Genomic DNA, 72,089 nt, shown 5'->3' with positions numbered 1-72,089 from the left:
GTCACACATGAATATAAAAAAATTTAATCGTAGGGAAATACAACTTTTGTAAAGCCGTTGTAACCAACGTAACAAATTCATGTAAGATGTAAAATGACATATTGAATTTGTCCGCTTTGAATGATCTAATGGATGCCGTTTACAGAACCGCGATATCAGTTCTTGATGCATAACTATCAATTTGTAAACTTCGTGCTTCTATTTTTTTCAAACGGTCAAATATTTGAAAATCGTTTTAGGAAAATTCAAGCCCTAAATCGGAATTCCGCTTCCAACAGTCACTAGAATTTAACTTTCTCTTTCAAATGCAACAAATTTCATCAAAATCGGTCCAGGGGTTATCTCATAAAAACGTGTTTGCGTTTTACATGTATTTGAATAGGCCGCGTCGGAGTTGGGCCCGAGCTGAAGCTTCCTCTTAAGGTGGCTTAGTTTGGAGGTCCCATATTGACGAAGCATACTCTAACTTAATACCCACGAAAGATTTATATACTATCTGTGAAGTAGTAACTTAACGCGAATAAAACCGCGGAAACAAGAAAGACAGACAACGACAAGCGCCACTTACAACTGTTTAATGGAAGGAAGGATAGTACAAATATATATCGTCTTGTCACGCATGTGCCTACGAAGCAGAAAAGAAACAGGTACGTGCAAATCAAAGGCGGTCGCGCAAGAACTTAAATTCGGCATCTAGTAATGTGATAGAAGGCTCACTTACACATCTATCTCTATTCTTCATGATAAACAAGGCTTCAAGAGCGAGCCTGAAGGAGGCGCTTGTCCTTGTCCGTGTTTCTTGTTTCCGTGGCTTTATTCGCGATAAGTTACTACTTCAAATATGGACGACCAACTAGCCCAACAGTCAACTCTCCTTTATACTATCTGTTGGGCAGAAGAAGAAGCTATCGAAAAAAGTTCTTTTTAGATATTCCAGCACGCGATTAGCGTTGGCGACAATGTGGCTTACATGATTATTGCAAGGGAGGTTCGAGATTATGAAAAACACCAAGACATGTGTACGATGTAACAGGTAGTAAAGGTGTACTATTAATAAAATAGACTGGAATATTTGTGATTTCATCACGTGAGAAGCACATCACTTTGTATTCCAAGCTTGCCGCACACATAGCATATATCCACATGCTTTCGATACAGGAAACACGGGACCACGGTTGGCTCCTATCTGACAAAATTGGACGCTATTAACTCGGCGAAAACAATGCTAAACGATACTGTATTGTTGATTATTTTGACCGCCATAGCCAGCAGATTGCGATTATTAACGATGTCCTGCTCAAGTATGGCAGGACCATTCATATTGTCAGCATTCTGAATCACCCCCTTACACGTAGTGTGTGGTGTCGTCTCGTAGGCACTGACTTCCAAATCATTGTGCGCCACTCTGATTGACCTGAGTCTCAAATATCGTTCAGCTTGGCTCCTTTCTGGCGTACTAGCCACCAATATATTTTGCATAATGTTAGGGCAGATACCATCTTCCTTAATCTTCTCAGTAATGAGGCTGACCGCTTCTACGATAGCCTTGCCCACCGCTGTGGTGCAAACTTTCTCCAAATTCAGTCCACCCCGTGAGCAAATCACTATTTCAGATGTGTTCTGGCATCGGTGGCATGTGGGATGCCTTCACAATGCGATTCTTGATTACCGAGCCTCCGCGCCGTTCACCTGCGCCCCTTAGTTCAGCCATCTTGCTTTGTGAACTACGATCCCCCAATCTAGGCTTCGCCATAACTCTAGATTTTCGGCCGGACACTGTCCGCTATCCCAGGTCTTCTATAATGTCCTCTGCCAGAAGCACTTTCCTTACGACGTGTAATGCTGGCAAGCCAGGCGCGCGGGTTCCGCCGTGCTAGGTCTACCAGACGCTAGCTGTCGGCCAGCGTGGCGTGAGCAGGAAAGCTCCAATAAAGCTCAGGAAACGGTTTGCCCAACTCAAAAGCACGTATCGGCCGCATCCTCTCCCATTCACGAATCCTATGATCTCAAAATCGCACCACAAAATGATTAAAATATGCCTGGAAACATTCGAAAAAGACGGACGCATAATAGCCCGCAAGCCTCCTTCGAACTTCCTCGTTGGCTTCGTCATGGGTTACTGGTGGCTCGGACCATTTTTATTGCGAAGCAATACTACTTTAGGTCGCACTTCAGCCCGTTCCATGGCGAGGCGGTGGTAGGCACCATTGACCTTTAGCGTGACCTCGCTGCGTTACGTCACACCACGTGACCTAGAGTGACGTCACACCAGCTGTGTAAAAACGGGGCCCCATCTCACGCCGTCGCGAGGCGAGGCGGTAGCCACCAACGGCGGCCTAACTCCCGCTCCTCTCACCAGGGGCGCTACGGTCACTATTGCTTCGCAATCACCAGGCTTAACCAAGCTAAGCCACGGCCGTTTTTCTAACCGTATTTGGAAGTATTTCTGCTGCCTCGTCTGAACCACAGTTTCATTGTCAAAACCGCATGAGTCGTAAAAATTTGCGACTCGGATATCGCAAGCTATCCAGCATTGGAAGGGTCTACTTGTTTTGCCTCCATATATATGCCGTGCCTCTTGGTAAATTTTGCATATAGAATATCTGCAAATTCAACAAGCGAAGTTATGCATGACTTTCCTTTGTAGATTCCCTTAATTTCCCCTTAATAATTAGCTGTGCGAGACATTGCACTTTACGTGATAAAATGGTATTCGGTGTCAACATTATAAAACCACACAAGGACACTGCCCAGCGAAGCTTTGGTCATGAGTCTTATTACTCTGGTGAGCTTTTTTAGTAGAATGGTGTCACTAAATTAATGCGTAAAACGAAGCGTTAGGCGCGCATTTTGTGCGAAAAGGTGTTCTACTACTTTCGGCGTTCTCTGAAACGGCAACCATAAAACGCATTGGCTGCTTACAGGACTGCGCATCATGTGTAATATGTATGTAGTTCAAGAATACCATAACCTCACTCATTTCAAAGAAAACTTTGTGGTCACGGTCGAAAACCAAGCACTTGCAAGCGATGACATGCGTCATAATGGCCCTCACTAGCCTTTATCGACTATATGGCACACGCCTCCAGCAACGGAAGCAACCGACTGTCGTTATGGCTAGGGACGCATTATTCGCTAAACCAAGCAGTTCACTACAACTTGGAATTGAAACCACGAAGTAGTTCTTTACAGCGCCACTTACGACGCCTAAGGTATACTAAAAGCAGTACAGCGCAGGTTAGGCTGCCATGAAAAGGAAAATTCAACACATTCTGTCTCACGATGCCTCGATGGTGCGCTGTTTAATTATAGAAACTGAATTATTCGCTTCGTCAGTACACAAAGGAGAACCTCGCATACCAAACTCATTAAGCAGACACAAGAAGCCTCACATGAATTCACTTGGCTTTTCACCTGCACTGATGAAAAATATTGTTACGTAGGAAGACGCAGATGAAAAGCTATATAGAAGTATATATACAAGGAAATACGCCCCACTTGGCTAAGAGGCAACAGCCCGCGCTAGCCTCTAATCGTCGTCGCGGTCTTCACACTGCTCACCTCTTCGTCATCGCAAATACTGTTCCGTAGCACTACACCCGGCGGCAAAAGCACCATCCCGGAGCGACTAAAGGCCGGACTCGAAAGCAGTGTAGTAGGCCTTGAGCCTACTGACGTGCACGACATCACTAGATGCCCGAGTACAGGACGAGGATGAACGCACAGGAGCAATTTCGTACGTCACAGGCGTCACCTGGCGCAGTACGCCCTAGGGCCCTGTGTATCGCGAAAGGAGCTTCTCTGAAAGTCCGACGTGACGAGAGGGCGACCACAGGAGCACGAGCGTACCAGGCGAAAACTGTTCGTCACGGTGGCGGGCGTTGGACTGACGCTGCTGAGTGGTTTGCGAGGCCATCAGTCCAGTACGGGCAAGCTGGCGTGCAGGGTCGGCGAGCGCGATGGCGCGCGCGCATGCTCGCTTGTTGAGATCGCAGCAGGAGCAAGTGCTGTGTCTAGGGGCAAGGTCGGTTGGCGACCGTACAGTAGATAAAATGGACAAAATTTCGCGGTGTCGTACCGAGAATTATAGGCAAATGTGACGTAAGGAAGGGAAATGTCCCACTCGTGGTGGTCCTTGGAAACCTACTTAGGCAACATATCGGTAAGAGTACGGTTGAACCGCTCTGTCAGGCCATTGGTTTGAGGATGGTGTGAGGCAGTCCGCTTGTGTTTAATGAGCAGGAACGCACAATGTCGGCGATAACTTTCGAGAGTAAGTTACGACCACGGTCAGTAAGCAGCTGTCGCGGGGTGCCATGAAGCAAGATAATGTCACGCAAGAGAAAGTCCTCGACGTCAGTGGCGCAGCTGGTAGGGGAGAGCCCGCGTGATCGCGTATCGGTTGGCGTAATCAGTTGCAACGGCTACCCATTTGTTCCGAGAGGATGACGTGGGAAAGGGACCGAGAAGGTCTAATCCAACACGAAAGAATGGCTCCACAGGGACGATGATCGGCTGGAGATGACCGAGATGACCGAGATGACCGGCAGGTAGCACCTGAGGCGTTTTACGGCGCTGGCAGGGAACACAGGCAGCAACATAGCGTCGGACGGAGCGAGCGAGACCAGGACAATAGAAGCGGCGGCGGACGCGGTCGTATGTGCGGGTTACCCCAAGATATCCTGCAGTGGGTGCGTCATGCATCTCAAAGAGCACAGTCTGCCGTAGATGTTTTGGCACGACAAGAAGATCAGATCCGTCAGGTGGGAAGCTCCTTCGGTACAGAATGCCGCCGTGGAGGACATATCGGCCAACGGATGCGTCGGTAGGTGCAGAGCGCAGACGCTCAATGAGTGCTCGCAGCGATAGGTCTCGGTACTACTTATCGGTGATGTTAGCGAATGCAGACACTGAGAAAATGCCGTTGGCGGTACTACTGTCGGCGTCGTCAGGCTTGTCTACCGGGTAGCGAGACAGGCAGTCAGCGTCCTTGTGTAGTCGGCCAGATTTGTAGGCGACCGAATACGAATATTCTTGGAGGCGTAAGGCCAAGCGACCAAGTCTTCCTGTACGATCTTTCAGTGAGCATAACCAGCAAAGCGCGTCATGGTCTGTGACAACAGAAAAGGGTCGGCCATATAAGTATGGACGGAATTTCGCAACTGCCCAAACTAGGGCGAGACACACGCGCTCAGTTATGGAATAGTTGCGCTCCGCGGATGAGAGGAGCCTGCTGGCGTAAGCGATAACACGGTCGTGGCCGCGCTGGCGTTGTGCCAATACTACGCCAATTCTGTGACCGCTGGCATCAGTACGGACTTCGGTAGGCGTAGAAGGATCGAAATGGGCCAGAACGGGAGGCGTAGTGAGAAGGTCGGTTAGATGCGAGAAGGCAGAGGCCTCGTTATCGCTCCACTGGAAAGGGGCGTCTTTTTCCAAAGCTCGGTTAGTGGTCGTGCTATGGTCGCGAAATTTTTCACGAAACCGCGGAAGTACGAACAAAGGCTGATGAAGCTGCGCACATCTTTGGCACACTTCGGAACAGGAAAGTGCGTAACAGCATGGTTCTTGCCGGGGTCCGGTTGCACTCCGTTCGCGTCAAGGAGATGTCCAAGGACGGTAATCTGGCGACGGCTGAATTGGCACTTCGATGCGTTGAGTTGCAGACCGGCTCAAGGAAAAACGTCCAGGACTGCTGAGAGGCGCTCGAGGTGCATAGCGACCATTGGGGGGAATATTATAACGTTGTCCAAGTAGTACAGGCACGTGGACCATTTGAAACCGTGAAGGAGGGAGTACATCACGCGTTCAAAAGTGGCAGGAGCGTTACATAGACCAAACGGCATACTTTGAATTGATAAGGACCGTCGGGAGTTACAAAGGCAGTCTTATTGCGGTCGAGATCGTCCACGGCAATCTGTCAGTAGCCGGAGCGAAGGTCAATAGAGGAGAAATAGCGAGCACCGTGGAGGCAGTCAAGGGCATCATCAATCCGAGGTAGGGGATACACGTCCTTTTTGGTAACCCTGTTAAGGTGCCGATAATCTATGCAAAAGCGCCATGAGCCATCCTTCTTTTTCACCAGTACAACGGGTGACCCCTTTGGATTACTTGACAGTCCAATAATGTTCTCTGCAAGTATTTCGCGAACTTCGGCGTGAATAACTTGACGCTCAGCCGGTGACACTCGGTACGGGCGGCGATGAATAGGAGGGGCACCGCTGGTATTATTGCGATGTTTAGCAGCTGTAGTTTGGGCCAAAGGACGAGCGTTAAAGTAAAAAATATCGTGGTAGGAAAACAGAACGCGGTAGAGGTTACGAGCCTGCACGGACGGCATGCCGGGCGCAATGATTTTCTATAAGTCGGCGATGGTACAAGTTGCCGACTGCGATGGTAGAAGAGGATCGGCTGAATTGTCGTCAGCTGCAGTAGATGCTACTGAGTTATCCTCGAATCAGCGAAGCTGGGCCAGAGCCATCCCGCGTGGCAGCACTTGTGCCGTCAAGCCAAAATTTACTACTGCCAGGCAGACGCAATTCGCTGTAATAGATTAAACTGTATCAGGTACTGTGATCCTGTGTGTAAGGAGGACGTCTTGAAGAGGAGCCGCGATGTAGTGACCGTCGGGGACTGGTGGGGATGGCACTAAGTCAACGTAGGTCAGTGCTGAAGGTGGCAAGCGAACGAAGTCGACGGAACTGAGGCGACTGGGGTACGGTTGAGCGGGATCCAGAACAGGCAGGTCAAGGCGGAGAGTACTGACGGAACAATCGATGAGAGCAGAATATGTGGACAGGAAGTCTAAGCCTAATATGATGTCGTGGGGGAGACTGGGCGATGACTGTGAATAGCGCGATAGTGGAGCGATCGGTGAATGAGACGCGGGCGGCACACATACCAATTACGGGGGGCTATTCCGCCATCGGCGGGATAGCCCCCCGTAATTGGACAATAGGCGTCGTGGCGGGCGTGATTATTTTCTTCAGCCGGTTAAGAAGGTGAGCGCTCATTACCGACAAGCGCGCCCCGGTGTCTATAAGAGCAGACACAGAAATACCGTCAACTTGCACGTCAAGAAGGTTCAGATGAGTGGGCAACGTCAGTAGAGGATTTGGCGGCGACCCGCCGTTGTTGCTCTGTGGCTATGGTGTTGGGCTGCTGAGCACGAGGTCGCGGGATCGAATCCCGGCCACGGCGGCCGCATTTCGATGGGGGCGAAATGCGAAAACACCCGTGTACTTAGATTTAGGTGCACGTTAAAGAACCCCAGGTGGTCGAAATTTCCGGAGTCCTCCACTACGGCGTGCCTCATAATCAGAAAGTGGTTTTGGCACGTAAAACCCCATCATTTATTCTTTATTTTATTTGGCGGCGTAGGGAGCAATGCAGCTTCACCTCGAGGCGCTCCATGATGTAGTTTTCCGGCTTGGAGCGGTTTCCGAAGGGAGTCGGCGGTGCACCATTCAGATGGGTTGCCGAAACGTGATGGGTAGGAAGATGTGGGACGGGGCTGAATCGAAGAAGCCGGGTGGGTATCACAGCAATGGGCCGAGCTGATGGTGTGAAGACCCATGTTTGCGACCTCCTGGCGGGCAACCGCCTAGATCAGGGGAACCGTGACTGGAGAGGCGTTGGGGGGGCTGGAGTCGAAGGCAGCAGGATCGGCGGCCTCGATCTGACGCCGGACGATCCTGGTAACATCGGCAGTGTTGTTGGGACGAGGAGCGTTGGCAGAGGAAGATGGCGCTGGGGTGTTAGGCAAAACGGGCAAACTGCTGGTCGATACGTCGGCTTTCAGCGAGTTCCAGGCGGCGGCCGTCTTTTATAACTGCATCCACCGTCGTCACGTTGTTGAAAACGAGCAAGCGGAAGGCGCCATCGGCAATGCCTTTGAGGATGTAGGACACCTTGTTTGACTCACTCATGTGCGCGTCAACTTTGCGGCACAGAGCCAAGACGTCCTGAATGTACCTGACGTACGGATCTGTTGACGTCTGCACACGGCTGGAAAGCGCCTTCTGCGCAAGTTGGTGACCGTAGGGGTTACCGAACAGGTCTCGTATCTTTTGTTTAAGCGAATCCCAACTGGTGAGCTCATCTTCGCGCGTCAGAAACCAAACTCGAGGTGTGCCACCGAGGTAAAAGACTACGTTGGCGAGAATGATAGTAGGGTCCCACCGGTTATTGTGGCTGTCGTACAGGCTGATCTAGTCCTCGAGGTCTTCCCCATCTTTGCCCGAGAATACGCCAGGATCACGGGGAGAGGGAAGAGCCATGTAGGTCGTCGTCGAAGTAGCAGCAGGTGTCGGAGCCGGCGGAGTCGAGTTGTCGTCGCCGGGAGCCATGAAGGAAGTCCCGACGTACCGTCCACTGCAATGCTCCGTGACGAGGTACAAGGAACGTCCACCTGCACCAGATATGTTACCTAGGAACACGCAGATGAAAAGCTATATACAAGTATATTTACAAGGAAATACGCCGAACATGGCCAAGAGGCAACAGCCGGCGCTAGCCTCTAATCGTCGTCGTCGTCTTCCCACTGCTCGCCTCTTCTTCATCGCAAATACTGTTCGCAGCAATATATTTATTGTGTTCCATTCTATGCAATAATATGGCTTTGGCTTCTTGGTGTATGCAGAAATACGGTCCATAAGGTATATTTCACTCAAATATTTGGTCCGAGCAGCCTGTGTTAGTTCGCCAAACAAATTCGTCATGTCTGTTCCAAAAGCAAGAAACACCGAAAAATTGCTCAAGTGAGTTGAACTTGTAGCACCGAAAAGTAATAACTATTGGTATAGTAGTTTTCCTCTGCTGAAAACAACAGTGAGCCTCAATCAGCTTTACTTGAAATTACCGCCACTTAAAATTAACCGGCGGAGAACAGCCTAATTTTGTGAAGCAGTGAAATACATAAGGGCTGCCGGCATAATCTAAACTGCCGTATTAAGTCCTCGTGTCACTGCAGAGCGTTTCAGTGAAAAAAAAATACGAAATTTTTATATTATACTATAAGCTGCTCGTCGTGAGCAAACACGTTATATTCGGTTAAAATCAAGGTAAATGTCGAAATTATTTATAGCCAGTGGTTGTGACATGCATGTTGCACCACGGCAGGTACGGTATTCTAACTAGATTTCTGCGCTTGCGCTTATATTATTCACGTGAGCTACCGCTGCAGAGTGTAGGTCCGCTCATGAAATACCAGCATTGGGCTGGTCTGAGCTCTTTCGGTTGGCAATGTAGCGCTGCCTTTGAGAAATATATTGTCATGTTGGAAATAAGCTCTTTGAATAAGTTTTCGCAAAGGAAGGCGTTGTAGAAATGCATTTCAGAGGACCGCCATAAGTATACCAGCATAGAAAACGAGAGCGAACTAACGGAAAGACTGCAGAAGGCATCCGAAAACCGCCTGAACTGCTGCAGACGACAGGTGCGAGTCCGTGCCCCGACGTAACGCGAACGACGCTCGCAGCAACCCTGTGCTTCATTTTCGGGGCTAATTGTCGTCACCTTTATTTGGCTCAGGACTCGTGTCAATGCCGCCCGAATGCAATAATCTTCACACGGAAACATTCATAACCATTCAGCACAAGGACTTGCGGTAATGGGAGGACAACAAGAAAACGATCATCAGAACGCTTTGCAAGTCCATGACTCAGCTGAAGAAGGTGGAAACAGAAATCCTTATTCAGCGACATCGTTGCATCACTCCGACGCCCACTGAAGACAGTTGAAGGGCGCCAGGCATTTATGCGCAGGCAGGGGTGACAGTTGCCGATGTCTGTGCGGCTGGTAATGCCTGGTGAGTCATGAAAATATGCACCTTGATGGCGTCACGCGGGGCATTGGAGAGGTTGCAAATTCCTGCCGGACTGTCGACAACTTTAATGGAAGGACCGGCACGGCTTTTATATTTCGGAGAGGTTGCGCGCGCGCCTGCAACTCTGTAAACTGAAAAAGGTGGAAATAGAGTGCATTGTTCAGCGTCACTGTTGCCCCGCTCCGATACCTACTGACTTAATACTCATCTGATTCGTAGCCGTAAACATCGCAGATTTGGCCTGAAAATTTTGTAATTCATTGCCATAAGTAAATATTAGAAAATAAACGAAGTTGTGTAGTTTTATCGGCAGTATTAATTGCAGTAGACTTTTGTATGGTATTGAAGTTAGCTAATAGTGTGTCATGTGCGTACAGGCAGACATGACATTTCACTCGATGACCAGAAAAACTAGCCGTCAAAGTTTAGCGTGGTGAATAATGCTGGCAACGGGGACGCTACGTGCTCATTCTAACTTCACGGCATCTCGGAAACGTAATAATGCGCGATATGAAACGTAAAGGGGGGGGGGGGACACTCAGGAACACCGGGCGCATAAAGCCATCAGTCATCTCGTCTCGGCCTTTTCCCATTGCACGTGGAGGAGATTACTTTCTAAATAGGGAGTGCTGGCTGACAATTCGCAGAGCCCGGCGGAGAACCATGTGAAGGCACGACCGAACTAAAAAAAAAGCACATGCGCTGTCGTCCAATAGAGTGCGCTTGATCACATGACTTCCATTGACGAGGGCGCGGGAAAAGCCATCAAGCTTCTAGGTTTACGCCTTTTTTTTAAATACATACTGCTAGATTTATATTGTTACACACGAGGTGTTTTGATGCAGAACCAGATCAATCTGGTTGATAGGCGCGGTTGTTGGATAGCGGTCTCGCGGCAGCTTGGCTAACGTCGTTCTCTTCCTTCTTTCATCTGGTTGTCTGCGCGGCAGGCGTGGTTCATGACAGCTTGTGACATTTCCCCGCTGGCAGACGAAACCCGCCGGGCGAGTCAGTCATGTCGTGGGTTGTAACGCCTCAGACGCGCGACGTGTGTCACTTCAGCCTTGGCCGAGCGTGGTCCACTGCTCGTGAGACGCGCAATGCGGTAGTTTACTTCACTGAGGCGCTCCAGAATAACGTAAGGGCCGACGTAGTGGGCGAGAAACTTCTGGCACAAGCCACGCTTCCGCAACGGCGTCCAGAGCCACGCAAGGTCACCAGGATCGAAGTAAACGTGGCGGTGACGCCCGTCATAGCGTATCTTGGACGGGTCCTGCGATGCTATGGTGCGTAGCCTAGTGAGGCGTCGCGCTTCTTCTGCTCGACATAGGATCTCATCAATTGATTCGTTGTCATGAGCGAAGTAGGGAAATATGGTGTCGAGGGTGTAGCGCGGCGGACGAGCATACTGAAGGAAAAATGGTGAGTAACCAGTGGTCTCGTGTCTCGCGGTATTGAAGGCATAGGTAATGAAAGGCAAGATACTGTCCCAATTGTTGTGTGCTGAATCGACGTACATGGACAGCATGTTGGCAAGCGTTCTGTTTGTGCGCTCGACCAGACCGTTAGTTTGTGGATGGTAGGACGTAGAATGGCGGAAGCTACATGAACACAGACGAAGGGTTTCTTCAACCACGTCCGCGGTAAACTGTCGCCCACGATCGCTGATTACTATGCGAGGAGGTCCATGCCGGAGTATAACGTTAGCCAGCAAGAAGATAGAAACTTCTGTAGCTGTGGCCGATGGCAATGCAGCGGTCTCATAATAGCGGGTAAGGTAATCTACGCAAACGATAACCCAGCGATTACCCTTGGAGGATCGCGGGAAAGGGCCCAGAAGATCTATACCAACTTGCTCAAAGGGGATGCTAGAAGGGGGAACTGGTTGAAGCAGGCCATGTGGCTCTTGTGGCGGACGCTTGTAGCGCTCGCTTTGAGAGCAGCTGGCGACGTACCGTTCGATATCTTTCCGCATCTTAGGCCAGTAAAAACGTTCTTGAGCCCGGTAGAGTGTACGTGTGGAACCAAGATGACCGGAAGTTGGGTCATTGTTCATGGCGTGTAATACTTGGTGGCGAATGTTCTTGGGGACAACTAAAAGGTAGCGTGCACCGGTGGGCGAGTAGCTCTTCTTATATAGCGCGCCGCCATACCGTAGGCGAAAGCGACTGCCTGCAGGTGACTCCTGTGCTGCTGCGAAGAGTGGTAGTAAGCTCTTGTCCTTGTGCTCCTCGGATATGACGGTACCCATATCCGGAAATTCCGGGGACACAAAAGCCATGTATTCATCAAAATTGTCCGCATCACATTCAGTTGTTTGAAGTGGCATCCGAGAGAGACAATGAGCGTCAGCATGCCGCCGACCACTTTTGTAGCAAATAACGAAATCTTATTCCTGTAGACGGAGAGCCCAGCGCGCTAGTCGTCCTGAGGGATCTCGCAGATTCACAAGCCAGCATAGCGAATGATGATCTGTTATCACAGTGAAGGGGTGCCCATAGAGATACGAACGAAACCGTTGCACGGCGAAGATGACCGCCAGACACTCTTGTTCGGTAACTGTGTAGTAGCGCTCGGAGCGGCTCAAGGACCGGCTAGCGTAAGAGATCACGTGCTCACTGTCGCCAACCCGCTGAACTAGCACAGCACCGATGCCTACGCCGCTGGCATCGGTGCGAATCTCAGTTGGTGATGAAGGATCAAAGTGGCGAAGAATTGGTTGGGATGTCAACAGGAACTTGAGCTGGCGAAACGATGAGTCGCAATCTGCAGTCCACTCAAAGGGAACGCCTTTTTGGAGAACGCGTGTAAGGGGATGAGCCGTGTCAGCAAACCGGGGAATGAATCGGCGAAAGTAGGAGCACAAGCCCAAGAAACTTCTTAACTGCTTGACAGAGTTGGGTACTCTAAATGCTTCTACGGCCGCAGTCTTTTGTGGATCTGGTCGGATGCCTTCATTAGCGACCAGATGGCCTGGCACAAGAGTTTTTCGTTCCCCAAAACGGCATTTTTTTTAAATTGAGCACAAGACCCGCTTTCTCCAAGCAGTTCAAGACCAAATCCAAACGTTTGTTGCGCTCACTAAACGTTCGCCCGAAGACCACAACGTCGTCTAAGTAGCACATGGAAACTTCCCATTTTAAGCCGCGTAATATCGTGTCCATGAACCTTTCGAACGTTGCGGGCGCGTTACACAACCCGAAAGGCATCACGTTAAACTCGAATAGTCCGTCGGGTGTTACAAATGCTGTGTTTTCTCTGTCGTCCTTGTGTATAGGAATTTGCCAGTAACCTGACCGTAAATCGATTGAGGAAAAGTAAGATGCCGCAAAGAGACAGTCGATGGCGTCGTCAATTCGTGGGAGCGGATATACATCTTTCTTAGTAACGGCGTTTAGGCGACGGTAATCAACACAGAACCGCCACGTACCGTCTTTCTTCTTCACTAATATCACGGGGGCTGCGCAAGGACTAGATGATTCACGAATGACGCCTTTGCATAGCATTTCTTGGACCTGATCGCTGATTATCTTGCGTTCTGATGGGGATACACGATAGGGTTTTTGTCGGATTGGCTGGGCGGCTCCTGTGTTGGTGCGGTGACGAGTTCTGGACGCAGGAATTGATGGCGGTCCATCGTGCTGCGCAAAGTCGAATACCGAGGTATCTTTCGTAAGCAGGGCTATAAAAACTTGACGCTCGTTATCGCTGAGTGACTTATCAATCATGGAAAGTATCTTCGAGCTCCCGGGGCGCGAGACACGCTGTAGGATCGCTGTAGACACGCTGTAAGGCTGTAGCAGGATCGGGACACAAGTACAACTATGACAGTGGTTTCAAACATGGTTCAGTTTTTGTTGATTACAGTGCGAAATATTTCGAACAAGGAATATGAGCGACACAGACACTTTCCTGCAAGTGATATCAACGCAAAAAAGTTGCCCTACACACAGGTATAACTTGGAGCAAAGATTGAAAGAATTTATTATAACCAGAAGAAAGAAAGATTAGCGGAAACATTCACTGGCATGATAAACACCGATATGTTAATTATATTTTTCTATAAAAGGCTGAAGGGAAATATAATAAGTTTTGACGAAAGCACATCATTTGACCAACTACCAAGGACGTGTTCAGGTAGTGCGTTCCACTCTCATATTGTCTGTGGGAAAAAAAGATAGAAATGTATCATTATGTAACCTATATTCATTTAGACGCCTGTTATGGTTTGTTCTAGTGACCTTGGCGTCAAAGAACGACATAAATCCACGGCTACTTTCGCTTACTTCATTATGTAACAGCTGGATTAGGAACTTGGAACATAGAAGCTTTGGACGTGTGTGTATTGTGAAAAAAACTTGATTTCGCATGATGCTCAGAAAGCGAATCACAGCGTCGATACTTGTTGCACGTAAATCTAATTGATTTCCTTTACACTGCTTCTAATTTACCAGTACTTTCTTTCTTGTGTGGAAACCAACTCATAATACTCTATTCAAGAAGGGAGCGGCCTAACGATGTATATGCAAATACTTTTGCGCTTGGGCTAGCAGTCCAAATTGAGCATTTCAGTGAGCAAAGAGCGGGAAAGGCCATAGATGAAATATGTGCTATATGCATATCCCATTTTAAGTCTGTGGAAATATTTACCTTTAGCTATGTGTAGTGTTTAATGAGCCTTAATGGTACTTACGCGATATCACTGCTGAACGTGAGTGGTTTCTTCTTCCTTGGTGTTGCAATATAGACAGATTGATTAGATTATTGTTCATCTGCCACCATCCGTATAATTTAGTAACGTATGTAAGTGCATTATTCAAAATAACTTCTTTCTATATTATATAATCGCCTGCGAACATTTGAACTGTCACATCTCTATTCACAGCTAATTCATTAATGAAAATTAGTAAAAGAACGACGCCAATACTGTGCCTAAATTACGGCACTCCAGATAGAACCGGAGACTGTTCGGATGAGAAGTCTTCGTAATCTGCAAACTGTGCCCTGCCAGGAAGGTAATGTTTAATGTATTATGTGGCCTTGCACGCTTTTCCTCGCTCCCGTAGCATACGTCATGCGCTTGAATGATATTGCCCTTGTAATACGTACCGAACATCACGGCGGTGGAGCAAAATTTCCTGGAAAGTCTAAATAATCGATTTCACAATAATATAGAGTGTGACCTAATGCTTATAGCATCGACCTGCTGTGATGGGTGGACGACGTTCAATATTCCGCCAATAGAAAATAATTTTTTTTCATCGAAGAGACGAGAATTCACTGATGATTACGACAACCTTTAAAGCGAAATTTCAGCGCCGCTCTATACGTATTTTCATTTATGCGTGGCTGGCGCAGACAATGTCTTGTCTGGCACGTTGAAAACGGAGCGAAGTGTGACGCTCTTGCCTCGCTAATCGTGACGCGTGGAAGCGAATTACAGCAGGCGCCGCAGACAGATCTCCACACGTGCAGTGCTTTGTTTCCGTACAGACGACGCGCTCTACTCTGGCGCCATCTGGTAACCATCTTTGCTGCAAAGCCCATGGTGCATGCCACCGCTTTTCATCTCACGCTTCCGCTGTACCCTCTTCCCCCGCTTTCCGCCTCCTGGCTTTTGCCTCCGCCTTATCTTTCCTATCACGCTCTCTTCGACATCCCAGTCTTTTATCTTCAGCTGCGCTCTGCGCTGCCTCGTTGTGCTGGTTTTGCTAGGTTACGGGGTACGAAGCCGACGCTCGCCGCAGGAGCGTGCGCTAAAAGCCGCGCTCTAAACCGATGACGCAGTCCATCAAAACGCTGCTTTCTGCAGTCAGCCTAATTCAACTTCTATCTCGGGGCCAGTTGCACTTTCCTCATTAAAAACGCATGTACAACAAAAATACTTTGTGAAACAAACGTGACGTGGACAGACGTGAATGACATTTTCAACACTTTGACCTAGGACTGACCTAGGAGACAGGATAATAATTCTGAACCTTGAATTGCTTACGTACAGATAACCCGCCGTGGTTGCTCAGTGGCTATGGTGTTAGGCTGCTGAACACGAGGTCGCGGGATCGAATCCCGGCCATGGCGGCCACATTCCGATGGAGGCGAAATGCGAAAACACCCGTGTACTCAGATCTAGGCGTGCGTTAAAGATCCCCAGGTGGTCGAAATTTACGGAGTCCTCCACTACGGCGTGCCTCATAATCAGAAAGCGGTTTTGGCACGTTAAACCCCATAATTTAATTTTTACGTACAGATTAGAGAATTGAGGTACAATACCCTCTTGATTCGTGTAATTGTAGATTACCTTAGACAAAATCGCGGCAGTAACTACAGCATTTGCCTTTGTAGTAACGAACAGCATTCCAGAGAGGAGTTAGAATGGTATTAGGAGAAAGTATGGATAGGCACAGAATTGGTAGAATCAACTGCCATACATGGGATAAGGGCGTAAGAAGTCCCAGAAGCATGAGTACTAGACACTTGAGGAGTTGACGACTGACGGTATAAATTTAAGTTTCTGAAACATAATCACCGTGCAATGTGTTGAAAGGAAAACTGACTGCGGAAGTGGCCAGACGTCACATCAGCGATTTTGTGCCCACCGCTGTAGCTTTGCGGCTATGGCGTTGCTCTAGGTAGCGTGTTCTAGGTAGCGTGTGCCCATTCACATATTCTTGATTAGTTAACGCTTGAATGTGCATACGTTTGCGCGCATGTTCGCTAAACGTTCGCTAAACTTAGTAGGCCAGGAAGCTACGCTAGTGCTACTGTCATTGTTCCACTTGCGGTAGTCACACTTAGCGAAGTTCCGGGGTTGAAGATCTTTCTTTGGATGTTAGCGACACAACGTTAGTCGACTAGTAAATTTTTGTCCACAAGGAAAGCCGTGCATTGTGAAGGGCCGGCAACACAGGCTGTGCGCATGTAACAACCGTGTCGTGGACTTGGTCACGCATTCATTCGTTTCATCAATATTCCAGTCATTATTTTGCAGTCATATACAGCGCACGCCTTCAATACACCGCTCGCCATTTTGCCGCATGAATGGAGCACAGTGCGGAAGTGAAAACCCAGTTGCATTTCCGACAGCTGATCGCACAAACACGGCCGAAACGGCAATAGCTTCGTATTCGTGCAGTTTCGCTGAGTCAACGTGCTACGCGCCGCTGTTTGTTCCGGTATCTCGAGAACAATCTGCTCAGCGAAAAGGCCCAATAATCTCCATGTTGCAGTGTATACAGGAGCAATATCGGTGTGGAGAGCAACACAGGCGGCGTTCCTTCTCCATGCAAAGCGTTGCAAAACGCTTCTGCTAATTGATTAATTTGCCCACACGTGTTTCTGCATGTTACCGGATATCCTGCTATATTCAGTGTACGAGTATGCTTATACCCTAAGGGTGCGCTCTTCAACATAGCATCCTGACGCGTCAGTGCTATCTCGGAGGCTACGGTGGAATGTCGAAATCTGGAACGCTAGTGGACAGATGGGGCGTCGGGCACGTTGGCTTTAAAGTCCGTCAATACATTTAAAGTACAGAAAGGCTTTGATCCAGACGACGACGCCAGCGATAGGCTGATCGGTGACATGTGACGTTGCTCCGCCCCTCTTCCGCCATGAAAGTTCCTGCGCGCCGAGCGAAGAGCGCGCGTTTCGCGCCTGTTGTGCTATGCATATTGCTGCGATAATTTCGTTAGGGGGGAGCCGAAATGCCTTGTTGATGTCCGGTTGGGACGGAGGGTGGCAAAAAGTTATTTTTCACCCTGCACGGCAACCAGAACCTTATCAGAAGAAAAGTATGGTTGCACAGAATTGGGGGGACGGAAGGTCTGAACCGTTGGTAACTTACGACTATAGGAGGAAAGTAACGTAGAGCGATACAAAGGTGCGAGTGAAAGTATACAAGTGTGTGCGCAGAGCAGCGATAGTATTTCATTCGCGCGCATGCATGTTGGCGGCCGAAATTTCTGGAGATTATTGATTTAAGGGCATTATGAGCCCGTTGACTTAGCAAGTGCAGCATGACCTAGCATGAAAGTAAATAGCGGGGCAGAAGTGCATTAACTCACTGACAAATATCCGCATTGTGTTACGGGCGATAAAAGATAAATTTCAGCGCCGAATTCTACTTTTACACTCTCCTGTGTTTGTGAGCGCGTCGTTAATTGCGCTTTGAATATGTCCAAAAAGTCATTTCCAACTCTGCAAATCCTAATCGTATTTTGTGCATTGCATATGGGAATAAATATATCCCTGTGTCTGCATTACTCTGCTTTTAAAAACAAATACTGCATAGCCACTTCTACTGGCCATCAAATAATAAAGTTCATACAATATATTGCTATGGAACAGCCGCCACAGTATGGCTGCACTGAGGATGAAGAAGACGACGTGTGTGCCGGCTTGATATAGCGTCGCCATTTTGGCCTCTGTTAGCTTCCCTGTAAATAAATTGTAAATAGCATTCCGCTTCAGCTACACGTAACATTAATATGGTGGAGGTGGAGGTTCCCCGTACCCGTCATGGAGCTTCGCAGCGGTCGCAACGGCGACAATACAACTTCGGCTCCGGCCGGCGGCACTTCATCTACGCAAGCGTCTCCGCCTGCAGCCCCGACCTATGTAGCCGTTCCGCCACCTAGGGATCCTGGTGTTTTCAATGGAGTTGGCAGTCCTGTTGTTGACGACTGGCTCCGCTTATACGAACGTGTCAGCACCAGTCACAGGTGGGATCCGACTATTAAGCTTGCCAACGTTCTTTCTACCTCGACGGAGCTCCACTTGCATGGTTCGAGACTCACGAACAGGAGATATCGAGCTGCGATCTCTTCAAAGAGAAGCTCCGCGACCTATTTGGCAATCCGTTCGATCGCCAAGTCAATGCCAAGAAAGCCCTTGCCACACGTGTACAGACGTCGGCCGAGTCTTACGTGTCGTACATTCTCGACGTCTTGGCCCTTTGTGCCAAGGCTGACCCGAGCATGTCTTAGGAAGATAAGGTTGATCACGTCCTCTAAGGCATCGCTGACGACGCTTTCAATTTACTGGTGTTTATGAACGTCACCAGCTTTGATACCATCCTCAAAGAGTGCCGCCGTCTCGAGCATGCTAAAAGCCGCCGGGTATCCCAGCACATCACGCGACTTCTCAACACAGCTGCTACGTCATCCTGTGACAACCTTTTCCACCAGCCCTCGCGATGTGACAACTTGACCTGCATCATTCGTCGTGAGGTCGAAGCGGCACAACCGGCGGCCCCTTCATTCCCGTTACCTGATCATTCTCCGGCGACGCTCTCCTTGATCCAGGCCGTCGTCCGTCAAGAGGCGCCCAACGTCGGTCTGCAATCCATTCGTTCCGTACGCTCAGAACCACTTTCTCCACGCCCGTCCTCACCCCGCTCTTCTTACTCCTTTAATGGACAGCGCAACCCTCCGAATGGCGAACCGTGGACGACAAGCCGATCTGTTTTAACTACCGACGCATTGGACATGTCGCTCGCCACTGCCGCAGCCGCTTGACTTCTGCGTCATTCATTCCTGATTACGACCCTCGCCCCTCAAGCGCGTCCTTTTCCTTCGCTCCTGCTATGCCCGCCCCATCATCTCACCCTGCGACACCTTTGACACGACCGCGCTACTCCCGCTCGCCTTCTCCCTCCTGCCGCCAATCTCGCTCGCCCCCGTCACGCCGTGCTCCTCCTCCGACCTACTCGCCGGACCCCGACCGGAAAACTAGACAGTGCAGCTTCTGGAGGTGAAGCTGCAATGACGACATTGGCACGAAATCCTCGCTTCACCTTACCCATCAACAAGAATCTTTTAGACGTTCTCGTCGACAATGTTCCTGCGTGCGCGTTGATTGACACCGGGGCGCATGTGTCTATTATGAGTGCTGCGCTTCGCCATCGGCTCAAGGAAGTCATGACGCCTGCCCCGAACCGAGTTGTACAAGTCGCCGACGGAGAGACTGTCGCTATTGTTGGCATGTGTTCTGCCCGACTCACCATTGCTGAGGGACACACCGTCGTTCTCTTCACCGTCATCTAGCATTGCCCTCACGAAATCATTCTCAGTCTGGATTTTCTTGCCAATCATTCCGCCGTCATTGACTGTTCGGCCGCCTCACTTCGCCTTGACTTGCCTCTTCTTGCCGACCCTATGGACCCACCTCCAAGCCATTTGAGCTGCATGGATTTTATTCCCCTACCACCTCACTCTGTGACACACGTCGACTTGTTGTCCTCACCCGCTGTACCTGACGGCAATTACGTGGCCGCTCTAATTCCGGCCGCTATGCTTACGCATGGTGTTACCGTGTGTAAGCATAGCTCTTTACCACGCCTCCAAGTGACCGTTTGTAAGCATAGCTCCTTACCTCCTGACCACGCCTCCAATTCTGGCCCACTTTGACCCGTCTGCCTCAACGGAAGTTCGAACTGATGCCAGTGGTCACGGCATAGGAGCAGTGTTAGCACAACGCCAGCGTGGACACGATCGCGTTATAGCCTATGCCAGCCGACTTCTATCAACCGCCGAGCACAATTATTCAATCACAGAGCGCGAGTGCCTCGCTCTTGTGTGGGCTGTTGCGAAGTTTCGTCCATACTTGTACAGACGCCCCTTCTGTGTCATCACTGATGACCTCGCTCTCTGCTGGCTATCCTCGCTCAAGGACCCTACGGGACAACTGGCTCCCTGGGCGTTACGTCTGCAAGAATATACCTTCTCCGGGGTATATAAGACGGGACGCTTGCTCCAGGATGCCGATTGTTTGTCCCGCTACCCCGTCGACGAACCGGCTGATGCGGACGCCATCGCTTGCGTTTTCTCCGTGTCCCAGTCGCTTCAAATCGGCAACGAGCAACGCCGCGATCCTTCATTACGAGCCCTCATCGACCGTCTGGAATCAACTCCTGGCGACGCCTCTCTCCGGATGTGCCTCTTTAAAGAAGGGGCATTATACCGCCGCAATATTGATCCACACGGCCTTGACCTTCTGCACGTCGTTCCATCGCACCTCCGTTCGACTGCCATCCAGCAACTTCACTAAGCTCCCTTGGCTGGACACTTGGGCCTCTCGCGCACATACGACCGTATACGCCGTCGACTCTTTTGGCCGGGTCTCGCCCGCTCCGTGCGGCGCTACGTTGCCGCTTGTGAGCCCTGTCAGCGCCGGAAGAAGTCCTCCACACCTCCAGCTGGATGTGTCCAGTCGATCGATATCCCACCCGAACCCTTTTTCCGTGTTGGTCTGGACCTTCTTAGACCACTTCCTCTCTCGGGCTCCGGAAATAAATGGGTCGCCGTCGCTACCGATTATGCTACGCGGTACGCAATCACCAGAGCCCTCCCGGCAAGTTGCGCTACTGACGTTGCTGACTTTCTGCTCTATGACATCATTTTAGTGCATGGTGCTCCGCGCCAATAACTCACTGACCGTGGCCGCAGCTTTGTGACGGAAGTCGTCGAGGACATCCTCCGCTCCTGCTCGACAAAGCACAAGTTCAGCACGTCCTACCACCCACAGACCAATGGCCTCACGGAGCGCCTCAACCAGGCCATCACCGACATGCTTTCGAAGTACGTTGCGACCGATCAACACGACTCGGATCTTCACTTACCACCTTCACGTATGATTCATCGCGTCATGACACCGCCGGCGATTCACCATTCTATCTCCTATATGGCCGAGAACCCGCGTTGCCCTTCGACACTTTGCTGCCGTCGGCCACACGTTCAGCGACTGAATACGCCCGCGACGCGATCGCACACGCCGACTACGCGCGCCAGCACGCCCGCACCCGTCTCGAGGCATCACAGGAGCATCAGAGATGCCTCTATGATTGCCACTATCGCGATGTGGACTTTTCTCCGGGTTCTCTGGTGCTTCTCTGGTCACCCATTCGACCTGTGGGCCTTACCGAAAAGCTGCTGTAGCGCTACACTGGCCCTTACGGTGTGGTGCGACAAGTGACCGATGACACGTATGAAATCATCCCCGCCGACCTCTCAGCGTCATCATCAGCTGCAAGTGACATCGTTCACGTGGCGAGACTAAAACCATACCACACACCTTTCACCGCGGAATTGTAGATTAAGCACCGGGACGGTGCTTCTACAGCCGGGGGTGATGCTACGGAACAGCCGCCACAGTGTGGCTACACTGAGGAGGAAGAAGACAAGGTGTGTGCCGGCTTGATATAGCGCCGCCATTTTGGCTTCCATTAGCTTCTCTGTAAATAAATTGTAAATAGCATTCGGCTTCAGCTACAGATAACAATGTCAAACTACATTACATACAGCTGCGAGCTCGTCCCTTCGAAGTTTCCCATACACTCGAAGATGCTTCAGTAATCGGCGGTGCCATATACTGATGAAAAACACGCAACTGTAAGTTAACATAATAAAAACGCCAGAACACATGCACGAATTGCCAGCAAAACACAGTGCAGTAATAGCTAGGCCAATTCCCGTGCGTTTCGTATAAAGGCCCTCAATTCTTAAGGGGCTTTAACGTTTCAGGGAGGCGAAAAGGCATAAACACAACAATGCGCGTCATGATTCAAGTATACGTGGCGACGTCGTACGGTTCACGGGAACAGTCAAACGCATTCACACACGCGCACACACAACGCTCAATGTTGGTGTACCGCGAGATGAGATCGCGCTGGCAGTCCGAGAAACATGGAGGAGACTCGCTGACACGATCCATACCGCCGGTTTAGAATGTCACGACAGTTGCACTGGCTCGTAGTGCTGAACCACAAAACAACAGTCGTCGTGTAATCGCTACAGAACAGACACACTCAGCGGCAAGAAGACTGTTGGTGCACTCGTTTCCACACACACGCATGATGTTGTTTAGTTGTCGTGAGGGTCGTACGTTTCCGCGATGTTCTGCCAAAAGTTTCACGTTCCAAGCGACTGTGAGCCTTCGTTTTTATACAAATTCCCCGTTCAAAGCAACCGCTATGTGCACGCAGCACACTTACAAACAAAATAATTCACAGAACAAATGAAATTAAGCGCAAGCAATCACCAAGGCTCGCGCGGTAGACACGAAACACATCTCGCGTTGTTTTCGGCTGCGACTCCGTGTTGTTCGCCCGTCAAGTGCTTAGACTCTTTTATAAAATGCAAGTAAATCAGCACTTCACGTTCTTCTTAATTATTTGTAGATAATTGATCCTCTGAGCATATTATGTAATTTAATACGAGCGGGAACGAACGAAATGTAAACATGCGGAATCGAGGCGATCAAGCACTCATTCCGCTCTCTTGAGCGTTTTTCTTTTAGCGATCATTTGAAATTAACGTACTAGAATTAGCAATTCGGGCCCTTCGTTCGTTTTTCACCACAGTCAGGCACCAGTAGGTTTTATTTCCGCGCGTGTGCAAATATTTTTTCACCTCACGAATGCCGCGGCGCCGCGGTTAAACGCGCGCGCCGTCTGCTACAGAAACTTCCTATGTGGCGCGCGCGGCAGATGTCGCTACCTTAAAAATTATAGCGGGACCTTAGTCGGCTTCTGATGGCGGTCATGCTACCGCGGGTAGCGCACTTGAGCAAAAATCTGCCATTTCGCGAGTTTCTATCATATGTTCCATCCGATGCATGCACCGCACTAGCTTGCAAGAGAGAATGGAGGAGAACAGACAGACAGACAAAGAACTTTAATAACAAGGTCCTGAGAAGCTTTGCCCTAGGGCAGAGCTGCGGGCCGCTCCCACGAGGGGACTGGTAGGCCGAGCCTAACCGCCGCATCGTGGGCTGTCTGGACAGCCCAAGTTTGACGTGCATATTCTGAGCTCCGCATGGCAGAGCTCCATTCTTGTTCTTTGATGCGATTGAGTCCCTGTAACGAGGGGCATCGCCAGAGCATGTGTGCGAGATTGCTAACAGCCCCACAGTCGGGGCAAGTAGAGCTGAAAGCCTCTGGAGTGATCGTGTGGAAAAGGGCCAGGTTCGGATAGCACTGCGTCTGAAGCATGCGTAAAGTGGACGCCAGAGGTCTAGCCAGTTTGCAGTGAGGGGGAGGATAAGTCCTCCTACCCAGGTGATAGTGCGTAGTAATTTCGCTGAAAGTATTGAGAGTGTCCCGAAACTCGAGAACCCCGGAGTCTGAGCTCAATCTCGGTCCCGCGCGGTGGGTTAGTGCGCGCGCTTGGGAGTGGGCAATGTCATTAAGATTGGGAAACGAGTCAAGCTGGGGGTTGCGGTGAGCCGGAAACCAGGTGATGGTGTGCGGAGAGATTATCTTGTTCTTGAGAATCTTGTGAGCATCCTCAAGGGAGGAGAAGGTAAGCGGAATTCTACTCGGCCCGCGGCAGCTCGTGGCCCTACTGAGCACAGCCGCGCGCGCCCAATCTTTGAGCGAATCTGCGGTGGGTGTAAAGCTTAAGCAACCCGAGATAGCTGATCGCTCAGTGCGCGCTGTGTTTTTCCGCGTCTAGTTGGCGTTGAAGGGACAGGCAGCACGAAGGGCAATTGGGTGGCCACTGCTGCCGCTTCAAGTCACGTTAGCGTCGTGATAGCGAGTGGTACGTGTTCATGTTTGTCTGCGCGCGCATCACACAATGCTTGTTAATTGAATTAGTAATCTAACCTTATTCCACAAAATTTATCCCGACACCTATGCCACTAGTTCTTGCAGGCACTGCAATGACATCGCTAGCCTAGACCATATGCTCTGGCGTTGCCCCTCTTTACGACGCACAGAAAAAATCAATGAGGACAAGTGGCTCTCCGCTATCAAGAGCCCCGGTGCCGGGGCGCACCTATGGGGCTGTCCACAGGGCCCACGATGCGGCGGTCGGGCATGGCCCGACTGTCCCAACGTGAGAGCGCCCCACAACGCGCTGAGTCGCGTACCTCAGGACCTTCATTAACGTTGTGCAACCATCCATCCATCCATCCATCGAAACTTACAGCAGTTTGTATGGTGAATAAAAAAAAAAACCTAATATTTTATGCCGTAGCGCTATCTAAATCAATGCTTCGCTATTGGCGCGAAACTGAGACTTTCTCTAGCCCTTCAAACTTCCCAAAGAGCGACATGCTTAGAAAGTTCCCACGTCGGCGACGACTCCCCTGCTTACCTTCTGACACTTTCTATCGCGAGCATCTTTTAATTCTAGCGCTTAGGAAGGGAGTGCTGCGTCTGCTAGCGCTTGAATTCGCCAGGCGGGGGAAAGTCTGCTCTGCTGCATCGAAGTTTGTGGCGCCAGGGTTGAGGAAACAGACTAAAGAAAGGGTGAGTAGATGGGGAGTCAACGAGGATAGCAGAGAAGTCGTTGCGTTACGATGTTTCGGTAGTTTTGCCAGACGTACTAGCGAACTGCATATGCTTTCGTACATTATGCAAGGTGTCACGGCCGATTTAGGCCATCCAGGCGCAATCGGAATGCTTCCATTGCACCCAAGATGTATGTCCGTTGTCATTCTGTAACTGAAAGCGCGAGCAGCAACCTTCACACAGAATTATTGAGGTCCGATGAGCGCCTCTCTCACGCAATCGACGTCTGCCTGGAAGAGCCCCTCACCAGGCCACATAGCCAATTTCGTTAATACGCTGGATGTTGTTACCTGTCCTCTAGGGACAGTTCAGCCGTAAAAGTTTTCAAGTAGTTCATTAATAGCCGAGACAGATATATTTCAATGCCACGAACCCAGTATTCCAGGACGCGAGCGCCACTGCCAAGCGAGACAATCTCTCTACTTGCCCCATGTAGCCTCCGCAAGCGAAATTCCTTCCCTGCGTTCTCCCATACCGGTTGCTCGAGGATTGCGTGACGCATACGGCGCGAACCCCGCTTTCAGTTCGCTTCTTTTTTTGCACCGCGGCTCACTTTCGCTGACAACGTCGCGTGCGAGCTGTTGCGATTGTCACGTTTCGTGCAACGCAGGATATTGCGCGCTGTGCACAAGGACACCTGTGTAGCTGTATATGTCAGTGCCATACACACACACTGGCATACACAAGCGTATCACAGAGATTCATCGGGCCCGGGAACACTGTAGACAATGGCATAGTTTCGGTGTCTGCGTGTGCGACTGCACGACGTGTAAGCAAGCAGACGAAATTAATCTCTCGTGCTGCGGTGCTAAGTAAAAGAAAAACACGCAGAATTGGGTTTGTATGTTTTATTATTTCTGTTAAATTTAAGTCGTCTATTCAAGCAACAGATAACAGAAATTAGAGCTGTTACCTTGACTAATTCTCGAGGTCATGTGTCACGAGAAGCGGCGTCATGTCATAAACAGTTGTACGTAGGCGCACTTGAACGTGTACGTTACCCTGCGGCTTGGAGCACGGTAGCCAGGAGCTGAAGAGCTAATTGCGTTCGGTATGAAATTTAAGATATTCCCGCGGCGCGTAGCAAAGTAATATTTAGCATACACGAGCATTAGTGCACATTGTATGCTCTACGCTTGTCACTTCTAAATGGCCAGACCTGGTGAGGGGTCCTTTAAGTTAGCAATGCAAAAGCCAACGCGCAACACAAATCCACACTTCCCGTGGGGTACGTTTTGATTTGAATTGTTCAAAGCCAGAAAATTGTTTTCTTCTGTACATTCGAATGCCTGTAGATCAAACACATAGAGAAGGTTATGACCTGTATGCAGAGGGCAGAATTCTGGCACGGTGTGAACTGTGCGTGGTACGGGCGATAAGTTATAACGAACTATTTGGGAGGCTCCAAGCACTTCGTTATACAGGCGTTCCAGCGTATATATATATATATATATATATATATATATATATATATATATATATATATATATATATATATATATATATATATATATATATATATATATATTGCGTTAAGCTTTGAGGATTGGTTTCAAGCTGTGTGTACTGGCTTAGCTTTCGTTTCGTCAACAGGCGGTACAGCAATCATGTGGCCTCATCAACAAGTGCGCCCGTTCTATACCAGAGAATACCACGCTTCAGGCAAGTATTTACGTTTCATTACGTTCCTAGAGCGCCCTGTTTTATTGCAACTATGCAAGTATAGATCACTACATAATGCAATGACAAAAAGAGATGCGGATCAAGCACACATGCTGGAAACCATGTGAATAGAAGCTTTAGTGACCCGTATGGCGAAATGTCATAAACCTAACGTCGATGCACACAATTCGATTAGTCCATGTGCGATCGTACTCAATTTTCGTGATCATCACCATCATCAGTCTGTTTTAATCTCCACGGCATGCCGAATGCCTCTCCTGCGATCACAATAACCCCTGCCTGGCGCTAGCTCATTTCAGCCCTTGTGCCTATAAATTTCCTAATTTCATCACCTCACCTAATTTTCTACCGTCCACGACTTCGCTTCCCTTCACTTGGCACCCATTCCGTAACTCTAATTCTCCAGCGGTTATCTACCCTACGCCTTAATTTGAGTGCCCAGCACAATTACTTCCTCCTAATGCCAACAAGATTATAGGCTATTCGTGTTTGCTTTCTGATCCACACCGCTCTATTCTTGTCTCTTAACATTACGCCTAGCATTTTTCGTTCCTATGCTCTTTTCGGGGTCCCAATATTCTTCTCGAGCTTCTTTGTTAACCGTCAAGTTACTCCCCTGTATGTTAGCATCGATAGAATGCAATGATTGCGCACTTTTCTTTTCAACAGTGGTAAACTCCCATTCATGGTTTTGTGATGCCTGTATTATGCACTCCACCACTTTTTTATTCTGTATATTTCCTTCTCATAATCAGGGTACCTGGTGAATAACTGCCCTGGATAAGTGCACTCCTGTACATACTCTAGATATTGACTGGCAATTCCGAATTATTGTTTCCTTGCCAGACTATTGAGGAATGCCTTTGTTTTCTGTATGTTAATATTCAACTCCACTCTTACACTTTCACGGTTAAGGTCCTCAATCATTTGTTGTAATTGTCTCCAGTGTGTCTGAAGGGGACTGGGGAAAAATTAGAACAAGCTTTTACTTTGTTCTCGTTTTCCTCATTGTCTTCAATTTCCATCTCCCGCCATCCCCATGTTTTCCTTGAATACGAAAGTGTCATCTGGAAAGCTAAAGCTGCTGAGATATTCGCCGCTGATCCTCGCTCCTAATCTTTCAAGTCAAGCATGCAGAGAATAGCATTGAAGACCTTTGTACTCTTCATTTGGACGACCAACGTAGCTCTGGTGTCTACATATTTCCCAAGATATTCACGCATACCTCCTGTACTCCTTGATTACTCACTGCCTCTATGGCTTGATATCTCTGCAGAATGAAATGCGTTCTTCTTATCTATGAAAGCCATATAGGTAGGTTGATTTTACTCTGCAGATTTCTCCGTTGCCTCATTGTTCGCATGGATGTTATCCATTGTAGAATATCCCTCCCTTACACCAACCAGTTCTGTAGATTGATTCAAGTGTTGCCGTGATTCTATTGTAAAATATCCTTGTGAATACTTTATATAATACTCAAACCAAGCTAATTGGCCAATCATTTCTTTTTCATACTTTAACGTCTGACTTCATATGGATTAGTATAACGTTGGCATTCCTCCTGCTCTCTCGTACACTTTAACTTGTGAGGCATTGCATATGAAGAGCCCCAAGCATTTCAAGCATGATATGTCCTCTATCTTTCATCAATTTGACTGTTTTTCCATTTACTCCTGCCTCTTTTCTTCGGGTCATCTATTACAAGGCTCTTTTAACTTCATTGCTAGCTATAGGAGGAGCCACTTTATCCTGTTCAATACTATTTTGAATGAAGGTAAGCGTGGTTACCCTGGCTACTGTACAGGTCAGTATAAAATTGTGCTGCTTTTAGCATTTCATCGAAAATGCTGATGACATTACCCTGCTTATATTTCAGTGGATATATCTCGCCTTCTATGGGAAATTTAAGGTGATCACATTGAGGTGGCGTACAATGGAGGGAGGACACCGGGCTTCAAATCTCATGGTCGTAAACTCGAATCCCCTTCCAGTCCACTACACTAGTAGGCGGCGAGTGGCGACTGGCGCCGGCAAAAAATTATCGAAAGCCAGTGGGACTATGCCTGTCCCGCTGACACCAAATTAGGAAGGCCTTCTAAGCTTCAACAAAACACTCCCTTACCAGAACAGGAATTCGCCTCCGTGGTGCAGTATTTGTCCCCGACCTCCCTCACGATTCTTGCAATTAACGCTATGTTTATGTTTCTCCACAAAAAACGTCACAACAGAATTGTAATTCAATTCTGTGTATGTGCTATACCGATGACGAGGCATGCCGAAATGCAAGCACCGACTCAAGCTGATCCACTATGTGACAGTAGGAGCAACGATCGCGATGAGAAGACAATGGCAGCATGATGGCCATGACGGAACGACGACGACGGCATGACTACGATGGGTTGACTACGACAGTATCAAGAAAAAAATAACGATCTACGATGAGGATACCATAACGACGAAAACATGACAATGGCAGAATAACGACAATAGTATGTTTATGGTACGACAACGTGGTGATGACGATGACTGCAAAAGATCGACAGCATGATAAAAGGCGAAAGAGCGATGACATGATAAGAATTAAAAGATGACGGAAGGAGAAGAATAGGATAACGATACTCCCAAGGCAACAGCGGCATGATGACAATGAATGATGGCGCTGGAATGAGGACGGCAACATGACTGCGTGAAGGTGAAACGACGACAGCATAATCCAAGCACAGTTAACAGCATAGGTGTTTTGTTTGTACGTCCCTTAACTTAGTCTACTCCATCTTCTAACTCATCTTCCTCATCTCCTAAGCCAACCCCCCCCCCCCTCAATATACGCTCATTTATAAAACCAGCGACGCGCCAGAAGAAGAAAAGTTCCCCACAGATTAACCCCCCTCTGCTGCGGACAAATGGCCGCCGTCACTTAAAAAATTGGTCAGACGCAGGGGCTGATAATGGGAGCCGGTTGGATCCTTGCGATAGCAACTATGTCTTCACGTCCGCTGCGCAGGATTGCGAATTGGTGTTGAGAACGTTTGATGACGGGGAAAAAATCGTTGTAGCGAAGTTGAAAAGAACGACGAGGCGTGTCAACACGGACAAAAACCTGTGAGGATGCTTGCAGGTTTCAAGGTAGGAAAATATCGTACTTATGTGTGAGCAGAGGTTGGCGATGGACGCAAGTTTTGTGTGAAAATGGTGGATGCTGGACGAAAGAAATGGATTCAAAACATGCGGATTTGATACGCGATTGACGAGATCACTGTGCAAACGGAGGGTGCAGCCGTAAACCATCTCAATTAAACAGACGGCGAGTTCTGGTCAGAGTGTTGACCGAAGGCCGAGCAGCACAACCGGAAGGTGCGATACCCAATCTTCCGCGTGAGGCTGCACGGCCAGTGCAGCTTTCGGTTGTCGATGTAGCCTCTCAAGAATGCCGTTGCATGCAGGATGGTAAGCGTCTGAGACCTGTGAATGCGCGCACAAGCCAGAAGGAATGTTACAGACGTGAAAATTGCTAGCTCGAGCTGTCTGCCTCGATCAGTGGTCACCGTTGCTGGCAAATCAGAAGGGCTTATCCAGGTAGGCAGAAAAATATCAGCAACTATCTCCGACGTTACGCCAGGCACTAGAGCTGCTTCAGGCCACCGTGTGTACCTATCAATACACGTAAGCAAATAGGTATAACGTATACTAAGTACAATGCTGGCAAAGGCCCAACGATGTCCAAATGAATGGTGTCTAAATGTCATCGTGAAGACGAAATTTGCCCAGTGGTGGCTTGGTGCGTCGTCGCACCTTGATACGTTGACACGCTGTACAAGTTCACTCCCAGTGTTATATATCAGCGCTTATGCGCGGCAAAACGTAACGTTCGGGGATAAGGCGTTGCGTGGCACGTACGCCTTGATGGCAGATAAAGTGCAGTGTATCAAAAACAGCACGACGAAGAAGAGCAGGAACGTAAATGAGGGTACTTTAAGGTGAACCATCCGACTGGAGTGTGACCTCGTGGTCGGGAAAGTTCACTTGTTCCAAGCGAAGGGGTGTAGAAGAAAGGAGTCATGGAAGTTCACTGTCAGATGCTTGAGCCGCCGCGAGTGAACACAAGAAAAGGCGGGCAGAAATTGTCGTGGCGTTGATTGTAATACGACTGAGAGCAACCGAATGCGCTCTTAAGGCTGCCTTTGACAGAACGTAGCCACAACACTTCTTCTTTGGGAGCTAATAAAGATGCGGATTAGGGAAAATTGGCAAAATGTGCTTCTGACTGATTGGGCGCTCCATATCTTTCTTATAGCGAAGCTGTTTATGGCTACGGTTCTGTGCATTTTCGTTCCGCGCGTGCGAAAACCGTGCACCGACACAGCACAGAAGTGAAGCAGGCTTCAAGCACTCCGCCAACCTGCAATAATAATTTTAATATCTTGGGTGCAAATAGAACCCGTATGAGATATTAGGCTGATAGAAACATGTACTAAACTTTCACCCGCGGCGGCCATGTCTGCATTCGCGCCGCCCTTTCTTTATCGGCGTTCCGAGCGCTTGCGTATCCCCCTTCCTTTGCTTCCGCTCTCCCACGTGGTGGCAAATCGCACCAAAACCTCACGCGTGTCCAGTTTCCTCCGCATCCTAGGGGCTGCGGTCCCGTCGCTCGCGCAAATGTATGTAAAGATCACGGTAGCTGACTTCGTACCTTTGTTAAAGCTATGTATCACCTCTGTGTGCTGTGCTAAACAGATTCGCTGGTTATCCTCCTTCACAGAGTGTATTGGCTCATGATTTTTTGTGAACATTGATTTTATATTTGCAAGAAATAGTGGAGAAGCTTCCCTAATTTCCACTTGGTTTCCTACAGTGCCCGACGTACATTACTGCAGCGCGGAGTAGAGCTATTACGCCAGGTTTCTCCCTGCTCCCGACCCGCCGTGGTTGCTCAGTGGCTATGGTGTTGGGCTGCTGAGCACGAGGTCGCGGGATCGAATCCCGGCCGCGAGGGCCGCATTTCGGTCGGGGCGAAATGCGAAAACACCCGTGTGCTTAGATTTAGGTGCGCGTTAACGAACCCCAGGTGGTCTAAATTTCCGGAGTCCTCCACTACGGCGTGCCTGATAATCAGAAAGTGGTTTTGGCACGTAAAACCCCATAATTTTTTCCCTGCTCCCGCTTATGTTGCTCACGATAGTACGGAGCTTATGTACTTCAGAGACACATAGGTAAATGTGGTGTGTCAAACTTGCGAATTTCTATTGAATAGCAGTAACTGCCTCAACATGCTCTCGCCTAGCCTAACCAAAACCAATAGAAATCGCGTATCTTAACAGTACATAGAACGCAATACTTTCTAGCGATTAGAATATGCCAATTGCTGAATGGCGCAGTGATAACAGCATATGCTTATAGTGATGCCTTCCAATTTTCTGTCTCCATCATTCTTCCTTATTGTCTTTTTGTTCTAGGACAAGTCCTTCTATGGAGATTTTAAACTGATTTGGGGAGTAAGGTTATTTGGGCATGTGGCAGCCAATATGTCAACTTTTTTGTGAAAATACGGCAATTTGAGGCATTTTAATGCACGTAGGATGACGACAACAAGGCCTCAAAATGCCGGTAGGAATGAGACGGAGAGACAAAGTTAGCTCAAAAGTTATTTGCAGAGCAGTGTTATTCTCTAGCCAGAGAAAAGGAGATATAAATTAAACCAAGATGCGCTACTTCAAACTACGCGTTCCGAAAACCCAAATTGGAAGTGCGGCCATACCCGACGATGTGAAGTTATGGGCAGATCCCGGAAATTGTGAAACCACGCGGTAAACCAATATGGCCCAGAAGAATTTCTCCAGCATCACTCGCTGTTGACTGCATTTCTTTTATGTATAAACGACGCAGTAGCGACAATTTTTTCCCTTTTCTTGGTACTGTTGCCACATTTTGCTCAAGTAACGTTATGTGGTAAATCGCCTTCAATAATGAAACCTACCGCGTGGCTCAATACGAGTGTTAGATATCGCGTGGATCATGTTGTTCTTGTCTATCCGCATATTTTAATTCGAAAGCATTATATGCACCGTCACACGAAAATCCGGCCTTATAGTCAGTTGCGTGACTGGATGATGATACCAAAGATGGCCGACGCGAAAGACAAAGAATACTCCGATTGACGTCAAATTTCTCAGAGTGAGGTTGCTGCAATGAAAGCAAACAAATGCCTTTGAAAAGAATACAGGTAAGGTGTGGTCTGGGCGGGAATTGAACCTGGTCTTCCAGGGTGCGAGATGAGCATGCTCCCCGGGCGCCAGTGCGAATCCACGGTTCCGATTGACTAAACGTGTGCGAGTGCGTGCGCCACTGCGTACGCCACGTCGCAGCCATCGATGCTGGCTGGCATCTGGCTGACTAAGCGTGTGGCCGTGTGCGCGCATCACCAGCCGTGGTTGCTCAGTGGCTATGGTGTTAGGCTGCTGAGCACGAGGTCGCGCGATCGAATCCCGGCCACGGCGGCCGGATTTCGATGGGGGCAAAATGCGAAAACACCCGTGTACTTAGATTTAGGTTCAGGTTAAAGAACCTCAGGTGGTCGAAATTTCCGGAGTCCTCCACTACGGCGTGCCTTATAATAAGAAAGTGGTTTTGGCTCGTGAAGCCCCATAGTCTAATGTAATCTTGTGCGCGCATCGTTAGGCACGTGGCGGTGCAACCATTCGGCAGGAGCTGGCGCCACGTCGTGAGTGTATAAATTAAGTGCGTAAAAATAAAAAGCATTAACCTTAAATTGAACGCCCTTAAGTGGTCCTTATATGACGAAATCCTCGCGGGCAAGCGATCCCGGTGAGGCGCTTCTCGCATTTTCATTTGGATTTACCGACGTGCAGTTAAAATGCCGGCGAGAGTTTGTGCAAACAAGGAACGCGCAGAAAAAAAAAAAACCATTACGCCAAGATGACTGTGAGGCTTTCCCATTCCTACGCGTAAGCAATCTGAAGTGTCTCTGCCGATTTTTTTTTCTTTTCTATGCTGCTTCCTACGTCTCGTAAAATGATCCGCATGCCCAACATTGCATCGTCTTGCTCCTCTCCAAATTTCAAGGGAAATATCCAATTTCAAGGCAAATATTTATTGTGCTAGGTAAGTCAGATACAAACTGGTTCACTTCTGTTATCATTCGCTGAAACTAGTGCCGCCGTTTTACTGTAATATGCTGCCGTTCACTATGGTTTGCCCATTTGAGTAATCAAGCATCTGTATTGCTTATAGGCGAAATGATTACAATTATTGTTGGAAATGTATACTTGAAATGATTGGCATGTGAGCTGTGATTCTAACAATTTAACAATTTGAACGAATTTGTTAGGCTTTGACTTTTTCGTAGCACTGAATGTGTCAGTGTGCATTGGATGTGTTGTTTCAGTGCTGGCAAATTTTTCAGATGTTGGACTGCCTCGATAGAGATATCCAAAATAAGGTATGTATTGACGATTAGACCTTATGATTTGATACGTAAGAACCACTGCAAAAATGCGTTTTCCGGAGCTGTTCGGGAAACAATAGAGAGGTCAAAAGCGTGTTCAGATGTAGACAGTGGCGTCGCAATAGGGGGGGGGGGGGCGGGGGCCGCGGGTGCAAGGGGCCAGTGGCGGGGGGATGTCATATACGCCTGAAGACACCACTCTTTCCGCCAGCTTCATCATCATCATCATAATCATCATCATCATCATCCTGGTTACGTCCACTGCAGGGCAAAGGCTTTTCCCATATTTCTCCAACAGCCCCGGTCATGTACTAATTGTGGCCATGTCGTCCCTGCAAACTTCTTAATCTCATACGCCCACCTAACTTTCTGCCGCCCCCTGCTACACTTCCCTTCCCTTGGAATCCAGTCCGTAACCCTTAATAACCATCGGTTATCTTCTCCCTCTTCATTACATGTCCTGCCCATGCCGATTTCTTTTTCTTGATTTCAACTAAGATGTCAATAACTCGCGTTTGTTCCCTCACCCAATCTGCTCTTTTCATATCCCTTAACGTTACACCCACCATTCTTCTTTCCATAGCTCGTTGCGTCGTCCTCAATTTAAGTTGAACCCTTTTCGTAAGCCTCCAGGTTTGTGCACCGTAGGTGAGTACTGGTAAGACACAGCTATTATATACTTTTCTCTTGCGGCATAATGGCAACCTGCTGTTCAAGATCTGAGAATGCCTGCCAAACGCACCCCAGCCCATTCTTATTCTTCTGATTATTTCCGTCTCGTGATCCGGATCCGCCGTCACTACCTGCCCTAAGTAGATGTATTCTCTTACTACTTCCAGTGCCTCGCTACCTAGTGTAAATTGCTGTTCTCTTCCGAGAGTGTTAAACATTACTTTAGTTTTCTGCAGATTAATTTTTAGACCCATACTTTTGCTTTGCCTCTCCAGGTCAGTGAGCATGAATTGCAACTGGTCCCCTGAGTTGCTAAGCAAGGCAATATCATCAGCAAATCGCAAGTTACCAAGGTATTCTCCATTAACCTTTATCCCCAATTCTTCCCAATCCAGGTCTCTGAATACTTCCTGTAAACACGCTGTGAATAGCATTGGAGAGATCGTATGTCCCTGCCTGACGCCTTTCTTTATTGGGATTTTGTTACTTTCTTTATGGAAGACTACGGTGGCTGTTGAGCCGCTGCAGATATCTTTCAACATTTTTACATACGGCTCCTCTACACCCTGATGCAGTAATGCATCCACGACTGCTGAGGTTTCGAAAGAATCAAGCCATTTCTTGTAATCAATGAAAGCTATATATATAAGCGTTGGTTATATTCCGCACATTTCTCTATCATCTTATTGATAGTGTGAATATGGTCTATTGTTGAGTAGCCTTTACGAAATCCTGCCTGGTCCTTTGCTTGACAGAAGTCTAAGGTGTTCCTGATTCTATTTGCGATTACCTTAGTAAATATTTTGTTGGCGACTGACAGTAAGCTGATCGGTCTATAATTTTTCAAGTCTTTGGCGTCCCCTTTCTTATGTATTAGGATTATGTTAGCGCTCTTCCAAGATTCCGTTACGCCCGAGGTCATGACGCATTGCGTATACAGGGTGATAGTTTCTCTAGAACAATCTGCCCACCATCCTTCTACAAATCTGCTGTAACCCGATCCTCCCCAGCTGCCTTACCCCTTTGCAGAGCTCCCAAGGCTTTTTTTGCTTCTTCCGGCGTTACCTGTGGGATTTCAAATTCCTCTTGACTATTCGTTCTTCCATTATCGTCGTGGGTGCCACTGGTACTGTATAAATCTCTATAGAACTCCTCAGCCACTTGCACTATCTCATACATATTAGTAATGGTATTGCCGGCTTGACTGGTCGCAAATTGCAAAGAATGCTTCGGTATCCAGTAGCCCGAGCTTATGCACTCGATGCGTTGCGCCGCAGAATTGTCGGCTGCAGCTCTATCAACACCCCACGAAATAATTGAACGAATGTGCGGGCTAAAAAAATTTAATTCGCGAAATGGTCGCTAAACTACTCGCCATAGCGGAAGGTTTCATGTGGGGTGCGCTCGTGCTGTGCGTTCATGCTGGGAGCAGGAGTCGCTAAACATACAGTGGCGCGTTGTAAGTCGTTGGGGCTCTTGGGTCCCCCTTCCGTTCAGAACGCGCAGCGAAGACGAACAAAGACAGCAGCAAGAGGGCGTTCAACCAGCGCGCCCGGCGCTCGAGTTAACGGCGAAACATTCAGTGAGAGCGATGTTGCATAAGTGCGGCCGTCAAAAGTCGCGAATGGGATTCTCTGGATCGTCTTCAGACTCGGTGCGGCCGAAGGGTTTGGCGGCGTATGACTCGACAGGCTGTAGTCGCGGGCTCGCCGCGAAGTTCGGCTCGCTTTTTCTTCCCCTCTCCCGGTCGCTCCGAGAAGCCGCTGCGAAACCTTCCGTTATGTTTCACGCTTTCCTTCTTACCCTCGAAAGTTTCAGAAAATTCTTGTTGTTCCGTGACTTCACGTCGCAAGTACAGTGTCTGTATCAGCTGCACAGAATTTTATAAAAAAAGGTAAATTTTGTCAGGATATTTCCCGATCGAGATTCTATGAAGTTATGCCTTTTGTGATTACTAGGAACTCGGTAGCACGAAAAATATGGCAGATAAGTAAAAACCACATCCTTAATAATGCCGTAATTAGTACTTATAGAGGAAGCACTTCAATTGGAGAACTGAGGACTCAAAGTCATATTATTACCTCAACGAAAACTCTCTAAACAAGATCGCTTTGGGTGCTACAACCTACAGTACTTTGGCACTGCGGGCGGCGCCCAGTATATGGCAGCAGCGAAAGAAACATGATATAGTAGACCGGTGACGTTGATCCCTTAATCCTCTCCCTTGTGAGTGCAAGCCAACAGTAGTGCAAGCTTTCGCTGGCACGGGATTGATCGCGGCATTTTCTTTCTGCTTTTTTTTTTATGGTGACGCCAAAAATTGACGCGAAGCGTGCTCTACTCTGTTCCCAATCTTGCGGTGGTACCGCAGCTCAGATAATTACGTTTGTCCGTATAGCAGCAAATGAAGACAAGGCTTTATTGATCAGAAAGAAGAGAACTCGTAATTGTCATAGCATTGGCGCCCGCGCAGCAGGGAGCGTTTTCTAATAGGGTGGGGAGATCAGCGTCACTGACACACAATTTAGTTTTCGTTCAGGGCTGGCCGCATCCAAAATACTGCGTGTCATAGTGCCTACGTTGATTTTTGTGAAGTTATTGTTGGGCAAGATATGAATGTCGGGCTTCAGTCTTCCAAATTCAATATTGCCGCTAAAAGTGGTAATTGAAACTGTATTATAAATATATTTTTTGTTACTTGTGACGTGAGCCGTATTTTCCACGATGCCGCATTTGTATTGGCTGCCAAGCCTTGCAGTCTGACAGAAGATGTGCACATGCGCTTATCACACGTTATCAGTGCAGCACCCTGTGTTATTTGGCGCAGGAAAAGCAGCATGTATATTTGCTGCATTCGCGATCTGTGGGAAAGAAAGCGAAGGAGAGGGGGACCCGGGGAACGTGCGCGGTATCCAAGGCGGCTGTACTGGTGCTGAAACCCGGAAATTCTCGATATCCTCGCGTTCCTCGACTACACCAGGGGGGGGGGGGGAGGTGACAGAAGTTCTATGGGCCCCAGGTGCCAGACGACCCAGCTAAGCCACTGTATATAAAGTAGTATGCCCAACTGCCCTCCTACGATTTTATTTTATAGCGACATTCTCTGTATACTCAACTCGGCGTAGTAAGAGACAAGCTATCGTGCGTATCAATGAAACTAAAGCCAGCGGTAATATATCAGTTATACACCTAATCACCTGATTTTAATTGAAAAAGAAAGATGTAGATCCAACGCCTATCTTAAAATATGTGTGAAGTGTAGTTATGTCTGAGCGGTCACTTGAATGCTCTAGGCGCGGCCGAGTACTTGTCTAAAAAGGAAAACCGGCGCGCGCGCGCGCGTGTCTCGCGCACATTTACTTCTCAATGTCACAACTATAATATTTTCTTGCTTGCTTTTCTTGAATTCCTCTAATTTATTTTGAATGCACCGCCCGCTTACTGACTAATCCACCGTTAGGCGTATGTGACACAGTATGCAAATAATGGTTACCTTAATATGCGGCGATGATCTCAAAGAACTAGTTGGCGTTGGCACGATTTCAGCCAACCGCCTAATGGTTAGAGCACGTTGCTCCTGCTCTGTGTGACCGGCGATCACTTTTTGGATTCAATTTTGTAATTATAATCTATTCAGAAAGGCAGTAGCAGTACCAAGTCAACCAGCAGACACTGTCAGGAAAGTCCGGGAGGGTCCGCAAAAAAAGGGGACCATCCACAAAGAGATTTTGATTATTTTCTTTAAAAATGGAAGTGTGCCTTCAGGTGGCTGTAGTATGCTTCCGCAGTTCATAAGCAAAACGCACGCGCAAGGCAAGGACTCAAACTATGCGCACATTTTGACACATTGAACAATAATCCGAATGAGTAATTCTAGCCAACGCATAAATGGTACAGTACACGATGGTCTGAGCCTAATACGTTAACAGAAGTTTCCGGGAATTCAATGGGGTAACTTCATATTCAATCTTTAATCAACGGATGCGTCGAGGTTGCTGCTAGCAGATTTACACTTTTATTTTAGGACATATCCTGTTGCGAAATGATTTGAAGTGTACAACAAAACTGCAATAATGAGTGTTCCTTACTGGGAAATCTTTGTCGTTGAACGAAAACCAATAAAGTGGTAATAACAATTAGGTAGGTGCATTACCGTATGCTGCTATCGCCGTTCTCTCAAATGTTGAGCGTCTGGAGCAATACGAATGTTTGTTTCCATTAACATCGGTGAGAAAGGAACTGTTTGCGCCTAGACTCTTAAACAAATGTACACCCGTTGGTGTGTATATCTGACACACAACAATAATCGTCATGTATCTTGCTGGAGATTCCTTTCTTGAAAATGCTGAGTTCGTTGCTTTCCTGTCTAGAAGGATCTGTCATGCTGATAACGCGCATGCCATTCGTGACCTGGAAGTACCGGGCTCGCAGCGCTAACGAAAGGAAATGCAGACAACAAAGATGACGATTATGGTCGTGTGGCATGATACGACCCAAAGGGTGTAATTTTTTTTAAGAGTGTAGCGGAGAGCGCGTTATAGTATTTCGCAGTATGATGTAAGGTACAGACACTGTGCGCACGGAAAGATAAATATTGCGCAATATTTCATTAATTCTAAATTCCTGACTATTTTGGCTTGCGTCACTCAGGAGAACATCGCCGTAGCAGCCTAATAGTGTGGGCTTAAGCACTCTTGCTCCTTTGCGTGAGATGAAGCAGTACGCCAATCGCTGTCTTAAGAAGCCATAGAAGCCCTTGCGTCGGTATATATGGCTCAGCGCAGCTTAGCCTGTTGTCGAGCCTTGATCAGTCGCATGACGCGTCAATTGACTTGTCGATACAGATTTTATTTGTGATTACGAGGCGCACTGGTAGTGGGGCGCTCCGAAATAACATCGACTAGAGTTACTCATTATGGCTCCCAATTTACATGAGATATTTTTCTTTGGGCTTGTATGGGAATTAAGCTGCCGTGGCCGCTATTGAACCTGCTACATCGAGCTAAGCAGAGCAACCCCACATCCATTCAGCTACCGCGGCGTGTCTTGGGGATGCATTGCAGAGGTTTCTTTTATACGCAATCTCTTAGGCACTCTATATGTTAGGGGTGCCGAGAGATGTACGCTTCAGCATACCGTCATCGCTTAGCGCGCGAGATCGCAAAATCAAATGAATTATGCAGTGATGGGATGTTCAAAGCATTTTGCATAGGCCGAGTATCAGGAACGGTAATGCTTTGTAGCGATCTCCTAGGTGGAAGTCGAAGCTCTGTTCTTTAGAACTGGCACTTTCAAAACAAACAATTTACGTCAATGATACATTTTCCTGACCGCAAGAGTAGGCAGTGACCACAGGGAGAAAGAAATTCAACAAGAGCGAACACTGCCATAGATCCCAGCGGCTGATTTCACTGTAGTGCACCAAGCGGAGGGGATTAACAGCTTCCGGTTTTGGGTGCGCGCGTTTTGAACGCCAGCTGGTACACGAAACGCCGGCTGCGCTGATCGGCGCGGCAATTATTTTTGTCGCTTCTAGTGCTGCACCACGTGAGGCGTTGGCGCGGAATGATTTTGTTACTTAGTAAAAATGATTGCAAACGATATTTAAAAGCCTCCACCGAATCTGTCCCACGTGCTAATTTCTTAGGGTAAACGCAAGACGTCTTCTGAAATGATGAAATGTTTATTTTGCTGTATCTAAATGGTCGCTTCTAGCTTTTTGTGCATTCTTCCAAAGTTGTCGGACCCGGTAAGCAGCACTCGTTGCCGTACGAAGCTCTACCGGACGCCATCACCTGAAAAAAAGTAAATTGCAAGATTGTGTCATTTTGATATACTGTCCTAACAGGGATAGCGCGTGTAGAGGCGAAACGTGCGTAACTGGTGAATGGGCGGCATTACAGATAAATTTACTTTTATACATATTTTGTAGCAGATAGACTCCTCACAGAGAATGCCATAAAATACTAAGAAAACATCCGATTTTCAAGCAACTCTGCCTTCCTGGGCATAATTTTCTGCACTTTAAGAGCACAAATACATGGGTGACTGCATGCGCGTTTCCAAAACAACTTGGCCTGTCTCAAGAACTTGCGCGGTAGTGAGCGGTAAACGACGTGCTTTAGTACTGGGCCTACACTCTTAAAGAAAGTTTGCACCCTTTGGGGCTTATCTTGTCTCACAACAATATCCGTCGTCTGCCTTGCCTGCCTGTCATTTCTTGAAAACTCATCGCTGGCAACTTTCCTGTCGAGAATGCTGTGTAACGCTGATATCGCGCAAGCCGTTCGTGATTTCGATGTACCGCGCTCGCCGGGTTAAAAAATTGCTGTGGCTTAGCTAAGGTTAAGCCCAGGATGCGAAGCATACTAGCCTTTATTTTAGTTCTTGAACCACTGTTTAGCCTGGTGAACTGCTGTTGCTTGGCTATATTTGGTTCGGCTAGACGAAGAAACAACTCATGCGTTACTCTGCTTCGCCTTCAAGAGTGGAACGCGACAGCGTTCCCGTCGACCCGCCGAAGGGTGTAAGACAATGGGCTACGGCGCAGCGACTACGCGCCCCGCATTGGACGCGGTGAGCGTCGAGCAACGCAGCGTTCGGCGCGGCAACGAAATGTGCGCCTGAGCAAGCGACGCACGCCTGAGCCTTAGAAACAGCTCGTTTAAAAGGCAACACCGCATTCACTAGAGGCGCTTTTGTACCGCTTTGAAGCATCGTTACTCGTGGCTCAGTGGTAGCGTCTCCGTCTCACACTCCGGAGACCCTGGTTCGATTCCCACCCAGCCCATCTTGCAAGAGTTGAGCCAAAGCCACCTAGAAACAAGCGCAGCTGCTTATATAACGCCGCGACGCCGCGAGCGACGGCGCGAGTTGGAGCCCGGTTTCTCCTCTGTCGTGACGTCACGGTGTCACGTAGTATTGAAGGCGACACCGCCGCGCCTGAGGAGCTGGGTTGAGCTCTAGTAATATGCTTCGCATAATAAAAGAAATGCACGCAAAGACAGATGGCGATTATTATTGTGCGGCAAGGTACGAGCTGAAGGCGTGTAAACTTTCTTGAGTCTACCGCATCAAGAATAACGCAAGCATGGAGGTACCTCCAGAAGTGTACTCAATGTTTTCATGTTTATTCTTGTAGTAACATGGGGGGGGGCAGGGGCAGTGGGCGTTGTGCCAGTGCAGGCATAGATGTCTGTAGTCTTATTTGCCGTCTTCAAAAATGTCATGAAGCCTTATAGCGAAAGCGACAGAACAGTCTTTTCTTACACAAGACATAAAGATACACTCATTTTTTTTTCTGAGCCTTATCTTCATGCGGCAAGAGGACACTAAAACATACAGCAACCATCAATCATCGAAATATGCTTAACCAGGGGAAGAACAATAAAAATTTATGAACTTTGGAACATTTCTCCGACACTTCGCTCAGTGGTACAGCGCGCCTGCCACGCTTTACCAGCAAAAAAATTAAAAAAAACGTCCTTGCCTCTCCCACCGTAATCAATGCGATCTCTTTCCCCAAATATCAGAAGCTCAGTCGTTGGGGGCTGGTGTGCCTTTACAGCTGCCTGGGACACGTTTCCACCCTCTTTGCAATCGGAATTATTCTTCGAGATTGCTTTCTTTTCAGCGTGTGAATTTGTGCGCCAGGTGCATCGCAAATGAAAAAAAAAGAAAGATCTGAGTTTATTGGGGACAACTTTAGTAACCCTTGTTTGCTACGGGTGCTACATAGGGTGTCGGAAACGGTGAAATGAATGAGGTCTGTTCTCTGGCACGAATATTCAAACCAACCTGTTTTCGTAAATCCGCAGAGAACGACATAGCGCGCGGTGGCGCTGTTACGTGTTTCATAATAAGCGAACTATAATAGATACAAACTAGTACACACTAGTTCATTCTTGTTTTTGGTTGCAGTTGGTAGTATTGCAAAAAACTTGGCCTCTTCATTTCAATAAGCCTTCTCATACTTTAAGCTGTGGTTTGTTTATGATACCATTCGCTCTGCAACATTCTTAATCTTAGTAACATTTCACAGTAGGGCCAAAACACACGGACTACGAAAGAAGCACACGGGACACAGTCTGAGGGCTTATATGCCTTAGAAAACCGGTCTGTCGTCGTGAAACATAAAGAAATTGGCTTCTGTACCTTTCGCTTCTTTCTGCGCTTTCCCCGTTCACACTCATGGGGGAGCGGCACTGCTACGCCAGAACACCTTCGCTCTAAGCTCTGGCGACTCCATCTGCAGCACGCGCCCTCACATTCCGTGAATTTGCCTACCTAGGAACATCACCTAAAGCACTGCCCGCTCTGATAATGAGCTGTTTGTAAATAAAGATGATCTCTCTCTCTCTCTCCTTTCCTTGCTGTCTTCCTCTCTCACTCTGATAAAGGTAAAATAAGTTGGACTGAACATAGATACCAAAAAGTGGCTGATTATGCGAGTACACCAAAATGACATGCTCCTAAAATTGTTAAGATATTGAATCGAAGGCTTGAGACTGGAGGAAATAGCCTAATGTTGAGAAATATCCACAGCGAAACACGGGTCATTTAAATAGAGAAACACAGCGCCGCTACGCAGGACTAACTGTGTTTTGGATAAGTCAAAATAAATACAAACCTTGAAAGAATGTACCGCGTACGCGGCCAGTTGGCTAGATATGTGTGGCTTTTCTCACTGTTCCTGTATCCTCGCTACGCATGAACTTGGGGAAGTTTTCATATTTAATGGATTCATTCATGTCCAAGTTATACCATATCGTTATACTACTGTGTTGAGCGCAATTTAGTCAGCATAAATTATCGACACGCCGGAATGTGAGTCTTCCAACAGTAACATGTTAATGAGAGTTGAATCACACATATCCTTTCGCCACTCCAATAATGGGAGCGAATGCATTGTTTCATTGTCTTATTTTGTTTACAGAGTGCCGGTGTGTACACGATTGCGAAACTTCCTCATGCATTCGAAGCAGCGTTTTCAAGGCTCTTGGTGAGTTTTGCACCGAAGCTATTAGTGCGACTAGAACTGGCAATGACTCTTTGCACTTTTACCGGCGATCCCGGAATTATTATGCTTAACATTCCGTCGGGGGCAGAAGTCCTTGCACGCAGGACTTACCTAGCTACATAATATTTGCAACAGTATTTAGAAACTGCAGTAAAGAGTGAGACGAGGCTAATTTTATGCTGCCGTTTCAGTGATATCAATAACTGATGCGGGAAAGTTATTCAGTTATGCGCTAGTCCGCGTGATGAATGAATCAAGTTATGTGTTAGTGGGATGTGTAGCGACGCCCACTTTGAATGACGATCCCTGCGAGACAAAAAGTAATTGTGTTCAAGTAGGCGTTGAGAATTGAAACCTGAATTATTATTTTAGAACTCGTGCATTAGACATAATCCGGGAACCATTCACGACTTAATACCAGAAAGGCGCCTTAACCTTCCGACGAGCCAGTTTTTGCTAATGACATGATGTAGCGCAAGAACACAACCAGAGAAAAAAAAAAGACGCACAGAAGGCGTTACGGGCGCTGCTAGCGCTCCTGCCGTGTTCTGTGAGTTTCCTCTTTGTGGTTGTGCCTCTGCCCAACATCAAGTCATTAAGCACCAACTAGTCCAACAGAATGCGCTTCTGAAGCCAGTCTTTATTGAAGAAACACTAACTATCCGACAACAATATGTAGTAAAAGTGAACAGCACCATTTTGTACGGCTTCACTATAGTGTGTGCTCAAGCGACGTTAATAGAACTCAAAATACAAGACACATTCCCAAGTTTAGAGCAGCCAAACAGCATGGAAAAAAATTACAGGAAAATTTGTGCCGGACGCCGTTATCGTTAGACACTTAACCAAAACGCTAAGTTATCCCCCCCCCCCCCAAGAAAGGGTCAGCAGTATTGCGGCCATCTGTATAGATATTAAAGAGACAGTTCTTAGGGCCTTGTTACTTTACATTCAGCAAGTGTATAGCTTCGTTGGTTGAATGTGAACCACAGAATTAGTTTTGTGATTAGCAATATGTACTAGTGACGGATCATACGGAGTTTTAAATTCACTGTAGAGAACACAACCATCGGCGAAAGAAGTCATAGTAGGAATAATACCGAGGAATAAGTCATTATTCAAGATAAGAAACTATTACTGTCCAACCAAGAACAGAACAGTGCGCAACACCAGATGTTACGGCAGCGCGCAGAGAAACGAAATTGTTAGAGATACATGTATGTATGTATGTATGTATGTATGTATGTATGTATGTATGTATGTATGTATGTATGTATGTATGTATGTATGTATGTATGCATGTATGTATGTATGTATGTATGTATGTATGTATGTATGTATATATGTATGTATGTATGTATGTATGTATGTATGTATGTATGTATGTATGTATGTATGTATGTATGTATGTATGTATGTATGTATGTATGCGAAGTGCGTTAACGCTGAATTAGTTGCTTTTACAACAATGCTGGCAGCAACGGGACACCTGCATTGCGTACCGGGATACGCAGCAAACGAAGTTGTTTGTTTCCTCACTGTAGCGCAGTAAAGCTGTGGAACTCTTTTCCAATCCTCTCCCATTCAAACAGCGCTAGGGTTTGCTGAGAGCTACGAGGAGGGGGTTGTAGCTGGCTCAGCTACAACTCCTCCCTTATACGCCCTTTTGCACCCAGCATAATTGCTAAGGGGCAGTTGAGGTCACCAAAATATTTGACGACGGGGTTTATTGGAACCTCCTTTGCACCCACTGCAAAATCGCAACGTAAAAGTATCGAGCTTCCAGTAACTTGGGCGAAAATATTTTCCCAGCGTAGTCTAACACAACTGGTAAGTTCCTCACCTTTTTTTGTGTTTGTGGAAAGCAACGTGAGAATACCTCGCGTAGGTCTTACGAGCCGTTCGTACGCCCCGCTTTCTTAGATGAGATGTTTTGGATTCGCATTTGCCGTCCTGTATGTACAGGCAAACTACCGCGGCGTGCTTGCACTTCCCTGCGACGCCAGCACGCCAATCGCAGCCCCCCGCTAAGAATTGTCTGTTGTCGCCGATCTTCAAGAATCAATGTCACCTATAATTTCATGCGTCCACACCGTACACACCGAAGTACCTTACGTGTGAGCTTCATGTATCTCGCCGGTGCGTTATTTTTCGTTTGCGGAATGCACCTAGCAGTCACTTCCGATCAGTGCGAGTTCAACAGTTCCCTCACGTCGTAGACGTGCCCCACTTCAAATATACGACTTCCTTTCTTTAAATTCTTTTCACGAAAAAAACTATGAAGATCTTGTAATTCCCGCAACCCGGTTATAATGAATATCGGCACGCTGTTTCGCGCCATCGCTACCGTTTGACAGGGTGCCAAACACGCAGCGCGAGCTGCTGGCGCCGTAAGTAATCCTACCGCATTCGCGCAACTATTCGTCAGATGGCTCTAGAGGTCCGAAAGAGAGGGGCGCCGACTATCACTTGCAACGTGCCCATAGCGCCGATGCCTAGCCAAACTCAAAAAATTGTGCACAAGCTCATGTGATATCATTGTAAAAGTATGCTTCGCTTTTTGCAAAGCAAATCTGCGGAATGATGAATCGACTGTGTCGGATACAAAAGGCGGCCTTCAACCTTCTTGGTAGGAATGTAGTTACCGTGTACAACATAATAATATTAAGAGAGATGCATGCACATAATATCGTGAGCCTATATCGTAACATAATATAGTATATTGGTAGAGTGAGCTAAAGAACTTTGATATTGTGTGCGTGCGCTTGCTCAGGAATGTGTCGGTGACGAAGCTCTTGGAACACGTTCTAATTTTTTTATTGCCTGTTTTCGATTGCCAACCTGATTACTTATATTTCGCCCCAAACACGCAATCGGCGTTGCTAGGTTATTAATCGAAGTGTTTTTTTTTTCGAACAGTTGGCACTATTATGTTTTTTCCTGCACGTCGACAACACTGACATTCGCGTTGCTGCTATCAGCCGTCTTCAGTCGCGGAGAAACAACGCGCGTTGACAGCGTTGCGGCTGTCCGCTTCTTACGTGTGCAGTAAGGAAATACGTGTGGCTTTATTTTTCTCTTTTATTACCTACACTATACTAAAATGATTCGTGCTTTATTACTCCTGTCGATGGCAGCGAACGCCGCGCAGCACCTAAGCACGCCGCACAGCGCGAAGCCTGAGTGTGGCACTCGACGTGAATAGGAGTGACATCTACGTGCATGTGGCTGGAAAATCACATTATCCTTGGTTTACACTACACAAAAGCAGTCCCTTGACTTTATTAGAAATATGTATGTACACAACATGTCGGCGCCGATGCCTAGTGTGCCGCTTGTCTTTTTAACTGCATACAGGAATTGCACACTCTGGCATCAAGGACACTTTCGATTCTTTGTGTGGCGCCTCGCAGATAAACTGGCTTCGGATTTATTATCGCCCATACTACAAACTCAGATCTTTGTGCCCGACAGAGACATAATGTGAGGAGCTCGTATCATGTTTGTTTTTATTTCTCCTTGTCTCCTTCTTAATATGAGGCCGCAGTCGAACCATTTTACATATAAAGTTATTCAATCAATTTCAAATGCGGTTCATTATGCGTCTTTCTGCACACTTTTACTGACTTCTTTGTCGTCATCAATATCAAAAACGACTTCCTATTATCTTTCTCTTAAGTTGTTGCCATGCCATAGGGTCTAAGATTCGCAGTCGGCTTCAAGTCATAGAACTCTGTAGATGATTTAACTTATACGTTCATTGAGTTAGGGCACCTACCGTGTTTAAAGAAATATTGACAATAGCGTAACAGTTGCACTGACTAAAGTATCAGACATTCCTTGGAGCAGTCTCCACCGTAAAGCAACGTATTTTATTTGTTCTGCTTTCATTACAGGCTTGTATTAGACACAACTTCGGGGACACTCCGTACCAGGTTTTAACAGACAGCAGAGCTCTGGCCATACAGGCGATTCATACTTTGGGTTGGACATAAAAAGCCAAAGCCAATGCAACTCCGTGATGAATAAATAAATATCCTAATGCCTGTCTTCCGCAATCCGTTTATATCTGCATCTGATATAACAAAACATTTCACCAATTCAAACGATGCATAAGTTTCTAATACTGAGACATTTTTTTTGTATTTTGTGCAGTTATCAGGTGTGCACAGGCACACATCATATTAGCGCGACATAGAGCTCAAAAACCCGGCACACTATATGCGCGCTTCCTGCGTTACGATTAACTATGCTTCTAAGTGATCATCTTTTCTTTTGAGGATCTCAAGGGCCGCAGACCAGTTTGCCAAATACCTGAAGGTGTGCTGAAGCTGAGCAGTCCGAAAATGGTGTATTGTAGCTCATCAACTACCCGTGAAAGTACGCCTCTCAAAGTAGCTTGCAAACACTGCACTTTAGCGCAGAATAGTTCCCTTACAATAATATGTTCACAAAGTTGATATGCGACGTGTTTCGGTGCTTCATTACATCAAGTTCAGTCTATGCTGGACATCCCAACTGTCTGCTCTGACAATCTAGATTGAGTTGAACTTGACTGCATGTGAGCGACGGAGACTGTACGAAAAACTTAGACCCATTACGGAAATCTGGCCCCAGCCTGTAAGAGCGCCTGTGAGTGACTCAGCGATGTGTGTCTAGTAGTGCAAACTGAGAACATCTGTCTTCCTTCGCCCCTTTCAATCCCCTTTCTCCCTTCCCCAGTGCAAGTTAGCCTACCGGGCACGGCGTGCTTAACCTCCCTTCCTTTCCTTTACGACTTCTCTCTCTCTCTCTCTCTCTCTGCGTATATCTCATGGGATAAAAACAGCGATGTGCTTTAGTTGGCCACAGTTTACGGCGCGATTTTTTTGCAGCGCGAAAGAGTGAAGTGCGGAAAGAAAAAAAAATACGAAGCTCTAGCCAATGAATGACAGATACGAGCACTCGTGTTTTTCCTTCTCTAGCTAACCATTCGTTTTTTAGCCCGCTTTGCATAATATCATGATAGGGTTTCAACTCGCAAAAAAGCGTTTTATTAGGTTTGTTCCAATGACATGGCAACAAAGGTCAAGTCCGTATTCGTGTAATCAAGCAGCATGGTTCACGGAGTAAGGTAAATATCATTATCGCCATCGAACAAGTGATTCAAACAAGTATATTCGAATATCGTCAAGGAAAGCTGGATAAATGTAATCTGTAAAGGCATAGAAGATGAGGGTAATACGAATTATCATGGACCAGTTAAAACTAACGTCGGTGAAATACACGACAGTAATGCAAGGATAAGATGTATGAAGGCACTACTGCGATTATCAGTAAAATAATGTAGTGACAAATCGTAATGAGGAAGTCATCTATTGACGCTATGACATGTGGGCTTGCTTATGTTTTTTGAGTGACCGCTGTTCACCGCTGAACAAATGTTATTGCTCAGCAGTGGACGCGCCGGCAGCTGTCCGAAGTTTCTCGAATGTTATTCATGGTTCTATCCGCTGTCGTCACCAAACCTTCTGTAATCTGATTGCATATATGCGCGACAGGAATAGTAGTGAAGTTTCTGGAAGACACGCGGGCACAAGCGATTACTCAGCTACGTACGATGGCTCGTGTATAAAGTCTGACGCGCTTGACCGGCAGATGAAATTTTCGATTGCCTACCGTGGTTGCCGCCACTGCTGCACCTTGAGTGTAACATGCTATTGGTGGCACAAGTTAGCCCAATAAATAGCCAGTTTCGTCATTCACAGTTTTACAGCTGTGTTATTCACTGTCACTACTACGTGACATCTGCTGGAGGTGCCTGTGCGTTCATGTATAAAACGCCCCCGCAAAGCCGTGAGCCAAGCCCGAGCCACGAAGACGACACCAATGTCGCCAAAGACCAACGACCTAGCCGCAGCCGCAGGCTGCAAGGACTACGCCGGGAGCACGGACTTCTGTTTGAGAAGACCAAGTAGTGCAGGGCCACAACAGCAGCTACAATGACAGCTACAGTGTCGCCAAGCCCGATCGTGATGCAGCAGCCCACGGAGCCACCGACATTCCGCACTTCAACATTCGAGGACTCGAAAACCTGGCTGAGGACGTATGAGAGGGTCGCTACGTTTAACAGCCGGAACAGCGACGACAAGCTGCAACACGTCTATTTCGCATTGGAAGACGCAGCCAGGACGTGGTACGAGAATCGAGAAGCCACCTTAAAGACGTGCGGCCTGTGCTGAAGTGGCTTCCTGCTGCTATTAAAAAGCGTCTTACGCAAAGAGCGAGCCCAAGCTGTACTAGAAACCCAAGTGCAGGTGCCCAATGAGACCATGGCGATCTTTACGGAAGAGATGAGCCATTCATTCCGCCACGCCGACACGGAAATGTCTGAGGAGAAGAGTCCGCCTACTCATGCGTGGTGTGAAGGGGGAACTTTCGCCGGAATGGTACGAAGCCCACCTAAGACCGTCGACGAGTTTCTTCACCAGGCCACCAGTTTCGAGAAGGCACTAGATATTCAACCGGCAATTCAACCATCGCACAAACTCAACAAACAACGCCGGAGTTCAATCACTGGCCACCGACGATCTGCGCGACACTATCAGAGCGGCCGTGCGGGAGGAGCTGTAACGACGCAGTTCCGCCGTCCGCCGCCGTCGCCAGCTAACCCACCCGTCGCCCAGCGCAGCCACCCGAAGAAGACGGACATTTGGCGTGCCCCCGACCTCCGTCCGCTCTGCTATCACTGCGGGAAAGCAGGGCATGTCTACCGCCGATGTCCATACCGCGAAATAGGAATACGAGGGTTCGCCTTCAACGCTCCGCGCACGCAGCAATGTGAGCGCTCTCTCGATATTGCCGAGTACCTCACCGCTACTCAGTGCAGCCTTCGACGACCGTCCCATTCGCCGTCACCAGGCCACTGCCTCTCGCTGCAGCGCCGTCCCTACACTAGCCCAGCCAGGGCTGGTCCTTCAGCCCATATCCGGAAATCTAAAAGCAGCAACCGATGGAGGTGTGGCTGCTCTTCGTCGAACTTTCGCAGACGCCAAAGAGACTATTTGACGACATAACAGCGACACGCCGCCATCCCAACGAAGCCTACAAGCACAGAACGCAACGGTCAAAGACCTGACAAAACGACGTGTCAGCCAAACGTCAACTCGACGCAACCGTGATCCGGCGCCAAGACATAACTGCAACGCACGACAAAGAACAACCGACCTCGACGTGCTTCTTGACAGCCACGCAGTCACCTCCTTTTTGGACAGAGCAACCGACTACTCCGCCATCAGTGGATTATTCGCTGCCCAGCTTAAGAACGTGAAGGCTGCATGGGACGGCCCTCAAGTTCGGACAGCCTGAGGACACCTCATAATGGCGACCGGAATCTGCACGGCAAGAATTACAGCTTATGTCCGGACCTGTCCTGCAACGCTCGTTGTCATCCAACACTGCTCCCATGATGTAATTCTCGGTATGGACTTGTTGAACCAACACGATGCATGGCATCGACCTGAGGTCGAACTCGATAACGCTTGACACAGACCAAGTGATGCCGATGGAGAGGCCTTCCAGTCAGCTTGTCTTGAGTATACTTGAGGACCAAGTCAGCATGCCGACCACTCCTGCATTCATCGGCGTCATTGAGGGCACCATAATCCTACTCCTCGCCCACGAAATTTGCGTCGCAACAGCGATCGCTCGACTGCACGGAGGCAATGTGACAGTAATGCTAACAGCCTTCAGCCAGGAGTTCAAGCACATCAGCAAGGGCACGACGATCGCATACACAGAGCAAAAACCAGCCATGCGTTTGTCCTCTCGGATTCTACCGCATATACCCCGACCACCATAGTTCCCGAACCAGACATTGACATAAATCAAAGTCTCCCCGCGAGTACACAGAAACAGTTCCAAAGTCTTCTCCGACGATAAAAACACTGCTTTCTGATGTCATTGAAGATTCGACAAACACCAATTGCAAAGAATGGCATAATAACGAAGATTGCGCTCGACCTCTCCGCCAGAGCCCTTACAGAGATTCAACGCGAGAGCCAGAAGCTATTAAGCAACAAGTCCACGAAATCCTACACGATGACATCATCCAGCCATCGACGAGCCCGTCGGCATCTCCCGTAGTCTTGGTGAAGAAAAAGGACGAAACCCTACGTTATCGCGCCCATTCTGGTCGACTGAACAAGATCACGAAGGATGTATACCCCCTCCCACGGATAGACGACGCATTGGATCGCATCTGCAACGCTAATTACTTCTCGTCGATCGACCTCAAGTTTGGCTGCTGCAAAATATAGGTCGAGGAAAGAGATCGCGAAAAGACCGTCTTTATCACGCCAGACGCCTTCTACGAGTTCAAGCTAATGTCATTTGAACTGTAGTTCGCCCCTGCAACGTTCCAGCGCGTGGTGGACACGGTTTTAGCAGGATAGAAGTCGCAGACCTGTCTTGTCTACTTGGATGACGTGGCCGTTCTGGCCGAAAATTTCGGCGATCACCTTAGGCGGCTTCCAACTGTACTAGAGGCCATCAAATCATCAGGGCTCACTCTGTAGCCGGGTAAGTGCCGCTTCGCTTACGATGATTTTCTGTTCCTAAGTCACGTCATCAGCAAAACTGAAGTCCACCCCGAACTGCAGAAGAAAGCTGCCATCACAAAGTTCGCGCAGCCCATCGACAAGAAGGAAATGCGTAGATTTCTTGTCATGTGCGCTTACTACAGCCGCTTCGCTGAGCCGCTGACTCATCTAACCAAATGTAATGTCGAGTTCCAGAGGGAAACGCCGCAGGCTGACGCATTTCAAGAACTCCAACGACGCATGCAATACCCGCCGGTACTTGCGCACTTTGAAGAGGACGCCGATACCGAAATCCGCATTGGTACCAGTAGCCTAGGTCTCAGTGCCGTCCTAGTCCAGAGGAAGCACGAACTTTAGCGGGTGATAGCTTACGCTAGCCGGTCGCTGGCAAGAGCGGGAGGCAATTATGCTATGACTGAAAATAAATGGCTCGCCATCATTTGGGTTACAGCTAAATTTCGCCAGTACCTTTGTCGCAGGACATTCAAAGTCATCAGGCACCATGACGCGCTGTGCTGGCTAGGTAGCTTAAAGGACCCTTCAGGACAGCTGGCGCGGTGGAGCCTCAGACTGGAAGAATATGACATCACTGTAATCCATAAGTCCGGGAGAAAACTGATGCCTATTGTTTATCACGCGCCGCCATTGACCAGCTGCCGGAGGATGACGACGCCTTCCTTAGAATATTAAGCGCGGAAGACTTAGCTGAACAACAACGAGCGGACCTGGAGCTAAAAAGCCTCGTAGAGTATATGGGAGGGAATACCGACGTCGTCCATAGGACATTTAAGTGAGGATTGATTTCGTTGCCGCTTCCAAACAACCTACTGGTGAAGAACTCACCATTCCGGGCCAACTGCCCTCTTGTTCCTCCGGTGCGGCGTCGACCAGTGCTGCGCGCCTTGCATGAGGATCGGACCACTAGATTCTCCCGCACGTATCGAGGGTACAGGAAAAGTATTACTGGCCGAGCCTGACCGCCGACGTCACCCGTTATGTCAAGGCATGCCGAGACTGTCAGCGACCCCACCGATAAGGCAAGCAGGATTACTGCGATCGGGCCTACTGGCTGACAACTTCCGAAGATCGGGATGGACTTGCTGGGACCCTTTCTGACGTCAACATCCGGAATTTAGTAAATCGTCGTGGCGACGCACTACCTCGCCCGCTTCGGTGGAACTAAAGTTCTGCTGGAAGGTAGCGCAGCCGAAATGACGAAATTCTTCGTTGAGAACATTCTACTCTGACATGACGCCCCTGAAGTCACCATCACCCACAACGGAATGCCCTTTACAGCGGAGCTCACCGAAGCCATTCTGCAATACAACCAAACAAGCTACCGAAGGACAACTGCCTACGACAAGCAGACGAATGGTCATACGGTGCACCTGATTAAGACCCTCGCTGACATGCTGGCTATGTACGTGGACGTCGAATCCAAGAACTGGGATGCTGTCTTTCCTCACGTGCCGTCGCTTACAACACGGCGGTGCAAGAAACAACGCAGGTCCCGCCGTTCATGCTGGTTTACGGCACGAAACCGACGACGACAGTCGACGCCATACCGCCGCACGTCGCCTACGAAGAGAATCTTGATGTCGCTACATATCTCCAGCACGCCCAAGTAGCCCGACAGCTCGCCCTCAGGCATACTTTGCTGCACTTTAAGTGTACGTTGCTTTTGTGGGCACTAGTTCACCCAATAAAAAGTCAGTGCCGTCATTCACAGTTTTACAGGCGTATAATTCACCGTCACTACTACGTGACATTATATACTGGTGGACGGGGGCTGCGAATGGCTAATAACATTATTGCACGCATGTCTACACCTCTGAATGCCATAATGAAAGCCTCGCAAATTGCGGTTATCCAAGCATAGGCAGGTTTGCGGCGTGGGCGCTGTTCACTTGGGAGTTCAGTTTGCAGGGCATCCCATATATCATGCATCGCGTTTTATAAAAAAGACATGCCATTATGAGCGACCATCACGAAGTGCCTATTGCTCACAGTCGAATCGGCCGGCCGCCAGCAATATTTTATGCGGAAGCGTACATGCCCCGTCTCTGAAATTGGCGTGATCATGTGCGTCGGCCAGAGGGAAGAGAGCGCCGGAGCTGGAAGGCGCGTGAAAAGGGAGAGTAGAATTGCTCTCCGGGGATAGTACGGAGGAGCACGCTGAGTACGCGCAAATCAACACCGCCTTGAGGAATATCTAGGTTGTGTTCACCGAAGCGGCGAAGAAGAAAGGAGGTGGAACGTCGCGGAGAAGGAGGGTAGGTGGCGGCGCGCTGGGTGGTTTGACCGCCTGTAGCAGCTGCTGCCACTTCTTTGGGTGGTAGGGTTAGCAGATTTGGCGATTTCTCACCAAATTCGCTAATTTTAGAGGCTTCTGGCGACCTAAAATCGTGCTACATGAGTTGGCTACTTTCTGGCTACTCATGGCAGTGGTAATTCATATATCTAGTGGCCCAATCACACCTCCCCCCGACGACCCCCTCGAAGCAGCAGCCCCAAACGTCAGCTCTTCAAGGCCACGTTTTTGTGCCTTACAAGCTCCGGATGCAAATTAAGGAGCTGAAAATATATCATAGCCGCCACATGGTCAATGGCCCTCTTCGACCTGTCACCCTGGGCCGTCCAGGCTTGCCTGAGATGCTTCATTTGTAAGCTCGTTGGCTGAAATTAGAGCCTCAGGCAGTTCAGGACTTTCATTGACGAATAATTGAACAGGCCCAAGCACCTCCCCTCAGAGTAAAAGGAATTATCCAATGTTAAAGGCAATGCTACTGTGTCCTTCGAAGGACGGGAGCAATAGGCGATGTCCTAATATATCATTCCCAGCGACGGTTACCTCTGTAGAAAATCTCGAACACCATGCTTCTTGGCATAGTTCTTGGCGTCAGAAACGACTGCAACAACAAAAACACGTCATGGTAGCCTTGACATTGCAGCTGCCAATGTCTATGTGACTATGCGACTGCGTACCAGGGAGTGTAGAACGTGTGCGACGTCATAGAGTTCGCACGGGAACGTTTGAAGTGAAGTCATAGCGGCTTATAGTTAATATAGTCATCTGTGCAAGGACGGCCCTCAGCAAGTTTTTTCTATTGAACCTGGCGATACCACTTCCGCTATGGGAAATTACAATTGTGCGGCAGAAATTATCAAAGAACATCAGCTTGTCATGCATTATGGTAAGTGATGATGGAATATTATGTGATAACTACTGTTATGTTCGGTTATTTTTCATTCTCATCAGGCAAGCAGAAAACTACGTCTTTCTCGCCTTTTGTTCTTTATTTTCGCAATAACATGGCTAAAGTTCGTTTCTTGCACCATGGCTGTATTTTTGGCTATGAAATAAAGCTTTTGCTGCAGTTGGCGACTTTCTTAGCTATTTTCAGAAATTTTCGGCTACTGTTTCTTCCAAAGACCTGGCAACACTGGTGGGTGCTTTGAATGTCGAGAGGCTGAACACCGAGCGAGGACGTAGCTGCGACGAAAGCAGTGGCAGGCCGAGCGCCAGTCGACCGAGCCCGAAGTCGCCGCCCAGTGCCGAGCACAAGCTCAAGAAGTCCGGCAAAAACGCGCGGGCTTACATGCGATGAAACTCGAGAAAAGGAAGAAGGAGTAGGAGAAAATGAATAGTACATTACAACATTGCTTGAAATAATAAGGAATCCAGTTCCTTACAGTGCTTTACCCTTTTTCGTAAAGGCACTTTACATTTTATAACAATCGAAAAGCGCGCATAGAACATACAAAATAAAAAATTTGCTGGCTCTTCAGGGAATAGAAAGTAGATGTGAGCATAAAATAGCAACCACAACACTAACCACAATCATCAAATAGGTGTAGTGCTTGTTTGTAAAGGCAGACACCAGCACGCAAAACCACTACGCACCACCACATACTGTGCACTGGTCCACATGGAAGCTACCCGGCTAGACGAAAACGGGCTGAAGGCGGCACGACTGGCAGCGAAAGGCGCCAGGTAGACAGAGAACGCTGCCCAGCTAAAAGTGCCTGAAGGAGTCGCCGCGCAACGTGGTGCTATTTGTAAGGGGGATGCAAAACCCGTGCCATGGAACTCACGGGCCGCTGGCGTTCAAAGCAGCACAGCCAACCCTATTTCCGCGCCAAAAGATGACGATATGAAGTGTATGACACCTTGTATCTGGCATTTGATCGTCGCCCATATTGGAAGTGAGAAAAAAAACTTCAGCGCACTAGAAGTTACACCTTGGGTGATGTGAAAAAACACTAGGAAGAACACGTAAGCAATTTTTTTAACTTGCTTGGGATGTAACTAGCGTATGTAATGTGGTCCTGTACATAGGGGTGGGGTCCCGAGACCGCATTTTCTGGAATTTTGACGGGTTGCCCGGGTGATCTGGTTTGAGCACGCCACGGCTCTCCCCGCATTGCCAAAGTAGCGATCTGTCCATCCACCGGCCAAACTGGAAGCTCATTACGCCCAGTTTTCTCGACGCTAGGCGGGCTACGTTCATGTACCGCCTGGCGCGAGGGTGCCTACCGCTGAGTTACAGGTCCTTCACAGCCGTCCCAGTCGTGGAGTGTGCCCCTCTTGTGGCGGTCGTGAGGACTCAGTCCGTATGATTACGTAGTGTTTGCTTCATGCAACTCTTCTGTAAGGGGTTGCTAGTCTCTTTAAGCTCCCAGGTGTTCCATATCAACCTGTCCGATTTATGCAGCCTTTGCCTCAACAGGCGATCAACCAGTTCGGGCTTCTTCACGCCCAGTTCTCATACCAAGTTTGGTTGGCACGCTCTGGCGCAATTTTCGGGGGTGCCATGCCTTCACGAAATCCTTGTGAAAGCACGGAAGGAGGTCTCGTTCCATGCCACCCGGGAGCGTCATCGCTTGTCCGACAAGAAGTTTCTCCAAGTGTGGGCTCCTCCTGCTTTGATTCTTGATGAGTCAGCTGGAAAGGTCTTCATTAACTTCTGTTGCATGCTCCCAAGGTCGCTCGGCTTGGCCGTGAGTGCCAGTCGATCTACGGGGTCTTGTTTGGCTCAGTGGAACACAGAGCTGGAACCGGTGGTGGCGCACCCTCGTGTGGTCGCGCTGCTCCGCGGATGGCTTTTGTGGTCTCCATGTTTGTATGCCTTGACCTCTTGTGTATCAAAGCAGTCCGAGGGTCTGTCGGGCTTGTGGCCTGCAAGACGGACATGGCTATTTGTGTGTTCAGTGCAGTAAAAGTGCTTTATTTGTCATTCGCTTCTCTGTGTCTGTTGTTATCTGGTGACACTGAGACGAATCCAGGTCCTAACACAACAACGCTCTTGAAAGAACTGCTTGACGGGCAACAAGCCATCAAAACGGATTTAGCCGCGTTGAGCGAGAGAATAAAACAAGTTGAGCAGACGGTGCAGGCTGTCAGGGACCAAGCCAAAGTGATAGCTGAGATGACTAAGACAAACAAAACCCTGAACGCGTCTGTAAAAATGCTGCACGATAGGCTTGTCTCATTGGAAGACAGAAGCAGACGAAATAACCTCATATTTTTCGTAATTCAGGAGGGCGAAAAAGAAACAACAGAAGAACTATCTACAAAATTGCTTACAGATTTATTTAACAAACAGCTGAACGTAACTCTGCACACAGTTGAACGAATACATAGGATCGGGAAACGGCATAGCAAACAGCCGCGACCTGTTATTCTAAAGCTTTACGATTCCAGACAAAAGTCAAAAGTATACAAAAAGTGTAAGAAACTAAAGGGTACTGGCATATCCATTGCTGATAACTACAGCAAATAAATAGTTACCAAACGCAAGCTTCTTTGGATTTCTGCGCAGGTTGAACGAAAACAAGGACAGCGCGTGCGTCTTGACTATAATAAAATGTTAATCGGTGGTGATATGTACAGTTGGCGCGACGAAAAAAAACGTCGAGTCAAGCTCAGGCGTAATAAGAGTACGCTATCAGCTGTAAGCGAGGAGTGACCGAAACAGAGAGGGCATCATGAATTTCGTCTAAATAACTTTAATGCTAGAGGTATCGTGAATAAGACCGCAGGCTTAGAGTACATTTTAGTGAATTATTATCCGGACGTTGTTACGATCACAGAGACATGGCTGCGTTCAGAGATTCAAGATAACGAGATAATACCTCCCGCATACTAGATAGTACGTCGGGATCGACAGTCTCTAGGAGGCGGTGTTGCAATAATAATGAAAGAAAATATTGAATTCAAAACACTAAACGGTATCCCAGGACACGAAAATCTTTGATATGAAATGAATATTGGAACGTCACGAGTCCTTCTCGGTACAATTTACCGACCTCCAAACTCACCTGTTTCATTCTTAGAGTCGATACAGAGTTACTTAGAAGCAAACAAAAAGCTCCACTGCCGACTACTCCTAACCGGTGACTTCAATTTAGCTGCAATTAACTGGGACACATTCGCAACAGAATTGCGGGAACAGGCACACTGCGATTTCCTCCTTGACATTGCATTCACTCATGACCTTTCACAAATTGTTCGTCAAAGTGCGCGAAATTCAGGGGAAAGTCCATCTATCCTGGATCTGGTATTCCTTGACGGGCGCTTTGACCAGTTTGAAGTGTCGGTTGAGGAGGGTATCTCAGACCATGAAGTTGTCTTCGTTCAGATAGCACATAACGAGACAAAATCAAAATATCAACAGGTGGTTATATATGTTATAAATTTTTCTGAAGCTGATGACACAAGTATCATTGACTACTTCTCATTTGCACTGAACAAATTTGATTCCCAAAGTAATATCGATACCATGTGGCAATCGTTTAAGCATATTATTTTCAATTGTATTAGCAAATTTGTGGCGGTTCGTAGAAGAAAGGAAACTAAACGGAACCCTTGGATCAACAGGGAAATCATCCAACTAAAACGTCGAATAAGCCGCCAGAGACGGAAAGTAACAAAAGACCACGCAAAAATAACTGAGTTATCTGCACAATTGCGTTCTATGATCACTGAAGCCAAACGTAAATATTACAAAGAAACATTGACAGATTTCATGAAGTTGTCTCCCGATAAATTTTAGCCTCACATGTCGATAAAGGACAACGAGTCACATAGCATTGTAGTTGATAACACTGTAGTTACTGATCCTGCAGTGATTGCTTCTTCTTACAACGAGTTCTTCCAGTGTGTGTTTTCTGCTCCATCACAATCCAGTACTGAATCCATAGTCTCCCCATCGCTTCGCTCGGAAGAGATGCCAGACGTTGAAGTCTCGTATGAGGGAATTGTAGTTCTTCTACTAAACATTGACGTCAAAAATCGGTAGGTCCCGATGACATACCCAACGCATTTCTGCACAGGTATGCGGAATGGGTTGCGCATTACTTAAAGATTATGTTTGACGGGTCACTTGCGGAAGGCCGAGTCCCTGATGACTGGCTTACGGCAAAGGTTATACCTGTGCACAAATCTGGAGATAGACAGATCATTGAAAATTATCGTCCGATATCGCTGACCAGCGTTGGCTGCAAGCTCCTAGAACATGTTTTAGCCAAGTCAATTTACACGTACATCGAAAATACGAACTCATTTTTTCCCAACCAACACGGATTCCGACAGCGCCTTTCCACTACAACACAGCTTCTTGGAACAGTCCATGACTTTGCCACCGCTTTAAACAATAAGAAACAGATAGAAGCCATCTGTCTTGATCTGTCGAAAGCACTCGACAGAGTGGTACATGCAGAATTGATTGTGAAACTGACTTATATGACAATAAACGCGAAAATAGTAAAATGGAGAACCGCGTACCTCCGGGGCAGAACCCAATACGTAGAAGTGGAACACATTAAATGAGATACGTTCAACGTAACGTCTGGTGTCCCACAGGGGTCTGTGTTAGGTCCTGAACTATTTTTAGTATATATTAATGACATTTCCTCCGCAGTTGACGAAGCTATCACGGTGCGACTTTTTGCCGATGATTGCTTACTATACAAAGAACTTAATAGCACAGAAGATCAGAAATTACTCAGTGACGCTCTTAGGGCTATAGAAAATGGTGCGACAAATGGAAAATGAAAATAAATTGGAGTAAAAGTGTTGTATTGCGCATAACGAATAAAATAAATCATATTTTTGATTTTAATTATACAGTGAATTCTTCGGCGCTTTCCTCGGTTGACGTGCTGAAATACTTAGGCATACATATATCCGCGAATTTAAGCTGGTCGAACCATGTTACAACTATATGCGAAACTGCGGAAAAGAAGGTTTGGTTCTTGCGACGGAAATTGCAGTTAGCCTCACAGTCAGTAAAAGTAACAGCTTATTTAACGTACGTTCGACCCACGTTAGAATATGCCAGCATAATCTGGGATCCTTATCAGACAGGATTAATTAAGAGACTGGAAAGAGTTCAACGACGAGCAGCAAGGTTTATTCTATCCCGTTATGCTCGCACAGATTCGGTCTCCGAAATGCTCGGTTTGCTGAACTTCCTACGCTCGCGGAAAGCAGGCGCATAGCTAGGTTAAAGTTCTTTTTTCTTCTCACTAAAAACACATTCAACATCAATAGCGAACAGTATTTGATAGCACGACAAGGTAGAACACTACGGAAAAGCAAATAATATACTTTTCAAATACCTCAGATGCACATTAACGCTTCCGCATATTGCTTCTTTCCAAGAACCATTAAAGAATGGAATGAATTACCGGTGTCCACGCGAGAAAGCATCAATGCGGAAGAATTTGAAAAAAACTTAAAGCAAGATTGAAAGATGCACGCATGTATACATGCTTTTTCTCTTTTTTTCTTTTCTTTTTGAGGGAGGGGGTGTATGACCTCGTTTATTAACACTGCATTTATAATCATATTGATCGGAGTATCTGTAGATTAATTTCGCTAATGTATCTTCTTCAGTCGCTTATGTTCACGTTCATTTATTAAAACGCTATTCACGTACTGCCTTCATGTACTGTACTAATTGCCGAAATACTGCTATTTACTTGTTTTATTTTTGTGCTATATGTATTATTTAAATCCCATGTTTTGTACTAATTGTTGAAGTGCTGCTTTGACCCACCCTATAACGGCCGACAGGCCAACAGTATGAGTACATAAAAACTCAGTTGTGCTGCACCTCAGCAGCCCCCTTGTCCGGGAAGGGCCAATGGTCCAAACCAAAGCACTCCGCCCAGTCAGCCCGAGTAGAGGGCGAGTGTAGGGGCCAATGTGCAGAGTGATGTTGGGTTGATGAGTAGATGTAAGGCTCTGGGACGCGGCGCCTTCGGGTGCCAAGTACTCTTCCCATCTGACAACGGCGCGGATAAGGGGTCTTGATTTTGGCTCAAGGTCACTAGAAAGTCGCTTACACCGGGAGCTAAAAGCATTGCATGCTTTATAAGCCTTGAAAAAAGCGGAGCGCTTAGACACAATCAAAGGATTTGTAAATCATTCTACGCGCCTGGCACAAAAAGGATGAGCACCCATACGCTGACGCGTGATGCGCGTTTACAAAGTGAAACATCGCTAATCTTTTGTTTCAATGGTTCAATTTACCATTTAATTACGATTAGCTATGCTTATCTGATCTAGTTCGCCTGCTGGCTACGCATAATTTGTATAAAATTCAAAGATATCGAAAACCGGCATGTTTCGAGCCAGGTGCTGTTTTCCCATTTATTTTTTCCGGCTGACAAAAAACGCCCCGCGAAGAATGAAAAGACAGAATATCACCTGACTAACAGTGCGCCCGCAACAAAAAAAGCAGCGCTCTGTTAGATACGGGACTTTTCCTGAGCTTCCTTCGATTTCACCAGACCTCATCGAATCGCCGTCACTTCTAATTAAGGAGCGCTGAAGCACATCTACCACGTTCCCGAGGCACAGCACGTCCACACAAGTGGGCGTCCTCCACCTCGTGCGCCGCATGTGGAGCTATTTTCCTACTGCTTGACTCTTCCTGAAAATGAAACGGGAGCCTGGCACGGTTCCAGGTAACCTGGGTCCAGAGCAAAGCTGCCTTGCGGCTCTGAAAGGCCGCTCGAGAACGATGAGTGTAAGTCACCGTGAAACCCTCGGAACCCCCATCCGCCTGTTGTGAAGGCAGTAGCAGACCAGCAGGGCACTACCGGAGACAAGTGGTCCCTCAGACCGTAAAGCGCATGGAGCGACCCTCTGAGTCGACTGTGACTACACTCGCACGGGCGCCTGCCATTGGTAGAAAATTACGACACCTGAGCGGGTTCGACGATTGACCGAACAGGACGTGACCTCGAGACACCGAAGGGGTTCAAAGCCAGAGAGCGGGAGCAGAGAATAAGCAAGCATGCCTTCCTTCATCTCTTTCGGGCTTGTTGCCACGGCCCGCAGAGTCCGACTTGCTGCCGACCATCCATGGCTGTATTACTGCTAATTTCTTTGTATCTTTACTGTGAATAATGTAAATACACTTGCAGTTTTCATGTCAAAGTCCTCCACAACCTCGGCCAGCTCCCGCACTCAACGGCTAGGTCCAATATCTGGGACACAGCAATTCGGATTGTGCTCCAGATCCAACAGCTCTTAAGCACTATCCGCAGAAGTTATTGTGCGCTGTCTTTTGACGACGCACGAACCACCACTTATCGGCACTCTTTCGTTATGAACACCAAGGTGCCGCGCTGCCATGGGCGGGGTGCGCCATATAAAGTCCCAGATCTACCACTAACTGCTATGGACGTTGTTTGAGGGTGCTGCATTTTGATCCAGACGAACGCTTAGTCAAGTGATATTTTTCATTTTTCACGGGCTTTTTTTATTACCAGCAAAAATCAAGGAGCAAAATGTATTTGGGTGATATCATGCAACTTGTAAGTTTCTTAGGATTTTCTAAAAATTCTTCATTGACAGCACGATATTCAGAGCAGTAATTGAAAAATTAGCTAATTGCAACTAATTATCAAATTGAGTGGCATCTACAAAGAAATTATACGCCTCTACTCTACTTGACTAGGATAGATCTGCACTTGGTTATCGTCGCGTAGAATGGCCCACCATTTTAAAAACTCGACGCATGGTAGTTGACATTTATTTCATCGAATAACCGCTGCACGTTTGCATAGGAATTAATTTCAGGCGTTATACTTTTATTTAGGAGAGCCCACGTTTCTCCTTTTTCTCAGTTGCGTCGTTAAAGCTTTCCTGGAAGACCGAAAGTCTTTGAAGCATCCAAAAAGTTTTGTTAGCAATAAGTTCACGCTGTCCAAGTAGACTCTGCAGAACTAAGGCACATCTTTTAATCTATGTCAACCTAATATTTCGTGAAGTGCTTAACTAAGCACTCTAAATTTACATCTGATTCGTGATATTCCCTTCATTGTCATTATGTGTAACCTGTGTTTGGTACGAAGATTACATTTGGGCACTACGCTTTCAAAACTTATGCAAAAATACAATCATTAGCTCATGCGAGCGAAGACTGAGACATAGAAGCAGTGATGTCATGAGGTTGAAAGTTAGTTTGATGTTTCCTAAGGTAGAGAACCATTAGGAGGGATTTATGGAGAGGCAGGACGCGAAAGGAAGTGGTAAACTGGACTATCATGCCCTCATTTTATTCTTGCGTGAGACCTCGTGGAAAGTGGTGCACGAGTGCCCTCACACGCACGTGTTTACGCAACGTGACACATCCGCTGTTCCCAGCTCCAGAGTCTGTTACTTGTTCTGGCGACACTAGCAAATAAACAAAGATAGTTGCAATATGCCAGATCACGACGGCTTTTGCGCTTGGTGCTCTGCTAATTTTCTCGACTGCGGCACCGAATTCATGAGATTAGTCGAGGCTGAAAGGTTCCTTGCTGCCGACCGCCTCAGTTTTATCCGTCTCGAGGATTTCATTGACAAAACCACGGAAATACATGCGATGTCTGTGCAAACGTCCGGCCTGCTCGCGGAGCCGCAACAGATTTTTTAAAAAGAGAGAGATCCTCCCGAGCGGGCCGGAGGTTGGAGAGGGGAACGGCTCGAGCATAAACGGGCCTCTCCTAAAGGTGCATCTTCTTGTGCATGGCGTAGTTGCACTGCTACAGGTAAGAAAATTGACTGTGTTCAACATCCGCAGGCAACTCCGCGGTGTGACTTGCGCTGAAGTGAATATGATCATATGACCTTAGTAACTCATATGACAGCCATAAGACATATCACCTTAGTAACTCAGGGGACCAACTGCAATGCATGCTCACTGACCTGGAGAGGCAAAGCAGAAGGGTGGGTCTAAATATTAATCTGCAGAAAACTAATGTAATGTTTAACAGTCTCGGAAGAGAACAGCAGTTTACAATAGGTAGCGATACACTGGAAGTAAATAAGGAAATACATCTACTGAGCGCCGGTAGTGACCGCGGATCCAGATCATGAGACGGAAATAATCAGAAGAATAAGAATGGGCTGGGGTGCGTTTGGCAGGCATTCTCAGATCATGAACAGCAGGTTGCCATTATCGCTCAAGAGAAAAGTGTATAATAGCTGTGTCTTACCAGTACTCACCTACGCGGCAGAAACCTGGAGGCTTACGAAAAGGGTTCTAATTAAATTGAAGATGACGCAACGAGCTATGTAAAGAAGAATGATGGGTATAACGTTAAGGGATAAGAAAAGAGCAGATTGGGTCAGGGAACAAACGCGAGTTATTGACATCTTTAAAATCAGGAAAAAGAAATGTGCATGGCCAGGACACGTAATGAGGAGGGATGATAACCGATGGTCATTAAGGGTTATGGACTGGATTCCAAGGGAAGGGAAGCGTAGCACGGGGCGGCAGGAAGTTAGGTGGGCGGATGAGATTAAGAAGTTTGCAGGGACGACATGGCCACAATTAGTACACGACCGGGGTAGTTGGAGAAGTATGGGAGAGGCCTTTGCCCTGCAGTGGGCGTAACCATTCTGATGATTATGATGATGATGATATATGATCATCATCATCTTCATTATCATCATCATCGTCAGCCTATTTTATGTCCACTGCAGGACTAAGGCCTCTCAGTGCGATCTCGAATTACCCCGGTCCAACGCCAACCGATTCCAACTAGCGCCCGCGAATTTCCTAATCTCGTTGGCATACCTAGTCGTTTGCCATCCTCGACTGTTTCCATTTTCTCTCGGTTCTAAACTGCTCTGTTTCCGTCCCTTACAGTTATGCCTAGCATTCTTCGTTCCATCGCTCTTTGCGCGATCCTTAACCTGATCTCAAGCTTCATGTCAATCTCCAAGTATCTGCCCCATACGTCAGCACCGGTAAATTGCACTGACTGTACACCTTCCCGTTCAATGATAAGGGTAAGCGTCCACTCAGAAGTTCACAATCTCTGCCGTATTGTATCCAAACCATTTTTATCCTATGAATTTCCTTCTCATGATGAGGCTTCCCTGTGATTAGTTGACCTACGTAAACGTACTCCTTCACAGACTCTAGAGGCTGACTGAGGATCCTGAACTCTTGTTCCCTTACCAATGTATTCATCATTATCTTTGTCTTCTCTATATTAATCTTCAACCCCACTCTTACAATCTCTCTGTTATGGTACTGAATCACTTGTAACTCGCCTGCATTGTTGCTGACTAGAACAATGTCATCGGAAAACCGAAGGTTGCTGAGATATTTACCGTCGATCTTACTCCTAAGCCTCCCCAGTTTAATAGCTTGAATACCTTTTCCAAGCACGCAGTGAACAGCATTGGAAATACTGTGTCTCCCTGTCTGACCCCTTTTTTATCCGTATCTTCCTACTTTCTTGTGCGGAATTACGGTAGCTGTGGAATCTCTGTAGATATTTTCGAAGGTATTTACATGAGCGGCCTGTACTCCGTCATTACGGAATGCCTGTGTGACTGCTGGTATATTCACTTAATCAAATGTCTTTTGTAATCATGAAAGCCATATACAGATGCCTATTGTAATCTGCGAATTTCTCGATTACCTGATTAACGACATGAATATGATTAATTGTAGAGTATCCCTTCCTGAAGCCAGCCTGTTCCCTTGGTGGACCAAAGTCTAGTGTTTCCCTTATTCTATTGGAAATTATTTTGGTTAATATTTTATATAATACTGGGAGTAACCTAATGGGCCTATAATTATTCAAGCCATTAACGTTTCCCTATTTGTATATTTGTATAATGTTGCATTCTTCCAGCTTTTTGGGACCCTTGCTCTCGATAGACACTGCGTATATAGAGCCTCCGGTGTTCGAAGCATGATGTCTGCTCCATCTTTGATAAAATCCACTGTTATTCCATTTTATCCTGCCACTCTTTCTCGTTTCATGTCTGGCAACGCCCATTTGACCTCATAGCTAGTTATATGAGGAGTTTCTGTATCCTGTTCGTTACGTTTTCTAATTGAGGTATCCCGACTGCTCTGGGTACTGTACAGGTCAATATAGAATTCTTCCGCTGCTTTTACTATACCTTAAAGATTGCTGATGATATTACTCGGCTTTTCTTTCAGTGCATACATCTTGGTTTGTCCTATGCCAAGTTTTCTTCTCACTGATTGCAGACTGCGTCCATTTTTAAGGCTTCTTCAGTCTTTCTCACGTTGCAGTTTTTACCATCACTTATTCTCGCCTTGTTGATCAGTTTTGACAGCTCTGCTATTTCTACCTTATCTCTTGGCTTGGACAGTTTCATTCTATGTCGTTCCTTAATAAGGCCTTTTGTTTGTTGGGAGAGTTTGCCTACTGGTTTCCTTGGTGCCTTGCCTCCCACTTGAATTGCTGTCTCTGAGGCCAGCTTAGTTACGGTTTCATTCATCACCTCTATGTAACCTTCATCTCTCTGTTCTAAGGCTGCATATTTGTTTGCAAGTACGAGCGTCAATTCGTCTGCTTCTAGCCGTATTGTCTCTAGGTTGACCTGTTTCTTCTTAGCCAATTTTACTCTTTCTCTCTTTAAATTGAGCTGAATCCTAGCGCCCACAAGCCTATGATCACTGCACTTTATCCTACCTATCACTTTTATGTCATGCACACTAATATGATCGGCAGAAAGTATGACATCAATTTCATTTCTTGTTTCACTATTAGAGCTTTCCTAGGTGCACTTTTGGTTGCTACGATTCCGGAAAAGGTGTTCATTATTCGAAGCTTGTCCCTTTCTGCGAATTCTACAAGCATCTATCCTCTAGTGTTTCTAGAATCAAAGCCGTAGTTGCCAATTGCTTGTTTACTAGCCTGCTTTTTCCCCACTTTTCCATTGAAGTCGCCCATTACTACAGAGTACTGAGTGTACTTTTCCCATCGCTAAGTTAACATCCTCATAAAAAACATCTACTTCCTTATCATCGTGACTGGATGTTAGAGCGTCGGCTTGTACGACTACTGCTACCCTCTCGATATTGCTGTAGAATTCGTCAATGTTTCCCGCAAGTCCTTATAGATTAGGAATCCCACCCGGTATTGCTTCTTATCTGGGAGACCTCTATAGAAGAGGACAAGGCCGTTATTCAGCAATGTATAAGCCTCCCCAGCTCTAATCTCATTAAGGCCGATGATATCCCAACAATGTCTGATAGTTCTTCAAAAAGTCCTGCTAAGCTAGCCTCACTCGACAGAGCGCGGCTGTTAAAGGTTAACAGGGTGAGTTTCTATCGGCGGCCTGTCCGGGCCCAGAATTTTAGATCCCTCTGCTGCGTTACAGGTCTGACCGCACCCTTGGTCAGGTGCTCCCCAGCTGCTGGGGACTGAGGGCCATGAGTTAATTGTAGGAATCATCGGGAAGGTAGTGGCCGAATGTTGAACCATGCAGGTGAATTCCTATTTTGGTGAGGGGGTGTCTTCGTTCGAGCTAAGAGAGCCTTTCTAATTCGGTTGTAACTGGATTAGTATAGCCCCACTCTCTCTCGGTATCTCTTGCTGGTGTAAGGCGTCACTCCAAGCCTACAGAAGTGCACTGCAGGAGGTCAAATTCAATCTCACCGTTGTCAGACTTAAAAAAAATCTTATTGAAGGATTCGAACTTCCGGCTACGGCAACCGAGCATTCGGCATAGCTCAGTAAGTCCCCTAGGCGGCGAGACTACCTCATCGCCAACAAGTACAGCCCAGAGGAATCTGCATGTCCAAAAACTTATTTGATTTATCCGCTATAGATAGAACCGACTAGAGATATAACTCAGTATAGAACGATTTTCAAGCGGTTCTGGCCTTGTAGCTCCGCAATTCTCGCGTGCGCAGTGTTGGAATCTCAGCGCTGACACCCGTTGTTGCAAATGGGTTGCAAGCCCCAAGGGTAGCGTTGGCCTGGCGGCCTGGGGCACAACTGGAAGCATCCGAAGGTCCGAGCAAAGCATGAGTCGACTACTAACAGAACAACTTGTTTATTCTATCATCGCATAAGAGCGGGCGGTCAGGTCGACCGAAGTGGAGAGACGGGAGAGCACGTAACTCAACAGAAGAAATCGGAGCCTCTCTCTTGGCGTCCGGGGGCAGCTGCTTTTATACTCTCGCAGTTGAGGGAAAGAAGGAACGCCTCATCGGAGGGGCACGTGATGCGCCGCTCGGGCACGTTGAGACGAGTAGGTGACGCATCCGCCGGGCCGGCGCCGTTCAGACCTCCTCGCTTCACAGTTGGGGGAGCTCCTCTCCCCGGCTGCCGCGCTTTGACAAGCGTGGGCACCAACATGCACACACACACACACACGCACACACGAAGACACGTGGCATTGGAACATGCCTGGACGCGCTTGGCGGGGAGGCGTAGCAGCGGCGCCGAACGGGCCAAAATGTCCGCCGCTTTGAACGAAGCCCCGGCGTCCGTTGCATCCGCGCCGGCTATACCGCGCGTTGTAGGCGAAACGTAACAGACCGCCCCGCCGGGGGAAGGAGATCCCGATGGTCAGGGGACTGCATCCGCTGTCCGCAGGGATGTCGCTCGACGATGCTCGCAACCGAAGTCGGTCGTCCCTCGGCGTTTCTTGAGCGCAGCGCACCGAGAAGGCCTCGTTCTCACGTTCAGGTTCACACAGGACACTGCAAAGTGACTTCGGGAGAGTTGCCATTTTTGTTTCTCGTTCCCAGCTAGCGTTAGAACTACGCCGAAACTCAACCGCTCAGTCAGCAAGCACGGCACAACCCTCACTAAGCCCTGCCAGGATCTTTCCCCTTTTATACCACTGCCTAGTTCCTTACAGTAGTCTAGCAGCACTCAGAACGCGTCCACAAATTGGAAAATGGCACTAGAAAGCACGTCATCACTTTGAAACACTAAACAAAAGCAATATGTTAAAAATCCTGCCCCAGGAAGAAAAACATCAGTAACAAACAATTTTGAGGCTGATTCTCACGTTAGGGGCTTCGCCTTAAGCCATCGGCGTTACTGTTGAGAATCCCCTTTTTGTAACGCACCTCAAAGGAATATTGTTGCAAAGCGAGGCTCCAGCGCAGGAGGCGACCATTTTTGGGAGAGATGGTCTGCAGCCATTGGAGAGGGCAGTGATCCGTCTCAATGATAAACCTCGAGCCGGCTAGGTAGCATGACAATTTCTGAACGGCCCACACGATACACGCACACTCTTTCTCGCTGGCGCTGTACGCCTGCTCACGACTGGTCAGCTTACGACTAGCATACAGGACGGGGTGTTCTACTTCTCCATTTTGCCGTTGGCACAGTACAACGCCCATGCCTCGCTCACTAGCATCGCACTGAACAACGAACCCTTTTGTGTAGTCGGGCGATCGTAGCACAGGCTTGTTAGGGCGCTCTTTAGGGCGCTAAAAGCTCTTTCCTTTGTCTCGTCCCAGACGACTGTTTGCGGCTCTGTCTTTCTTAGAGCATCCGTCAGGGGAGCCGCGATATCAGAGTACCTGGGGATGTACCTCTGATAGTAGCCGGCGACACCTAAGAACGACCGAATAGCGGTCTTCGTGCGCGGTTGCGGGAAGTCTCGCACAGCGGCCACCTTTATTTCAGAGGGGCGGCGACGACCCCGACCAATCACGTGACCGAGGTAGACAACCTCGGCCTGTGCTAACTGGCACTTGGGAGCCTTGACTGTCAAGCCCGCATCGCGCAGGCGGGTTAGCACTGCCCGCAAGTGGGCCATATGTTCAGGCCAGGATGCGGAGAATATCGCTACGTCGTCTAGATACGGTAAAGCGAATTCTTGCTGTCCCCGCAACACTTTATCCATGAGGCTTGAAAAGCAGTATGGCGCGTTCTTCAAACCAAAACTCAACACTTTAGGACGGAATGTTCCCATTGGTGAAATGAACGCCGCATACCTACTAGCCTCTTCTGTAAGTGGAACCTGCCAATAACCCCTGACAAGATCTAGGGTGGAAATAAACTGAGCGCTACTAACTTTCTCAAGGCGCTCCTCGATGTTAGGGATCGGATAAATTTGATCCTTAGTGATGGAATTCAGCCTGCGGTAGTCGATGCAAGGACAGGTTCCTTGCCCGGTACCTCAACTAAAATCATAGGGGAGGTATAATCACTCTCACCAGCCTCAATAACACCGAGCTGTAGCATTTTCTTTACCTCAGCCTCCATAATATCGTGCTGGCGGGGTGACACCCGGTACGCCTTGGATCGTACTGGCTCTGGGGAGGTAAGTTCTATATCATGAGTAAGGACAGAAGTCCTACCAGGCCTCTCAGAGAACAGACCTTGAAACTCTTGTAAGAGCTGGTGTAGTTCGGTTTTCTGCTCAGGCGACAGCGATGCTTTACTAATTAAGTCACTAATGACTTGATCGGTGTCTTTCCTGTTCGTCACTGAGCCTAGTCCCGGAAGCTCGACCGGAAGCTCGACCGGAAGCTCTTCAGGAACGTTTACCATCATGCACACCACTGCTTCCCGTTGTTTATAGGGTTTGAGCAGATTACAGTGGTAAACTTGCTGTGCTTTCCGCTTTCCTGGCAGACTGACCACGTAGTTGACGTCCGACAGTTTTTGAACAATCCGTGCTGGGCCCTCCCACTGCACGTCGAGTTTGTTTTTTAGCGATGTGCGCAATATCATGACCTCATCGCCCACCTCAAAACGACGGGCCCTGGCTGTCCGATCATAATAAACCTTGGCCCTCTGCTGGGCCTTTGCCATTGCTTCACCTGACAACTCCTGTGCCCTTCTTAAGCGTTCGAGGAGCCTAAGCACGTACTCCACCACGACTGGGTCGTCGCCCCTGCCTTCCCACGATTCTCGAAGCATGCGAAGCGGAGACCGCAGCGAGCGACCGTACACCAGCTCAGCTGGCGAAAACCCCGTAGCCGCATGCGGCGCGGTCCTTAATGCAAACATCACCCCAGGCAGACACAGCTCCCAGTCAGTTTGATGTTCAAAACACAATGCTCTCAACACGCGCTTCATGACGGAGTGGAGCTTCTCAACGGAATTCGATTGTGGGTGGTACACTGAGCTGTGTAACAGCTTTACCCCACACCTTTCGAGAAAAGTCGTCGTCAAAGCGCTAGTAAACACTGTGCCCTGATCTGATTGGATTTCCGCAGGAAAAGCAACTCGCGCAAATATGGACAGTAGTGCATTGACTATCTCAACTGAGCTGAGTTCTTTAAGCGGCACTGCTTCAGGGAACTTTG

Source organism: Dermacentor variabilis, chromosome 11 (assembly GCF_050947875.1).
Source record: "Dermacentor variabilis isolate Ectoservices chromosome 11, ASM5094787v1, whole genome shotgun sequence".
Lineage (NCBI taxonomy): Eukaryota > Metazoa > Arthropoda > Arachnida > Ixodida > Ixodidae > Dermacentor > Dermacentor variabilis.
This window is presented reverse-complemented; position numbering follows the sequence as displayed.